Source organism: Strongylocentrotus purpuratus, unplaced genomic scaffold, assembly GCF_000002235.5.
Source record: "Strongylocentrotus purpuratus isolate Spur 01 unplaced genomic scaffold, Spur_5.0 spur5_scaffold_12, whole genome shotgun sequence".
In the NCBI taxonomy this organism is placed as follows: Eukaryota; Metazoa; Echinodermata; class Echinoidea; order Camarodonta; family Strongylocentrotidae; genus Strongylocentrotus; species Strongylocentrotus purpuratus.
In genome coordinates this window covers 29,042,873-29,114,961 of record NW_022145597.1, presented here as the reverse complement: position 1 = coordinate 29,114,961, position 72,089 = coordinate 29,042,873, and the positions used below count along the sequence as shown (strand labels likewise).

General features: G+C 36.5%; 3 protein-coding genes and 3 long non-coding RNA genes across 6 annotated transcripts; all 6 read right to left on the bottom strand.

The window, feature by feature from the left end:
* Nucleotides 1–5,892: 5,892 nt before the first annotated feature.
* Nucleotides 5,893–11,988, bottom strand: LOC115922761. Its single transcript, XM_030982336.1, has 2 exons — nt 11,549–11,988; nt 5,893–7,678 (listed from the first exon to the last, which is right to left on the bottom strand). The coding sequence occupies exon 2, from the start codon at nt 7,667–7,669 to the stop codon at nt 6,059–6,061; it is 1,611 nt and encodes a 536-aa protein (XP_030838196.1). The 5' UTR covers nt 7,670–7,678; nt 11,549–11,988; the 3' UTR covers nt 5,893–6,058.
* An 11,834-nt stretch (nt 11,989–23,822) lies between these two features.
* On the bottom strand, nt 23,823–26,497 carry LOC105444316. The gene is made up of 2 exons (XM_030982334.1): nt 26,184–26,497; nt 23,823–25,492 (listed from the first exon to the last, which is right to left on the bottom strand). Exons 1-2 carry the CDS (start codon nt 26,292–26,294, stop codon nt 25,256–25,258), a joined length of 348 nt encoding a protein of 115 aa, XP_030838194.1. The 5' UTR covers nt 26,295–26,497; the 3' UTR covers nt 23,823–25,255.
* A 1,565-nt stretch (nt 26,498–28,062) lies between these two features.
* LOC105444320 lies at nt 28,063–31,331 on the bottom strand. Its single transcript, XM_011678424.2, has 3 exons — nt 30,728–31,331; nt 29,687–29,968; nt 28,063–29,319 (listed from the first exon to the last, which is right to left on the bottom strand). Exons 1-3 carry the CDS (start codon nt 30,833–30,835, stop codon nt 29,074–29,076), a joined length of 636 nt encoding a protein of 211 aa, XP_011676726.1. The 5' UTR covers nt 30,836–31,331; the 3' UTR covers nt 28,063–29,073.
* Nucleotides 31,332–31,743: 412 nt separating this feature from the next.
* LOC105444319 lies at nt 31,744–33,878 on the bottom strand. The gene is made up of 3 exons (XR_973041.1): nt 33,802–33,878; nt 33,179–33,256; nt 31,744–32,842 (listed from the first exon to the last, which is right to left on the bottom strand). It is a non-coding gene; the product is annotated as an uncharacterized LOC105444319 (long non-coding RNA).
* A 3,768-nt stretch (nt 33,879–37,646) lies between these two features.
* LOC105444317 lies at nt 37,647–41,265 on the bottom strand. The gene is made up of 2 exons (XR_973039.2): nt 39,710–41,265; nt 37,647–39,116 (listed from the first exon to the last, which is right to left on the bottom strand). It is a non-coding gene; the product is annotated as an uncharacterized LOC105444317 (long non-coding RNA).
* Nucleotides 41,266–49,858: 8,593 nt separating this feature from the next.
* On the bottom strand, nt 49,859–52,935 carry LOC105447593. Its single transcript, XR_974139.2, has 2 exons — nt 52,804–52,935; nt 49,859–51,463 (listed from the first exon to the last, which is right to left on the bottom strand). It is a non-coding gene; the product is annotated as an uncharacterized LOC105447593 (long non-coding RNA).
* Between the last annotated feature and the right edge of the window lie 19,154 nt (nt 52,936–72,089).

Here is a 72,089-nt window from a genome sequence, read left to right as displayed (position 1 = left end):
CGCAAATTTAAGTAAAAAACATGATTTTTTTTTGGAGGGGGGGGGGGGGGTAAAATTTTTCAAAACTTTGCATTTTATGAAAACCATTATGTTCCATATATCAAAATCGAAGAGGTTCGTTTTTTCGTAACTTTGCAGGAGTTTAACCTTGTACAAGGAAAATATCCTGTGTATAGGAGAGGTTTTTAGAATCTCTTTTCAATAAATAGTTATATCAACCCAAAGTTATTGATTTGATTTCCAGAAAAACAACATTTTTGCCCACATGTGTATTAACTGTATGCATATACGTGTATTAGTGTATTGAGGACCTGTTTGGTGTGTTTACATCGAGTTTTAAAGATAACTTTTAAGTAAAACCTCTAATCACCATGGATTTGGTGTCAAAAGATTGATTAGAGATCCTGGCTTTCAAAGCTAAAATCAAATAATGACCCCCATCCCCTTTTTCCTTTGCTGGGACCTCTGAAATGATAGTGATGTAATTTGAGCTCTACGTGTATTGTTCATTCCGCTGCCACTCATTCCATCACCCCCTCTCGTTCTTTCTCTCTCTCCCTCTCTCTCTCCCTCCCTCTCTTTATCACCGCCCCTTTCTTTTCCATACATAAATACACCCTACACGGTTAGTCTTTCTCTCTTTCTCTCTCGCTCTCACTCTTTACACTCAGGGCTCAAATTAATTTTTTGTCCACGGGGGCTCTTCCCCTCCCCCCAAAAGGGCTCTTTTAGTACTGACGGGGGCTCTTTTTGTATACAAAAATCCATTGAATTGGTACCTATGATACTCCTCAATTATTTGCTATTTCATCATTATCATTTCAATCAGCATTTTCCCTCTTACAAATTTACAAGCTACATAGCTGTTACTGGCCTGTGTATACAATATATACGCATACAACACTGATCTTTATGATGTCTTTAACGTGACATATCTTCTTCTCCCCTTGCAAACGAGAAAGAAAACAAGGTCATTAAAAGGGATTAAGCGACAAATAATGATTGTGATTCAAATTGATGCAAGGATTTTTTTTTGAATAAGCAATGCTTTTCATCCGAATCTTCTTTGTAAAAACAACTTTTACAAATCTCAGCCATGCTTACTGAGTTGAGACGTTCCATTCAATGTAAAATATTCATTAAAGAATACACTTCTCCTAATCTGAAAGTGATCTTACAACACATTGTCAGATTTGCATGGCTGAGATTTGTAAAAGTCGTTTTTACAAAGAAGATTCTGGTGAAAAGCATTGCTTATTCAAAAAAATACTTGCAATCAATTTGAATCACAATGATTATTTGTCGCATGATTCTTTTTATTAAATAACCTTGTTTTCTTTTTTGTTTGCAGGGGGAAAAGAAGCTATGTCACGTTAAGAAATCATAAAGATCAGTTGTATTATGCGTATATACATATGATACCAGAACAAATGTTGATTATCAGAATGTCATTTTGGAATACCTCTATACAAATACCACATTGTCTTTAGCCCGTATCAGTATTAGTATGATCCAGTATAAAGCTATTATTCTTTATTTAATTCAGTATAATGCTTTTCCTCAAAAATAGTTTTGTTATTTTTTTTTAGGGTTGAGACGCTAAGAAATGGTTTCAAATGTACATTACACGAACCCTGAACCATTGCAAAATGATGGTGGTTCTCTCTCTCTCTCTCTCTCTCTCTCTCTTATTTTAATCATGCATTATCAACAACATATAAAGCAGCAACCAAAAACTTAGGGTTATCTGAGATAGGTGAAAGTAAGAGTTAAAAAGAAAGTCATGCTAAAACGGCGCTTCACTTCCCCCGCCCCCTGAAGAAAAAAAATAGATTAGTAGTCCTCCTCTCCAGCACCCCCTCCCCCGCTTTAATATCACATTTTCACTTGGCAGCCCAAGGGGGCCGGGGTGGGGGTGGGAGGAGGGGGTTAAACCCCCTAACCCCCCCCCCCCGTAGATCTGCCCATGTTACCATATCCTTCCACGACATCTTGTTCTCTTCATCTTCCTCTTCTTCTCAATAGGGACTTTTAGATTTGCGTGGACGTGTTACTTCCTTTTAAGGCACTAGCAGTCACATGTGACGTCCTTTTAAGCACTGGCAGTGCCTTAAAAGGAGGTCACACGTTGCAGTCCACGTTCTCAACGTGCAAATCTAAAAGTCCCTAATATTGATTTACTGGTCGAGGTTCATTATTTGCTGACAACGAAAAACTGACCATGTTTCTGCCCTTGCGCGATCGCCTCCAGCTCCAGCAGACATGGCGCGGCAGCGCGCACACGTACCGCTTCTAACGGCGCAGTAGGCCTATAACCACTGCTGACGGCGGCACTGCACTGCGAGCTGAATCGGTAATAATAGGCCTATAAAACGAGAAATCTTGCACGCTAATCTTAGTTCCATTTCATTGGTTTAAGGTTTGAAAATTGAAACTCAATATTGTGTTAAAGTTATAACAGAAAAGATAATCTTTATTTTATAATTCCACCGGGGCGATTTTTAATTTTGCAATCGCCCCCGTGAGCAACCTGACGGGGGCGATTATGTAGCTCACGGGGGCAAATCGCCCACCGCCCCCGTGTATTTTGAGCGCTGTTTACACTGGTCCATCTCTTCTTCCATACATAAATACCCCCTTCACTGTCAGTCTTTCTCTCTTTCTCTCTGTCTGCATCTCCACCTTTCTAAAGTATTTCATCTCTCTCTCACACACTCTATCTCTCTCTCTCTCATTCTCTCTCTCTCTCTTTCTCTCTCTCGCTCTCTTTCCAATGCCCCTCTCTTCTTCCATATATAAATACCCCTACACGGCCAGTCTGTCTCTCTTTCTCTCTGTCTCCCCTCCCCCTCTTATTTCTCTTAACAATCATGCCTCCTTTCCCTTCTCTTTTTGCAATGTGCTTCCTCCTCCTCCTCTCTTTCTCCATGCAGTGTGCCCCTCCTCATTCCACCCTCCCTTCCAGATGTTGCTGTTCATCTCGAATGTATTCATCTTTTAATTGTATGTATATTACTTTCTTGGATTTCGAAGGTTATGGTATTGAATAATAAAGAACAGCTGTTCTTTTCAGCACTCTCTCATGCATACCGTTATATAACAATTTAAAAAACAAATTGGGAGAGTTGTGTCGAACCTCTTCCCTTCATAAATTGTTTTTAAGTTCTTACGAATTACAGATATGACTGAATGAGGTAAACTTTCCTTTAATTTCTCAGAAACTTATATCATTTCACCCAACATGATGAATAGGAATAAAGAATATAAGAAAGCATTGATTTCTTGTTTTACTTTAACAAATTGAATTGGATAAATATATCATAACTGACTGAAGCAAATCTTTCCTGCCAATCCGAAAAAATACATAATAACTTTTTTATAAGACTGTCAAATATGTGTACATGTACATAACCAATGTATGCTCAGAACATTTTTGATAATAAATGTAAATTAATGGGTGTTTTTTCCAGAAAGGAGAATAGTGCATGTCTTGGAGGTGATCGGACAAAGAGCTTGGTACATCATAGCTTACACTGATATTTTCCGATTGCTTTTTTAAAAGAGTTGTAAATCAATTATACTTCGTAAAAACGCCAAAATTTTCGGTTCACCAGTTTCAATTATATCTAAGTGTCTTCTGTATGTATAAAAAAAACACCCAGAAAACATGTATAAAGTAAGACTCTATTTTCGCTGACATGAATTATGTTAATCTTACATTTACAAGAAATATCTCATTAGGCCAAATATTCGCGCTGCTTATTTAGAAATGAAAACAAAAACAAAAAGGAGAAACGAAAATAAGATGATAATTGACATTTCGAATGCTACTGTGACATGGTTATGGAGAAATAATCAGATTATCTTTACATGTTTGTAGGGCCTACAAACACCAATGGACTACACCTACATTTAGGGTCGTTTGTATAATAAAGTTGTAACTACCAATACCATGATAATCGTTTTTAAAAAAGTTTCCTCGTTTTTAAAGCCAGTATGATATACGTAGGTTATACAGCACTTGCGCCTGCGACAATTATTGCTACGCGACAATTAGTTACACTTTGATTCCAGATTCTTAACTTTAACCGTGAACCCAGCACTACACCAATTAAAAACCCAAACCCTACCCTTAAGCCTTTGATGAAATAAAGTTCGGAGCTATTGTTTCAGGAGCAAATCTAGGATAGCCTATATACCAACTGTTGCAATGGTACGTTTTTATAAATTCTTAGGTTTTATAATACCTGTAATACTAGGTAAAAGCTGTTCTTGGGCACGATTCATAGGAAATATATTTATCTAAACATGTAAAACCTAGAACAATCTGTACTATCGAAAGCAAACGATATGTTTTAGATTAAAAAATACTAACCAAATTAGATTGATCTATGATAACAAAAATAAAACAAAACTTCTAATGTACAGAGTAAATAAACAGTTTGTAACATTAGGAGTGGAAAATATTTTACTCTTTGATGCGTTTATAGTTAGAAGTTAATGAAATATATTTGATGTTATTATCAAGAATGTGTTTATTATCTTTAAAGTAGTATTCCTAAATTGCTTAAGTGGACAAAAATGACATCTATATTCGCCAGCTTTATTCTCAGCTATGTTAACCCACTTGTCAAGTTGATAATATCTCCATTGTATTGCTCCAGTATTATAAATAACCAATTATTTAGACAGATATTGTACTTTCTAAACCTTTGGGAGTTTAAAAAATATCAGATTACGCCATGGGCTAAAAATTTGGCATGAAAAAGTGTCCATACAGGTGAAAATAACTGTCGCAATTTTACACAATCGCAAGTACTTTCGAATAAACCAGCATTTTCGTAACGAGATCACGAAACATGTCCATCATCTCCCGAAATATCCGCTCTTGATAATAACATGTTTCATGATACAAACATTATTCTAGGAGATACATAAGAGTATAGAAAATAACCTTTTAGTTGATTTCTTGAAATACTTTATGATCGAAGTAGAATTGGTACGTGTTCTTCTTTTCTTTTTCAAAATAATCTGCCTCCTTCAATACTGAAGATTCTTGCAAATGCCGTATATATACTCGGCCTGATTGGGGTGTGCAGGTGGACCACTACACCGGGGTTCCCCCTATTCTTATACGAATAATTCTTGAGTATTTTTTTAAGACGTCGCGGTATTTAGTCAAGATGTAAGGATTGTCGACAAAATAGATACACGTGCCTCCCCTGCTTGGGAACTTTTGCTTCAATGACGTAAAATATCCATATATTTTCGGTACATCGACCATTTATTTTATCCATGAGTTGTCATGCGCCCCAGGACACGTTCTTCATGGATTGGAAACCTTTCCAATGAAAATGAAACAATACTGGTAAAAGATTTAAAAAAACAGGAATATACAGAGTACTATACAAAGACATAACTCCTTTCCTAAACGCTACATGTAAATATCACACAATGGTGGATAACATCGTAAAATTATTTAAAAACCACCATTAAAGATGAAGTTGAGTTCTGGTCATGCGATTGCATTGTGAAAGAAACGGTGTGGAATCGACCAGAAAAGGTTGATCATCTAGCATATAAGAATTTGTGTGTATTGCAAGGTTCTGGAATCATCAAAATGATAAGAAATTTGGCCAAGTCTTGGTAAAGTTACAAACATATGGGACTACATGAACACGTGGCGTAAAAATCCTACCCCCGAGTTTTACGATGTTACATGACATATTTAGAATATGAAGGCATTTGAAGAGCCTTGCTTTCAGGGAACATGTCTTATCTGATGTTCTTCCACACTTGCATAATAAGAATGATAATGATAATGACTTCCCAGAACTCAACCTTCTCTTTAAATAAAGGATTTAGAAATTCAAGGGCACATCCCAATCAGTATTAATGGAATAAGAGACACGAAGTTTATTAAAGTTATATTTTCCCTTCTCAATCACAGGTGACGGCAATTGATGATGCTAATAGACTGATGCATATCAATCAATCGGCTTAAACACATACGTTTATCGAGAATTTGTTTTTCTTCTCGACACTCCATTTTAGTTCGTTATCTCCAAGGGCTCCAATTGTGAATATCACCTTGTGCGGTGCGGTTTCTAACGGGACCTCCTCGGCACGATTGAAAGTATTTGGAATCTCCAATTTTCTTGACCGGAGGTGAGCTGTACTTTGACAGCTTCGGGAGCACCCGACAGAAAGATTCCGGGTATAGATCTGGATAGACCTGCTCCACTCGACCCTCTCTCCGCCAGGCGAAGAACTCGTTGTACAGGTTATCGTTCTTATCGATCATCTTGAGGTAGTCAACAAGCTCCTGCTGAGAGGCAAAGTCGCTGACGTGGATAAAAGAATTCGGCGGAAGGACGCGCTCGTAAGCTTCGCGTCTCCCACCGTAGACGATGGGTACCAGACCGGTCATGAGACTGTTTGTCCAGACCTTCTCGCTGACATACTCATCACAAGGAGCATTTTCGAGCGCGAGGTAGAACTTGTACACTCTTTGTTGCCTGGTGCAGATTGGGGACAACGGCGGGAGGCATGTCAGCTTGCCACATTTACCGTAAGTATCGAAATCCACGAGCTTCTCCAGGTTCCGCACCCACTCCAGCCGCGGCCAGAAGGTTTTGTTGCAATTGCTGGCCGTCCAGACCAAAAGACCTGTCTTGTTCTCCGCGAAGTTTTTTACCTCGGTGTCCATTGGCTCTCCGGGAACGTACTGACCGTATGGGAAATAGACATCGCTGTCGGAATGATAGGTCATCGTGTAGTGATACTGGATGTCTTTTAACGTGTCGTCCCAGTGGGACATCATTAGCGGACACTCCATGGCGTAGAAAAAGACCTTGACTCGTCGTGGAAGATTCTTGATGAGTCGCTCTGAGAGTTTGGGCATCTTATAGCGTACCTCTTGAGGCACCATGTTGATCATGACAGCATCGCTACGCGCAAGGAATCGCTCGTCCGCTGTCGGCCTCAGAGCCACGTCACATCGGTATCCGGGACACTCGATAAACATCGACGGGAACTCTCGGTGCTGAACGATCCTGCTGTCGTAGCGCGAACTATTCACTTCCTTCGCCTCTTTAAAGGCCTGTTCTAGATTCACATATTCACGCCAGTAATGAAAAGGCGCCATGCGTGGCGAATAGATAGACACATACCGGATGCAACTCTTTTTAGTCAATTCTTCAGGGGTCTTTTCAACGGCTTTTGCCCTCTCCGTCACAGATTCCTTTACATGCTTTTCGTCATCATGATGCTGACTCTGGTCCGATGCTTTCTCTGAGTCCGACGCTCCCACGCTTTCATCCCCTGTGTTATAATCATCCGTCGAACGATTGCTTGCCAAATGTGCTAAATTCCTGACGATTTCATTTAAACTCACAGGTTTTGATTTAATATCGGCATACAACTCCTTTTCTCCGTCATGCAGAGACTTCACAAGTGAGGAAATATTTGAGTGTTTCTCCGATGACTCGGCAACATCTCTCTTTTTGTCTATGGCATCTCCGGGTCTTCTTGAGGCCAATAGGTAACCGTTCCGTATCAGAACGAGGAATACTGTGTGTATTGCGAGGCATGCTAGTATGAGAAGCAGGACTGACTTGATTCCTATGCGTATGTTGCACAAATGATGTAGGATCCGGCGTAAAGACATGGTGATGCCCTGAGTAAAAGATAATGAATACAAAGCCATGATTATGGATATGGTATCGTTATTGGTAATGACGAGGATAATAATAACTAAACAACAATAATATTAATAACGATAATTATGACGGTGAAGATCATGATAATGATGATAATAAAAATTGATCAGAATATGGTAATGCAAAATTATAATGGAATGATAAAGAAATACAAAGAAAGGAAAGGCGAGAAGACGGTGTTGCTCATTGCATAAGTACGCATGTCAAAAAATGCAGAAAACAACCATTATTTAATTTGAGTATACTAGTCAGGCATTTGTCTATTAAAATAATTACAACCACTACTCTTGTATCTGGTGTTACCGAAGTATTTCGATGTATATTGTCTTTTATTTACAACTACTATGTAAGACGACATAAAAATCTGTTCGATATAAAAGACCAATGAGAAAGTTATGTAGGGGTAAATCTGAGTTAACAATAATACAAAATCCAATGTGGGATTTAAACAAAAAAGATTAATAACCAACATTTGGAGTTTTGTTCATCGGTAACAGATTCCAGTATTATCATCGGTTTTTAAAGTGGTCTTAGACAAAGGAGAATTAAGAAGTTAGAAGATATGAAAGCAATCATGAATTTATACCTTCCCAGCTTACTGTAATATCTAATTTCATACCCTTAAATGCTAAAAATACTTACACGGCTGCCATCCATTCTGCTTTAATCACCAATGACATTGGCTGAACATGCAATGGTGGGTGAAAGAATAATTGGTTTCCCTTTCGATAAAATTATATTCAGTCTCCCATAAGCTGAAGTGCTACCGGTGTACAGAACAAGTCATACAATATTGATCTTTCCAAGTACATATTAAATGTCATAATGCACTTGAACTCGAAAAGGATTGTTTGACTATTTATTCTGTTTACGCCTTCTGGGTAACCTATTTTCCTTATTTGATTTTGGGGGGTAAATCGTCATTTAACTTTGAGAGGTTTTCAATAGATTTTCAAAAGGTCTACCTCACTAATTGTCAGTTCATTTGAACCCAGCTCCTTCTTAAAGACCGTCTGTACTAGTTTGGCTAGGAGGGATTAGACCAACCAGGGTCATCAAGTCAGCTCTCAATTAACACAAGAAAAAGAGGATCATGGGGGACCAATGATCACCGATTAGGCATTGTTTGTTATATACAGAGGGAGCAAGTAGCACAGTGTGGCTTTAAAATACGTTTTTGTTTTTGTTTTGTTAAGTATACACTTTGTTTTGTATAGGCAGCCCACTCGAGTCCTTCACATGGTTGGCTTCGACTATCCTATACAACAGATTAATCCCCTTTGTTACCCTCAGTTTTCATTCAAAAACTTCTTATATTCATCGTGTTAACTTTTGTCGTCGGGTAGAGTCACTTCTTTTCGTAAACTAATGAAAGCTTTTGTCAAGCCTGGTCTGACGGGGAAGAGAACAAACATAAGATTTAAATTCCACGCTATGGGCAAGATCCAGGAAACATTCTCAAGAACACACTATGCAAATACTGTAAAGAATAAAGAAAGGGAGAGTTGGAAGATAAGCCGGTGGGAAGTACATGTATGTAGAGAGAGAGAGAAAGAGAGAGAGAGAGAGATAGAAAGAGAGAGAGATAGAGAAAGAGAGAGAGAGAGAGAAAGAGAGAGAGCAATATATACATGAAAGACCTGCGTGGTGAAGCTCTACATACAATTAGACATTTGGGGAAGACATATTTCATGACCGATAAGTTAAAATAACAGGTTATCGGGGATACAGAAAACCACAACACCAAGAAACAACTTCTTATTCTGACAGATTTATTATATTCTTGCCCATTAGTCTACAAGATTCCGCACCAACTTGTAACAGAAAGGGTATAAAGCATGGAAAATGAACAGTTTCTCAGCACGACATGGGCATCGCCATTTTCTTGATTATGTATATACATTTATGGATGCTTCCTTCCCAGGTGTGTGTGGTGATGAAGCATTTCATTCACCTGCTATTATCCTTTAATATTGCATAAAAATGCATTTGTGAATTGGTGCTCTTCTGGGGTGAAGGTTCCTAATAAATGAAATAGATTTGTCAACTGCTATATTTTAGTATTTTTAGATAAATTAGTTACAAATTATTGTTCCCCTGTTATATATTTTTCAGCTATTCATTTTTCATCTCCTAAGCTATGATTTTCCTCATTGAAAACCAAAGGTTTTGTTATCGATTTAAAAAGTCTTTCCAACTAAAGCTTGGTGCATGAAACATATACAACTTCACCTGGTATGTCACAATATCAAGGAAACTGCTGCGCCCATATCTCTAGTACATTTTCGTATGGAATATTATACATCAAAGTATAAGAATACATCTCATTTTTAAGAATACCTACACGTATTCTTTATGATGAATTGTCCTTTAAAGGCCCACTGTACTGCTTGTAGCTACTTGCTCCCTCTATATAGAAAACAATGCCTAAACGGTGCCCGTTGGTCCCTCATGATCATCTTTTTCTTAATTGAGAGCTGAGTTGATGAGATAGCTACCTGCCAGTGACCTTCCTGGTGGTCTATTCCCTCCTAGCCAAACTAGTACAGACGGCCTTTAAGGGTTTGAAGATGAGGGGAGTAGCAAATGATTAAAATGAACAGGTTTGGTGGTCTAGTGTGTTCGATGTTCGTGAGTTCGATGCCTAACATCTATTGGCAAGACATTGATCCACATTTACCACTCTCCACCTAGGTGTAAATAGATATACCTGGAAACTACCGTGATAATAACATTTCAGGACCCTCAGGAAGAAGAGCATTGATGCTGATGAGGCTTCCCTGGGTAAAAAATATATAATAGAGGGCTTTCACGTTCTATTTTTGCTGAGACAATAGACCAGTTCATGGTTAGCACATTACTGCAATGACCCGGATATCCACAGATCTTCCAAACATGAAGAGGTCCCACTTTGTCCATTTTGAAATAATCACTCCTACAGCGATGGAGGTGCTATATAAATAGCCTTTGTTTCCCCTTTGTCAAAGAATACTTCCACTGGTGTATCATGGAGTGCACTCTTGTGCATGAATGAGTAATGATTACATAACTTTCATGAGCACGTATCCAGTATTTCGTCTCCGTGTATTTCAAAATTTGTTCTGCAATGCTCAGAGTCACTGCAACCGTGAATTGGCTTACATTGTCGTCTTCCCATTGCCATATTTTTTCTGTAGACTACCTTTCTTCTCATAATATTCTATTCAATTCTCATAACCCATTGAGGAAATCACAGATTATTATATTTTTCAATCGGGGCATGCATGTTGTAAGGTAATTGTTTTATTCAGGCGCGTACACTGTAAGATAATAAATTCCGAAGAACTTTTAATAGGAAAACAACTCCTTAAAATTCATTCCCATTTTTTGTAACAAGGTGAATTGGGTTAAATCATAATAATATAATAAACCTTGATACAAAGTAATAGTGTAGTTGTAGTAGAAGTAGTAATATATGTTGCTGTTGTTGTATTTGTAAGGTAGAAGCAGCATCGGCAACGGTAACAGTAGCTGTAGTATCAGACTTATTAGTAATAGTATAAGTAAGAATTGTAGTAATTGTATTGGTTATAGAAATAGTTATGTTAAAAGTAATAGTGATAGTAATAATAATAGCAATAGTCGTAGTAGGGCCTAGTAGTAATGATATTAGTAGTGATAGTACTACTGCTACTACTACTACTACTACTAATAGTAGTAGTAGTAGTATAGTGTAACTACTTCAAGGTGATCTGTATTATGTCCGTTTTTGACTGCTTATTATGAGTTTAAAAAAATACATTACATGTGAGAGGGAAACAAGTTCTCAAATATATTAACATACTTACGTTTTTTATTGCAGCTTGCAACAATTCTTTGAAGTGAATAATCCTCCTTTAAATATTGATGAGATGATGGTACAAAGACCATATCTCGATCATAATGGACTGAAAAAGCTGTTCCCTTCAGCACAACACGAGCCTGTCTTCACATCACAGCTTTGAGTTTGCTACAGTTTTTTGGCCTCAAGAAATGCCACGTCTGTACAAAGCGATTCAAAAATGAAATTATCGCCGGTTTCCGTAACTTGTTAGAAAATAATGTTGCAGACGACCGAGTGTGTTTCAAAGTAACGGTTAAAACCACAACACATGACACACCCAACGTACGCAATATAGGCGTAGGGTACACTCATGTGTGTAGTTTCTTATTGTTATGCAACACTGCTACTGTAAAGGTCTTAACATCGATGCCCTTGTGGTCATCCTAGCGTCTTCTGATCTTTATTCGAAAGCTTACCTTCTTTTGTTCTTTTATTCAAGAGGGTCGTGGCGCTCGGGAAAGAAATAAGATGAGTAAATACACTTTCTTTGTTTCCTTGGTATGTTCAGATAGTGTGCGAGCAACAGAGGATGTGAATGGAACGGAGAAATGGCCGGCCAGCCGGGAGGGGAGACGGACGGAGTGGAGGGCGTTCCCTATTGTTGCCTAGTAATTCCCACAGACTTGTGAAGGTATATCGGAACTCGATTGAATGAATTGTTCGATGCAATTAGAATAACATCATGATTGTAAATTGGACACTCTTTGGAATACCTCATCGGCGATTCGTTTAGAAATGGTTTCATCACATTGTATATGATGTTGCACTATACTATACTGCTGTTATAGACCGGGGTCTTATTCGGTTTCATAAAGAATGTGTTTATAGGGGTGGGGGGGGGGGGGGGGGTAATTGGGGGCTTGTGGGCTCTTGCATTCACTTTATACAATTCAATTCAATTTTTTTTGATTAAAATCAAACAAATGGGATCATTCTTAAATTCATAACATTGGATAACAAATTTCAAAATTATATTGTAACATAAATAATTGAGTGCAAACGTAAGGATAACAATAACCAGGAATTACAAAAAGTAAGGTACTACTACATGTCTTTTCTGAATAAAATACAGGGATGAAAATAAATTAAGTTACTCGTAATTTTTTTTACAACTTTTTTCTTTTCTTTTCAAATAATGACGAAAAACAAAACAAAATGATAGTAAAACAATATATGTTTTATGTTTACCAACCCCTCCCCCACGACATGACCCCCACAATATGACCCTGTTCGACCACCCAACTACGTGGAAGACAGTGTGCATTGGATGACAATAAATAATGCTTTTTACAATAATGCATTTCAGCGAGATTAATATTATGGTAAAAACCCAACAACGAAAAAAACAATGATGTATTAATTTCTTATATGTTCGTATGATCGTATGATCAAATGTGTTTTTTATCGAAGATGATGCCCAGCAAGTTTTTGTGTGTTTGTTTTTTATTTCCCTGGTTCAAACAACCAATCTACTGCAGGGATAAACAATCCAGAATAAATAATAGCAATTTCTCTGAAAATGCGATTCCTAGAGCAGAGCTCAAGGTTAGCTTTAATGTTTTTCTTGTCATTACCGACCATCCTCGATCATGAGATTATTATCGTTTATTCTGATTTTCGTGTATTTAGCTCTATGTGATATGTCAATATCGAGTAATAAATATAATAGTTTTTTTTTCAAAATTGAATGTTGTTTTTAGGATGTTACATGTTTCTTAATTTTGTGAAGTATTTAGTATTATTGTCATTTGATAGACTGCCTTCCAGGCTTTAATATATCTATCTTGTAATTTATTAAAATAATACAGCTTTCTTTGAACCTATTGATAGAAAATAGATTATGGTTTGCTAGATGTGAGAGGAACCTAATGAGTTAAAAAAAGAATTTCAAGTGTTTGAAATATTTGATGTTAATGATTTTGCCCTCATTGTTAACCTGTTTAAAAGGCTTTTTTTCAGAGGAGTTTCTCATGGGATGCCAGCAGCCAATAACATCTTTTAATGCGGTTAGTGCGAAGGGGAATTATCTCCCAGTTGGCGCAAGGATGGCGCTATTCATCGCTGATCTATTAGTACCAATGAGAGCTTTTAAAATAGTAAATTGTTGGGATTTTGATAAGAATGTTTTGTAGCAATTTTCTAATTAATTCGTATCATTAATCAAATATTAAAGCCCCCATCGTTCAGAATTATAAAGAAGGATTGGTCTTTATCTCTTTATTGTTACATATTCTTTAACTTATTGATTTTCTATGTATACTTTGTTTTCAAGACGAATTGTAAAATAGCCTCTGAGAAACTAATACTTCAACAAGCTGTGCTTCTAGTTAGTTCCTCTTCTTTCAATAAAACCTATCCGATTAGCGGTTATGTACTTTTCTTCAATGTATATTTAAAGTCTGTTGTAGAGTATTCTTAAAAATAGTTTGCAAGGGAGCTTGTAAGGGCTATCCCTTTATAGTCGGAAGGATTATTACAGTCTTCTCCTTTGAATATTGGTTTTACGAGTTTATCCCTCAAAATGTCTGGGTATATTCCCGTTTTTAAGATAGCATTACATATATCTGCACATGCTTTAACGTGGACATTCCCTGAGGATATAATCATCTCATTCAATAAATTATCAATATGGCCCGATTTCTTTTTTTTTGAGAGTTATAATCGCATCTAAGACTTCTTTGAATGTGATCATACTATTCTTTCGATGTTATATTTATGGACGCATTATCTGTGTCTTTTCCTTTTATTTTGCGTCAAGTCTCCAGGAAGATGATGAAGAGTCTTTGTTATCTAGCAAGAGTAATTTTTCAAACATATTTTTGTTTGTAAGCTCTGTGATTTTCACGTGCTATTCTCTGAAGGAGTTTTTGTTCACATAAAACTTTTAGCCGTAATACTTTATTCCACTTCTTTTTTAATTTTTAGATCACCACATAGTTTTCTTATTTAATAGTCGTAGTTTGGAGATACATATCGAGTTAAACCTGTAGATCCAATTTTGATACTAGTCTTTTGGCTTACGGAAACGCCTGCAGCGATCTACATGGTTCGAGTAAAGGTGTCGACTGTTTCATTTATTTGTATTTTGTTATCTGTTTTTGTGTGTGATTTAATATAATATTTTACATATTTAATCTGATTTATCCAACATTTTTTTTGTTGAATTTATCTTTAATCGTTCGGGTCCATTTGCATGGTAGTCCAGAATCTGGCCTATTTTAATTTTGATCTCCAACACACCAACGCGACCACCCCTACTTATTTGCTACCAGCTGAAGGTGGCGTAATCATTTAATAAGGACCAGAGCCATCTTTATACAGAGCTTGGCCAACTTGCTTTCACTGGGTCACAACATGGCGTATATCTTTTATTTTTCCAACTCGAACCGGGTCGGCCGAACTCTGTGTATAGATGACTCTGATTAAAGGACGCCCGACGAAACTCAGGCTGTGCTGGTAGCGCATATTTTTTTTTACACAACTGTTTAGCCACTTCAGTCAAATATACTGTGCAAACGACTAGAGACAGAGTCTAGCATTACCCTTCGCAATTTTGTTGGATAATTGCTGGAGCTGTACATGTGTATAGGGTCTACATAGTTTTACTCGTTATTTGTTTCGGGTTAAATCTATCCTCTCTTCTCTTTCATTATTATTTCTGTGTTCTCCTTCAATCTATCATCTTCTCTTTTGTCATGTATTTCTTTTTTCCCTTCAATCTAACCTTTTTCTCCTTCGTTATATTTGTTTTTCCTTCGAAACTTTAAACACCGTTTTCACCAACAATCTCTTTTGTTTTATGTATTTCTTTGTTTTTCCTTCAATCTATCCTCTTCTCCTTCGTCGATCATCTATTTCTGTGTTTTAATCTGATATAGATTAAGTTTCTCCTTCTTTATGTATTTCCCTGTTTTCCATAGTCTAGATCTATGATCCTCTCAGCTCTTCAATTATGTATTTCTATGTTCTTCCTTTGACTTATCCTCTTCTCTTTCCTTATGTATTTCCTTTTTTCCCCTTCTCCATATCCTATCCACTACCTTGTTTTCCCCTCCTATCATCTTCCCTTCCCTGGGTGTACGTGCTTGTAAGTGCGCTGACGACTTAGACTCTTTCACCAGAGCACTTCTTGGAATTTTTTCGCGAAAATGACTAAACAGTTGCGTAAAACAATATGCGCGGGCTGGTAAGCATAATTATGAGTTCGATGATAACGCCATCTTCGGCGGCTTGAATCAAGTGTGTAGGGAATATAAAAAAATAAATAATAAATAAAGACTCGGGCAGATTTTGGACTATTTGCATGGCTGTTTATCATGTAACGTCATGGGCGAAACCTAGTGATTGAAGGGTTAACGTTATTTGGCAAGGGGAGGGGAAGGGGGAATAGGGGGGGGGGAGGGGGGGGGGGGGGGGGGGTTAGAGCACATTTTAATTCATTTTTGTCCCAAAAATTTCGCAACGACTCGAAGAATTACGCAACGACTAAGAGGGGAGGGGGGGGGGGTTAAGGTCACTTTTTAGGGGTCATCCTTTTTCAAAACAGTTAGGGGGGGTTCAACCCCCAAAACCCCCCGCTGCGTACGCGCCTAGTCACAACACAACATTGTAAACCATGGTTGATTGTGAGATGAAAATATATGAATGGAATGATGTCGCTGAATCACATGTATTAAAGAATTCAAAACTGAGAAATATCAGCCCAAAGAGGGGGGGGGGGGGGAAAGATCGATCGTTCGCAATACAACCTTTTATTTAAAGGCCTAATAGGACAGAATCCTCTAACTTCGAAGGCTATAACTTTTTTTTTGTAATGAGTTCACAACCCTTTTGGAATGTTATTTGTCATATTATATTATGTATTTGAAATGTGTTGTAACGTTTCAAGCTCTATATTATGCTTATGTTTCATCACCTTTGTGTGTTCATTCTTTAAACTGTATAATAGTTGCAACTTATGTTTGATAAAACATTGTTATATTCTTTTTCATGTAATGTTAACTCCAATAAATTGTGAAATTGTGAAAATGCATATATCAACTGTATTCATAGATTGAGACACCTCTATTATTTGATAGAAAGTTGCTCTTTTCATTGTATCCCCCTAATATTCTTCTATTTAATATTCGGAGTTGAGCATTGACGAGTTTCAACGTTGAGGGAGTGTGTCTGCAGTAGTGCAATGTATGAGTCACATTCATCAGGGCTGTCAACCCTTATTTGGAGGGAGTCTCACGCCACCATGCTCTTAACTAGGATTCCTTATCTCAGTCTCAAAGGATCGATTGACCGACAATTGGAATAAAAATCGTATTCTTTATACGAGATGTTATCATTGAAAGATAAATGCATCTCACTAAGAAATAAAATATCTGTAATAAGTTTCATCCAAAACAAAGAGTCATCCAGTTTACATTGTTTTGTTCCGTTCATCCAATTGGTTTGGAAATTTTGATACTTTTGACATTGTGGGTCGGAAAGGGAACCAGGATTTCCATCGTGGAAGGATCTATATCAGTTTGAACACAATTTCTTGCGTGTATTTTGATGCTTTGAGTTGTGGTATTGTTTTGACACCCCCTGTACACGTTTCACCCAGCCAGCACCAGAATATCGAGAATATCTACTAGCTTGTGATCCATCTAGAAAGTTGGCATCTTGAACGACACTCTCAATCTGGACTTTTAATTTGACTGTCCATCCTTTGAATAGACATTCTCTCGATCATCTGGTCTCTGTTTCATAAAACTTGTAATCAATAACAATTACCACAGATCTATGACAACTCTGCTCACAGCTAATCAAATGCAAGGATTTCAGTAGCTCATAACACCTATCGTACATACACCAGTTTACAGTTGTGTGCGCCATTTTGAACAAGGCCAATGACCTAGAGGTCATATATTTATGCGTAAATAAAGATTGTGCCCATGCAAATTATGATGATATCACTGCCTACGCGCTTCGTTGTGCGCGCAAATCATCATTTGCATGGGCGCAATCTTAATTTACGCATAAATACCACTGGTCAAAGGTTATTGGCCCTGTTTCAGGGCCAATGACCCGAGGTCAACTGTCTGCACATGCGCACTGATACAACTGTAAACTGGTGTATTGTTACTGATAACCAGTTTCATGAAACAGGGCCCTGGTCTCTCATCAACTCATCGCTCAGTTTATCAAATTTACAGTCAGCGACAAGACTGTTGAGTGCTGAAACATCCTGTGCTACAGGCTCTCCTTGTCCCTGTGAGCGTTGTCTGAACTTACGCTTCATGAGAACACTTGTCTTTGAACCAAAATGGTCCTTGAGTGCTGGTGATGCGAGCTCGTACGTACCGGTTGTTGAAAACTGTGCTAAAATCCTCTGCCCTTCCGTGCCCAGGCAATGGACTAATTTTGCCCGGCGGCGACTGGCGCTGACGCTGTCCCCAGGATGACCAGGATCCACCTCGACCAAGTCACTCGAGGATCTCCTAGCGTTGCAAGACGTGCAGAACGTGCCGGTATGTCTAAGGTCGCCATCTTCGTCGCCAAATTTAATGTTTGACCGGTTGGAGAGAACTCAAATAAACGAAATAACACCAGAAAGAACCATGTCATTTGTATTGTTTCTTTATTCCAAGTGTATGCGTGACGACAGTGTACAAACGTTAGATCATTATAATGCCCTCAACGGTGAAATACCATATAGTTGGACATACACAAAGGCCTATGAAAAAGATCTGAATTTCCGAATTGTAGTGTAGATGTTTTGTCCCGGATAAGAAAAAGACGATCTCGTATTTGTTTATTAAGAGTTCACCCTCATATCATGAAAGCAAATTTCTTTTCACCACAACTGTTTTCGTAAAGAGCGTATTTTGTCAACGCTTAACTTTGTTTGGAGAACTCTAATTTGCTTCTTTTTGATTTATGCCAAGACCAAGGGTGTCGATTTGTATCCGTGGTTGGGGGGATGACAGGTGCCAACATATTTTCGGCAATGGATCAAAGCAACCAAGGGGTAGAAGCATGTGGCAGGTTGTACCCCCCCCCCCCCCCTAGCGCGTAGCCAGGTTTTCATTTTAGGGCCGGGTCGGTAGTGAGCTAGCGAAGCGCCCTCCCTATAGAGTACCGAAGCTGTGACGTCATAAAAATCTATTTTTAGAATTTCTCAATTTTTTCTTCATATTCCGAAAGAACACCAAAAATAATCTCCAAATGTTGAAAACCAATTGAATATGTTAAATATTGGCTGAGATATGACCATCTGAATAAATGAACACTGAGTTCCCATAGGACATATATTCATTCAGATGGTCATAACTCAGCCAATATTTAACATATTCAATTGGTTTTCTACATTTGTACATTCTTTTTGGTGTTCTTTCGGAATATGGAGAAAAAATTGAGAAATTCTAAAATTAGATTTTTGATGACGTCACACTTCACCACTCTATAGGGGTTGGGTGCAGGGAGGGAGGAGTTTCCCCCCTCCCCCGCGAAGCGCGGAAGCTTTGACGTTTCATTTAATTATTACTCTTAATCCTTGTCTGAATTCATTTTCGCCCATTCCTGCGCGAAGCGCGCAAGCTTCCACATTTTATTACATTATTAGAGAAAGAAGATGATGATATAGAACGTGCCCTCCCCCCCCCCCCCCCACGGCTACGTGCCTGATAACGAGACTTGGGGTGCGTTCAATCGACACCTTCTCACCCTAGAGTCACGGATTTCAAAGACGTTTTGTTTAAAACACGGTTGCGTTCAATCGAATTTTCGTCGGTCGTAAAAATAAACGTGTTTAAAATCACAAACATTAAACGCTGAAAGAGATGCGTTTTGTATCATAATTGTGCAGAATCACGGTCGCTAAAATTCGATTGAACGAACGGAGATCTCAATCATGATTATAGGACATCATTATCGTGTCCTGTTCCGTCATGTTATTCCTTGTTTTCCTTCTCTCATTTTCTCTTTCTGTTTTTATTATGTTATTCTTCGTTTTTCCATCTTTCATCTTCTCTTCTATCTTTCCATTACCTATTCTTTATTGTTTTCTCTTTCTGTCTTTCTTTATGTTATTCTTTGTTTCTTCCTTCTGTTGATTGTTTTTCCTTCTATCACATTTTCTTATGTAATTCTTTGTTTTTTCATCTTTCATCTTCTCTTCAATCTATCATTATCTATTCTTTGTCGATTTTTCTTTCTGTCTTTCCTTATGTAATTCTTTGTTTCTTCCTTCTTTTATCTTGCTTTATGTTTTTCTTTGTTTTTATCATGCTATCCCTTTCTGTCTTTCCTTATGTAATTCTTTGTTCCTTACTTCTATTACCTTCTCTTATGTCATTCTTTGCTGTTTCCTTCTTTCACCTTCTTTTATGTTTAAAACAAAATCTAACGCTTTCTCTTTCTGTCTTTCCGTATGTTATTCTTTGTTTTTTCCTTTTTTTCCCCTTTTTCTTTTGTTATTCTTTGCTTTTTTCCTTCTTTTATCCTCTTTTATGTTATTATTAGCTTTTTCCTTCTTTCACACTCTTTTATGTTTTTTTTAAATTTTCATCATTCTATCACTTTCTCTTTCTGTCTTTCTTTATGTTATTCTTTGTTTCTTCCTTCTTTTGCCTTCTTTTATGTCATTCTTTGCTTTTTCCTTGTATCACCTTCTCTTATGTTATTTTTTGTTTTTTTATCATTCTATCACTTTCTCTTTCTGTCTTTCCTTATGTAATTCTTTGTTCCTTCCTTCTGTCACCTTCTCTTATGTTATTCTTTGTTTTAATCATTCTTTCATTTTCTCTTTCTGTCCTCCCTTATGTTATTCTTTGTTTCTTCCTTCTATCCCTTCTCTTTCTGTCTTTCCTTATGTTATTCTTTGTTTCTTCCTTCTATCACTCTCTCTTTCTGTCTTTTCTTATGTTATTCTTTGTTTCTTCCTTCTATCACTCTCTCTTATGTTATTCTTTGTCTTTTCTTCTATCCCCTTCTCTTTCTGTCTTTCCTTATGTTATTCTTTGTTTCTTCCTTCTATCCCCTTCTCTTTCTGTCTTTCCTTATGTTATTCTTTGTTTCTTCCTTCTATCACTCTCTCTTATGTTATTCTTTGTTTCTTCCTTCTATCCCCTTCTCTTTCTGTCTTTCCTTATGTTATTCTTTGTTTCTTCCTTCTATCACTCTCTCTTTCTGTCTTTCCTTATGTTATTCTTTGTTTCTTCCTTCTATCACTCTCTCTCTTTCTGTCTTTCCTTATGTTATTCTTTGTTTCTTCCTTCTATCACTCTCTCTTATGTTATTCTTTGTTTCTTCCTTCTATCCCCTTCTCTTTCTGTCTTTCCTTATGTTATTCTTTGTTTCTTCCTTCTATCCCCTTCTCTTTCTGTCTTTCCTTATGTTATTCTTTGTTTCTTCCTTCTATCACTCTCTCTTATGTTATTCTTTGTTTCTTCCTTCTATCCCCTTCTCTTTCTGTCTTTTCTTATGTTATTCTTTGTTTTTTCCTTCTATCCCCTTCTCTTTCTGTCTTTCCTTATGTTATTCTTTGTTTCTTCCTTCTATCCCCTTCTCTTTCTGTCTTTCCTTATGTTATTCTTTGTTCCTTCCTTCTATCACTCTCTCTTATGTTATTCTTTGTTTCTTCCTTCTATCCCCTTCTCTTTCTGTCTTTCCTTATGTTATTCTTTGTTTCTTCCTTCTATCCCCTTCTCTTTCTGTCTTTCCTTATGTTATTCTTTGTTTCTTCCTTCTATCACTCTCTCTTATGTTATTCTTTGTTTCTTCCTTCTATCCCCTTCTCTTTCTGTCTTTTCTTATGTTATTCTTTGTTTTTTCCTTCTATCCCCTTCTCTTTCTGTCTTTTCTTATGTTATTCTTTGTTTCTTCCTTCTATCCCCTTCTCTTTCTGTCTTTCCTTATGTTATTCTTTGTTTCTTCCTTCTATCCCCTTCTCTTTCTGTCTTTCCTTATGTTATTCTTTGTTCCTTCCTTCTATCACTCTCTCTTATGTTATTCTTTGTTTCTTCCTTCTATCCCCTTCTCTTTCTGTCTTTCCTTATGTTATTCTTTGTTTCTTCCTTCTATCACCTTCTCTTATGTTATTCTTTGTTTTTTTAACATTCTATCACTTTCTCTTTCTGTCTTTCCTTATGTAATTCTTTGTTCCTTCCTTCTGTCACCTTCTCTTATGTTATTCTTTGTTTTAATCATTCTTTCATTTTCTGTTTCTGCCCTCCCTTATGTTATTCTTTGTTCCTTCCTTCTATCCCCTTCTCTTTGTCTTTCCTTATGTTATTCTTTGTTTTTATCATTATATCACTTGGTTTTTGAAATATCGCGATAATTGAAATTGGGAAAAAAGGACAGAGTCGACATACCCCCATAAATGGATGATCGGAAGGACTGACGGACGAGCGTGTGGGTAACAAACGGACACACGGACAGATTAACTAAAAACGTATTGCCTCCAGACGTCACTACGTTTGGAAGGCATAGAAAGACCCGCCATGCGGTTGTGAAAATACAGTACAACGAAATCACACACTGAGATAGACCGCCGTGTGATATGTTATAGCGCCACCTCGTGTTGGATTCCGTATAGTCATATAATCGCGATCTGCTTCCGCAAGGGATTACGTGACATGCAGTCGTCACCCCTATGATAAACCAAAATTGAATCAATAAATTGTTCTAAATTTAGTCATATATTAAAGATTATAGTCTAAAGTAGATAAAAAAGATGAATTTTGCGTATCGTCACGGGAAAAAAATCTTGAAATGTGGACCCTAAATATATGCTTATTTTTGTGATGCCCCATTTAATGTTATTCGTTGCCTTGCTCAAGAATACTCACATATCTCTTCTAAAAGTTATATTTCCGTTAAATTCACTAGTCTATATATATATATTATGACTTGGTATATGAAACTGTGATAGAATGTGAGTAAAGTGGCATACTAATGCAAAGTATGACTTATCGAATATCACTCTGGCGCCCTCTCGTGTTCAAATTTTGCAAAGACTCGTTGTTCTGTTCCCTCGGTTGCACATAGAGTGCGCTATTTTAGCTGTGTCTGTTCCGTAGGAGAATATGTGTATAAAGGGATAATAGTTATGGTTAACGTATGATAGCGTTAGGGGGGGGGGGGGGGGGGGGGGTTGAGATGAGAGATTTAAAAAAGGTTGGAACTTGAATGAGGCTATGGATATATGAATTAAAGGAACTATAAATGCATGCAAATGATAATACACACACGTGCAAACAAAAAATACGTACGTATCCTATTTTTTTTCTTTTCGGTTCATTCTGTTTTGTGCTGAATGTTTCTGGATATTGAATCTCTTCTGTCTTTTCCTCCCTTTTGCGATGTACTTCATTTTTAGTTCCACCACATCCAGTGTTATGAGTATTACTTCCATTTGATAAAGGAATACTGGTCCTAAATTCACCTTTCCTTGTTGTATCCATCTCTATATATGCTTCCCATCTGCAATCAATTTCCTTATAAACTAATCCTCCAACCCGTATCTTCGAGCATCAGTGAATATATATACCTAACGTATTGAATATTCATTTGCTGTTCCATATTCATGAGGCATGCTGAGCGCGCGTATAAATTATGCAAATCAGACTGTGACTCATTCACCTTAAGTATCCAACCAAAAGTCTTGTTTCATCAGGCGTGATATGATGTGTTACCAGCCAATAGGAATCGTCGTGTCATTCCGCCCATACGAGTTGGTTCAGGGGTCACGATTGTTTACAAACTTTAGCACAGGACAGATTTTCCAATTCAAAACATTATTTAGTCCTGTTTATAAAGTGTTCCTATTTAATAGATGTATTTCTGTATAACCACAAGTCTAAAATTTGTCCTGTGATCACATAATTTATCATCATCCGACCCAGTTTGTTCTCGACATCTCTCTCTCTCTCTCTCTCTCTCACTCTCTCCCTCTCTCTAAACCTATATTGTCTACCTGTCAATCCATCTGAAGCTGTTATGCCTTTTCTCTCTGATTCTAACTCTCTTCCTCTCTATCTCAATCACATATATTGTTTTCTCCTTTCCTCTCTCCCTGCCTTTCTTCTTTCCATTTTCTCCCTTTAAAAAAATCCAATCCTAACATTTCCCTTCTTCAATTTTCCTTTCTTCTTCCGTTCCTTCGTTCTCTCTCCGTGCACTCTAAATATCATGCTTCACTTAAACTGTATCGAAATCTAATCGCACATATTATATATAAGAAAGACTATGTAATCATGTTTTTTTTTTATCGCATTGAATCAATTTGCTAATAAAGTATTTTATTCTACCAATCAAGAGATGTAAACAATTATTCGACTGAAAAATGTCACAATTTCATAATTAAATATGCAACGTTATAATATTATACATATACAATGATATCATATTAATTCAATCAATGATTGAAATAGAATACATATGTCAGTACTTCTGCTTAGAAAAGAAAAATTCGCATACTAGCGCCTAAATCTATAGTCGGCTTGATAGTATGCAACAACAATATATCACATACAGACCAAGTGAGTTAAAATAATTAAATTACTTAATTATGCTAGTATTTGCCAGTTTAAGGAAATAAAAACAGTTGAAAGAACCATTATGATCAATTTACTCAGACACCAAAATAAAAGAGTGCAGATTGACATTGTATAAAAAGTAAGAGAGATAAATCTGTATATAATCTTAGAATAAGAATATTCAAAAAGTCAGAATGTTTAGATTTTTTAATACAATGTTTCTTTACCATATTCCTAGTTAGAAGGGGGGGGGGGTCGATGAGTCATAATATTCTTAGCTTATATTAAGCAACGAATTTCTAAGTATTATTTAACTACCTTAAACACTAAGTACTGATGTATATATGAGGTTAAAACCCCCAAATCTACAATGAATATTTATTCAGATCCATATCTTACTTATCTGGAATGTTTTTCATTTTTATTTATCTGTATATCAACTCTCCTTCTCGTTTAGAATGGTAAACTCCAGATCAAACATAACGAAAATGAAATAAGATCGATACTCGTAACAAGTAAACATAATTGTAACAGTAACTACAAATTTAGCACTAAAACAATATGATTATCTAGCTATTCAGAGTACATTACTCCACGTGACTTGGTGGAAATTTGTCAGTTACTGAAAACATTATTATCAAATGGGTCCAAACAAAGTCAAATTTTAAGTGGGCGGTTGGGTTGACGCTGGATCTCGTGAACGGGGCGTGTTTGCAACCTAAATCGTTTGCTGACTGCAAGCTTATCGTCACACTCTAGTTATCTCACAGCCATTAGATAACTTGGCTGGACGTGTTTATATCTAGTCCTTTCTTTTCAATCTAAGCTGACGGCTCTGCCAATTTCATCATGAATTTGAATAGCTGACAGAAGTAATAGACTTGTGTTGTTTCTCGTTACCTCTATTTTGTCACACAACTGTTCATCCAAACTTAACCACTGCCATCGATTGTACTTGACAGTTTTATATATCAGTCAATGTGCCTTCATTTACATCTGTACCCTTTTCATGAGAAATGCTCATCGTTTATTATTACTTATTCTGCATACATGTCTTCTGCCACGTACATGACATAACCTCTGTCGGTCAACATATCTTAACATCTTACAAATTACGTCATGATATAATAATCTTCTTATTAAAGTCACCATGTTTAGCCTCCGCGAAGACGCGCATTGAGGTTGACGGTGTAGCCATTTCGTATACCCGCTTCGCGAACCGTGCTTGAGCCCGAAACCGGCTTGCTGGCACAAGTTGAGTAGCACTGACTGTGACTCATGCCACATCTTTCGGCAGAGCTCCTGTGTAGTTTATCGAGCGTCCAGTTTATGTCTGCCTGCATCGTCAACTGCTTCCCTTTGCCTGGATTCACTAAAAGGTCGATAACGTCCTGAAAATGTGATACAGGAAATGACTTCATTAGTTTATTTGAGCTGTAACTGTGGATATAATATGACAGGAATAATATCATAAAATAAGGTAAGACACATTTTCCTTTCATTCTGTTCAACTCATTTTATTATGAGTCTTTCCAATAGGTATTTCGATGGATATTTGCACAAAGTCTACTGAGGGGTGTTTTAAACATTATATTTGAATGAAAAGGTGTTGATATATATATTATATATATATATATATATATCCTCATAGGGAGTGGTGGTACATACCTAGCACTTGGTATTAAACATAAATTCTATTCATCACTTCATTGTTTCTGTATGGTATAAAAATTGTTTGTACTACATGAACTATATAATAAGATTTGTCTAAACCATAACACGCAACTGTTTGATTAGTGTACAGATTAGTCCAGAAAAAGATTCACACTTGTTGCTTCTATTCTGAAAACTTCATACTTATATCTATGTGGTTACTTCATCGCTTTTAAAAGTACCGTTCTGTAACCGAATGTATAACTTCACCCAGGATCCAAATATACCACTGATACCTACCCCTAAGCCAAACCCTAAACCTAAACCCAATTGCATCACTAATCCGAACCTTTCAACTTTGACGAAATAGAATACTTCCACATCGTTTAAAACCTGTAAAAAGGAAGGTATTATATAATTTGAACTTACTCTATGTCGGGATGGCTCGTTGCCTCTGTTGCTATATGTATTCACATCGCCATTTCCGTCATCATACCCTCTCTGGCCTTCGTTGCCGGTGTTTCCGTATGTACTCGACATGTTTATTCTTGTCTCAATCTACTCTGATACTAGGTTCCTTGTTTTAGGTCAGGATAATCACGGTTTTGATAACTTGTTGAACTCGAATAATATGATCTGTAAGCCCAGGAACCTTCTTAATGAGAGAGGAGATTCGTCTACTGGTGTGATATGGAGAATGGTTTTGCAACGTCGTCGCTCGGTCTTTTATAAGAGCGGGTATGCATTTTTTGGACGCGGGGATTCCCAAGATTACACAAACGTCAGAGATACGTTCGGTCTAGAATAATCTTTGCCGTAATGATCGCTATTTTTGAAAGAAAGGGAATTTTATTCTGATGGGGCCTGGGATATTATTTGAATATTTCTGGCTGTCTTATTGCTAAGTATAGACTTTTACCAGACTTTCTTTATGCTTCGTCATGTTTTATGACATGATCTTTTGGCAGTGTTATCTTATAAATCATACAAATCCCCCAAACCTCTAGAACCATGATTACCATCGCATTGTTAATTGTGATTTCATACATCATTTCTGTTTCTACGTTTAATAAGTATATGTAATTATTTACTAGGTGTGAGCGACAGGGTGTCCGAAGAGCATTATATATGGATAACACCGGTAAAGTAGAGGAAGGCGATGACCATTGCAACAAATCCAAAGAAATAGATGATGCCGCAAACACCAGGGAGAGATGTAATCTGTCAAACAGAATATTATTTTAAAATATGATTGAATGAAGAACCTTGTAACATGAAAATATGTCACATATCTTAAGCACATGGCTTCAACAGTCGATAAGCTTATAGGGTTGAAATTGAAAACTATATTCGGTCATTCTGTCAAATGAAAAATAAACATTATTGCCTTTAGACCTAGCCCCTGGAACAGCATTTTCCTTCCTAGGATTGACCATATTTCAGAAATAAAAATCACTTAAAAATTATTTAGTTGCTACTTACACGATGCCGGCAACTTTCGTTGATAGTTGGCCCGGGAGTCGGTCTAGGATTCATGGTGATTTCTTCTAAATGTTCACGTTTTTCTCAAAATTGCGGCTGAGAACAAGACTGGGTTCGGGGAACTACAGCGCCAATAGTAAACTTTGTGCCAGATAATTAGGTCACTACTCCCGCCTCACGGGGATTTTTGTTTAGTCAATGACCTGTTGTTCAAAAAAATGATCTCGATTAGACATTGCGAAAACCGTGCTCGATCGATTTTTTCCCCAGCCTCTTTCAAAAATTACTTCGGTTCTTGTTTAAACTTCACACTGTTGCAATATCGATCCAAGTAATTTATCATGCTCATGGTAGGCTTACTTCATGCTATCTGAGATCCATATTCAGTAATAATCTAATTTCTACCATTTGACACTTAGGATAATTTTAATTTTCAATGTCTACCACTTCCCCTTTCCTCTCATATTATATTTAATAAATAATCCCTGCCCTCCGTACTTCACGAACGACAAAACCACTCTTTAGATTCCACTTTCCTCATGATACAAATTTGAACAATGTAATAGTATAATTATTAAATGACCAACTCATTCTGTCGCTGTTCATCTTCCTCACCCCTCCTTCTTGTTCTTTCTTTCTTTTCATCTCTCTTTCTTATCTCATTTTTTATATTCATTTGCTCTCTCTTTTCTCTTTCTCGATTTACCTTCTATTCTAATGTCATTCTCCCTCTCTATATATTTTGTCTTCCTTGAACATTTTTGGCATTCTCATCAACAACTAACAAACAAATGAATAAATAGACTATTGGTGTCACCGTTTTACATATTTTAATTTTCCCAATATCTATTCTAGCTCGAATTATTAATATTATTATTTAATAGCATTACAAAGAACTATTTGAAAGGGTAACATTCAAATAATTCTAGCATTTATGTCTATGCAGATTGACAAAATTAAAACAAAATTTTCTACTTATGACATCTAAATCAGTAATGAACATCTAAAAAAACGGTTGGATCCAACATTCGATTTTATTTTGCTGAAGTGGATTCTTCTATACACAATTTGTGGGCAGGTTTGTCTGTGGGGGATTGAAGGTTGGACTGGGACCAACTACTACATATTCAATTGGTCTATGTTCTTATAATCATATATGACACTCCTCCCCCTTTCAAAGTCATCAAGTAAACCCATGATAACCGGCACCCACATAATGATTCATTACACACGACGTAAACAGACAAAAATAGGAATTGTAATGACGATATGTATTTACCCAAATAAGATAAAACACAGAACTATATCAATAATATCGTCTTTCAGCAAATCTTCATTAATGAAGAGTGAAGTAAAGGTTCAAAGCGGAAAACTTCTTGTAATGTAGGTACATATTTGTAGGCGGCTACAGGCACTTGGAAAATTGTTTTTTCAAGGTCGTCACAAAATTTTCTGGTAATATGTGTATACCAACAACAACAAATTTTTGAACAAAATCTTCGTCCATGGAAATACAATAAACACTTTTAACAGTTGATCTTTAACAAGATTTGCTTTCAATTATTAAAACATAATGTGGAAAGAAATATCGATGTAGTATCAGGCATTCGAATTCACTATATTGATTAAGAAAATAACCATGATTAGCTAACATCTAAGAGGGGTTTATGTGACTTGTGCATTGAATGGAAGGTGTGTATTTCCCTCATTATGATAAAATATACCGAATGATATCATAATATTCATATGTAAATATCCTCCTTTAATGAAAAAGATGATTCAACAATGGCTGTCATACATGTGCTTTGAAGCGTATTAACTAAGCACATGATTTTTTTTACTGACTGTCGCCCCCACGGACTCGTAAAACGACATGCATTTTGCTTCCATTCTTTATCTTTTTCTTAGCCTCTCGCAGTGTCGTCGAGCCCGTTAATTTTTCTCCGTCATGCATAAGGTCGATCTGGCTTTCATGCACACCGATTTCAGCAGAAACCTGTTTAACCAAGCAGCTTTGCTTCTGATCTAAGTCTACTTCCATATCACGAGTCTTTCCATTAAGGAGTATGATGGTTATCTTCACCTGTGAATAAAAGGACACATTAAAGACAATTAGAAAATGTAGTCAAGAGAGCTTTAACCTTTATATTTGCATGGCATGGAGTTCATATTTCCATATTCTCATAATGGTGGTAATTGTCTAGCACTTGGAATTAAACAAAAATTCCATTCATCATTTCATTGTTTCTGTATAGTACAAAACCGGAAATGAATTATATTTTATATAAACTATATGATAAGATTTTTTTGAACTATTACACACAACTGTTTGATTAGTGTACAGATTAGTCCAGAACAATATTCAAATTTGTTGTATCTAGTATTAAAATAACATACTTATATCGAGTTGGCCTACATCTATGTGGTATTTCAAAGTCATGTCAACGTACCTTAGTGTGCTTGGAAGGCTCGTTTTTTATCACTCCTGGTGTGGGGGTCCCTTCGCCCTCGTAGAGGATGACGGTGGAGTCATTTTTTATCTCCGTTTCCCAAACCTTGCGTGAACCCGACAGCAGCAATCCATCACAAGATGAGTGGCACTGACCGGGAGTCAGGCTACATTTTTCGGCCAAACTGAAGTGTAGCTCGTCGAGCGTCCATTTTAAGTTTGCCTGCATATAAACAGGGCTCTTATTGTCAGGATGCACGAATATTTTGATGTTGATGAAGTCCTGCAAATGCGATACCGGAAATGAATTTATTAGTTTATTTGAGCTGTTACTATAGATATTATATAATAGAAATAATATCATGAATAAGGTAAAAACACACTTTTCTTTCTGTTAAATTATTCTAATAATAGTTCCTATTAGTTGATACCAAAAGTCTTCATAAACCCATTGAAGGCATACTTTTGTACTCATTTACAATCCTACACGTAATGCACAAATAATTACTATGGTATTCGATAATAAAAGTAGGCGTACAGTTATTTTACTTTTTTTTAAATATATGTTTTTAAATCCTTGCAGCTTTACTGTTCTATCATTTTTTCTTATTTTTGAAAGCATCAACTGTACAAGCTAAAAGCATGCTGATGTTCACTCATTCAAATCCTACAAATTCGTTCACTAAAATTCATGAAATATCAAACCTTGATTTCGAAGATATTTGTAAGGGTGGGGATAATTATATTTTGCTTACTCAATCGGGTTTGGTTAGGAAAATCAGTGCTAACTGAATGCTTGGGGGGAATCGTACGACAATACGCTGGCTACAATTACTTCATCGCTTTTAATAATACCGTTCTGTATCTGAATGCATAATTTCAACCGTGGACCAAATACCACCGAAACCTACCCCTAAACCAAACCTTAAACCCAAAACCCAATTGCATCCCTTATCCTAACCTTATATGTTTGACGAAACAAAATACGTCCACAACATTTAAAACCTACGAAAAGGAAAATATTATAGATAATTGAACTGACTCTATTTCGGGAGGGCTCGTTGCCTCTGTTGCCATATGTATTCACATCGCTATTTCCTTCACCATACCCTCTCTGGCCTTCGTTGCCGGTGTTTCCGTATGTACTCATGTTTTCCCTTGTCGTAATCTAATCAGTGCTGTGTATTCGGTCAGGATTATCACGGTTTCGATCACTTTTTTTAATTTGGTTAATATGAAAGTATTTGTAGCTCAGGGACCTTCTTAATGATAGAAGATTTGTCTACAGGTGCGATATGGGGATGGTTTTGGCGACGTTGTCACACGGTTTTTAATACAGTAGGCATACGGTTGCTTTTGGACGAGAGAAATCGCAACATTGCGGCTGAGAACGAAACTGGGTCAGGAACTACTGCGCTGAAAATGAATGGTAAACGTATTGCCAGATGATTGGGTGTCTACTCCCGCCTCATATATCCGCCGGGATTCTTTTCACTCACCCGTCGTTCAACAAAATGTTCTAAATTAGACATCGGGGAAAACCGTGCTCGATTAATTTTTTCCCAAAACTCTTATTAAATATTACTTCGTTTGTCTCTGATGTTTATACTCCTCACTGTTGTAATATCGCGCCAAGCCTTTTCATCGAACCTTTTTAAAAGTTATTTTGATATCTATATGGAATAACAATTTTTTACATTTGACACTGAAGATTATTTTAATCTTCAATGTCTACCACTTCCCATTTCTTCTCATATTATATTTAATAAATAAATTCCACTTTCCTCATGATACAAATTTGAACAATGTAATACTATAATTATTAAATGACTAACTCATTCTGTCGCTGTTCATCGTCCTCACCCCTCTTTCTTATTCTTTCTTTCTTTCCATCTCTCTTTCTTTCTTATCTCGTTTTTTATATTCATTTGCTTTCTCTTTCTCATTTTACCTTCTATTCTAATGTCATTCTCCCTCTCTATATATTTTGTCTTCCTTGAGCATTCTTGACATTCTCATTAACAAATAACATACAAATGAATACATAGACTATTGATGTCACAGTTATACATTATTTAATTGTCTCAATGTTTATTACAGCTCGAATTATTAATATAACTATTCAATAGCATCACAAATAAATATTTGAATGGAAAACAATTAAATAATTCTGGCATTTATATCTATGCAGATTGACAAAATTAAAACAAAATGTTCTATTTATGACATCTAAATCAGTAATGAACATTTAAAGAAAAGGTTGGATCCAACATCCAAGTTTTTCTTGCTGAAGTGGTTTTTTCTATACACAATTTGTGGGCAGGTTTGCCTGTGGGGGGATTGATGGTTGGGGTGGGACCAACGACTTCATATTCGATTGGTCCATGTTCATGTATTCATATATGACACTCCCTTCCCTCTTTCGAAGTCCTCAAGTAAGCCCATGATAACCGGCACCCACATGATTATTAAATACACACGACGTACAAAAGACAACAAATACTAATTGTAATGACGATATTGTTTTTCAAGGTCGTCACAACATTTTCTGGTAATATGTGTATACCAACAACAAAAAAGTTTTTGAACAAAATCTTTGTCCATTAAATACAATTAACACGTTTAACAGTTGATCTATAACAAGATTTGCTTTGAATGATTAAAACATAATGTGGAAAGAAATATCTATGTAATATCAGGCATTCGAATTCACAATATTGATTAAGAAGATAACTATGATTGGCCAACATCTAAAAGGTGTTAATGTGACTTGTGCATTGAATGGATGGTGTGTATTTACCTCATTATGATCAAATATACCGAATGATATTCATGATATTCATATGTACATATGCCTTTAAAAAGTGATCCGTTCCTCCTTTAATGAAACGGATAATCGTATAAACTTATCATATGTCTTTTACTGACTGCCTCCACGGAGTCGTAGATTGACAATTACTCTACTGTCCTTCCTTATCCCAGCATCTAAAAGTATTCCCGTGCCCCCTAACTGTTTAAGGCCAAACTGGAGATACAACTGTCTTTTATCCATATTGAATTTAGCAGCAACCTCGTCAGCCAAAAGATCTTGCGACCAACCTAAGACTACGTCCATGTACTCAGTCCTTCCATCAGGTTTTTGGACGATTATCTTTACCTGTGAATTAAAGGATACAATAAAGGCAATAAGAAAGTGTACCGAGGAGAGGTTTAACCTTTATTTTTTGCATAAAATGGTGATAATATTTCTTGTGGTGGTATGTGTCTAGTACATAAGTTTCAATTCTTCATTTTTATTGTTTCTGTTGAGTATAACTTATTTTCTACTTTATTAACTATATAATCAGATTTGTATGATCCATTTTTAGTTTGATTAGTGTACAGATTAGTCCAGAAATATATTCATATTTAAAAAATAATCTAGTATGAAAACTACATATTTATATCGTGGAGGCCCATATCTATGTGGTATTTCAACGCCATATCAACGTACCTCAGTATGCTCTGATGGTTCATTTTTTATCACACCGGGTGGGGGTTTCGCATTGCCCTTACCTCTTGATTCATTCATCTAAGAACGAAAAGAAAGAATAAAGCACGTTACCATAACTGTCATGCAACGAAAATCCTTCTTAAAGTATAGATTTTGAAAGGCTATTCTATCGACCCTTAGTACATTGCCTTGCCAAAATGCTATCCTATAGCCCGATGTCCTTGTGTTTTATATCCCCTATACAGAACTGAATCCAATTATATTATACATAGTCGAATGATATCTTACATTCTACACATAGACGTACGGGTACAACTCCGCCAATGGGGGACTACATCTCTTGCGCAAATATCAACATTTTGTTTGTAGTTTTGTGGCAAGCTGAGGCAGCGAAACTAAATTGTTTGACACTTTATCAGAGTGATAATATAATTCTCCATCAAAAATATCCTAGATAAGACAGCAAATTACAATAAACAACCATACTTCCAGAAAAGTGGTAGTAAGGTGATCAATGCCTGATCGCCATGCTTATTGATAGTTTAGATTGAGCCTTTCTGCAATGTGGCAATATATCAAGCTACAATATGGGCAAAATATATTAGCGAAATGTATCTACTTACGATTAAAAACTTGGAATATTAGTCAGTTCTGAAACGCTATCTGATATCGTTCTCAAGGTAGTAAGGTCGACCTTTGAATGAAATGATAATTTTTCGTCGACTCACCAATTTGTACATGGTTGTACGCCTTACGATGAGGGCGTTGAAGAAAAAAAGAAAACAATCAATGGGGGAATTCCAATATCTCGCATCCAGATCTCGTCGCCATTTTTTGTTCACACAACAATCATGGCCCAAAATCGTCACCACATCAACTATCTAAAAGAGATATGGGTAGAATGCGACCATCACCTTATTTTAATTTTGTAATGATAATCATCACCACAAGCTGTATCTGAGATACCTCTTTCAATTACATTTGTCACCATCCTTTTTTTACCAATATTCGCACTTACTATGCTTATAGTAAAATTGTATTGGCTTTAATTTATGAACCCAGTTACACTCAGCAATAAACCTTACCCGCAGTGCTTTTCAATATTTTTTCATCATATTTCATTACCTCCAAAGCTATTTCAGCTATTAATGATATCATAGACATCGTCCCCATGGACATTGTAATCCTCGAAATATATTTATTCAAAGATGCAGATGACGAGATTACTATCGTCATCATCATCACCACCACCATCATCATCATCATCATCATCATCATCATCATCATCACAGCTTCCGACACCACACGAAAACATAAATTCGTCATCACCTAATCGTACGGAAACCCATGTTGTTTCTATTACTAGCATCACCGCCATCATACACAATGGCATGATCACTCTCAACATCACCATCTTCGAGATCGTTTCCATTGTGATGAGGGTGACGAGAGTGCCAGTCATTATCATTACCACCATCATCGATTCAGTCATGACTGGCATCAGTGCCGTTATCGACATCAGTTACAAATGTCATGCTAGATAATATTTATGCTTCGTCAGCATCGTATTACCAAGATTGCAATGACAATTATTTTCAATTTATATAATTTCCGTGTATCATATATCATTTAGCAATGTATTTTGAAAAGCTGCCTGAGCAAATATAATGACGTCGGGATAAACTTGTTGATTTTATTCGTCAAATTTGACATCGTCACCCTCAACATCATCATGATGACGATCGCAAAGATGACTGTGACCGATTGTGACAATGATGATGCCGAAGAGGATGACGATTATGTTCATCAACATTACCATTAAAGTTTCGGTATCATTAATATCATGAATAACAACATCCATACAAGAACATACAAACACATGTTTATTCATTCGTCGACCCCAATTACCAGGATAAAATATAGTTATTGCTTGTGATCACACCTATATCAATACATAACCACCAATATCATCAAATTATGACAATCAAGCCATACAATTCTTCATAGTCGTCAGCTAAAATTGTATCAGCTCCTCGAAATGTACTTCTTTCCCATTAACATGATTACGAAGGCAAAGATGATGATGACTAGATGGCCGATGATTTCAATCCTCATAATCATCATCGCAAACATTACCATCAAAATAACCAGTTTTGGCATTGTCATTTTCATTGGCACTGAAAGACGTATATAATTGTCACAAATAAAGAAAAATTATTAGAGCTCTTAACGTTTGAATAATTTCTCCGTCATGTGAAATTCAATCAAAAATCTAAAAAGCTTCCTTTGAAATCTTTGGGATATATCATGAAAACCTGCTCTTTCAGAGATTCTGGAATCTAAATTTATTAGCAATAAAGACAAACATAATCATATGTTAAGTGATCCATTTTATGGCCTGTCTGTTAACACAATCGTGTTACGTTTACCGAACGTTTACGTCTATCAAAAATAAGGATGACATCATTGACTGGAGAAACCCCATTTGTACAGTGATTACGCACATATGCCTGTATGCATGGCGACTTTCTTTTGTTGAGCCGTGCATGTATTATGGGAATATTTGTACACTTGAACACTATCGTTCTTTCTGGAAGTTTCGAACGAAATAGGTCACCACAATGAAAATAATATGTTTTGTTTGCATACGTTGAGTGGTTCTTGCTATTTTAAGCCTCATACATAACTAGCTTTTTCTATTTGTTCTCTACAAATGTATAATAATTGTCTACTGAAATTGAACATATAAAGGAAAGTTTGGTAATAAATGAAATACATTAATTTGAAAACACTTTACACAAAGCCCTTAATTGCAATGACTATTTCATATCAAATTCCTTTGCCTTATTCTCACTATAATATTGTCATATTTGCAATATTTATTTGCTGCCCCTTTTGCTTGTTTTGATATATCTTCTCTAACACATATTTTATCCCTTTGTATTTTGCTTGTTTCCTTCTGCAATCTTGAGATAACAATATGAAAACGACCCCTGTTTTAAAATGGGAAGTTGATTATGTACTAAAGATAAAGTTAGTATATTTGAAATATGTATCAACCGGGTCATAACGTTCATTTACCTCATAAGATTATTGTATGTCTTTGTCTATATAAATGTTGCCCTCTTTACTGAAACTGACATTTCTGTTTGGAATAAAACATAAAAACTAATGTACAGTAGCCGTGTCACATCGCCAAACTGATTTCAAAGTGAATCCCAACCGATTAATTATTGGCTTATTCTTGGAGTAGTGTAATATTTTCTTTGCTCTGTTTTCGGTTCGGTGTTGGACTCGTTAGTGTGAATAATCTATAGTACCCGAGTCACATAGTAAAACCGAATTCAAACCTAACTCACACCTCCCCCATGTTGTTCATTGGGAGTAGTGTAATATTTTGTTCAGTCTCTTGTCGGTTTTTTTTAAATATAATTTATATGCATTGGCTGAGGGATTAGCTTATTTCTATTTTCTATTATGACAATGAATGTGTACCTCGGTTGAAACAGTGTGTAATTTTAGTTTAGATTAGTCACGTGGTAAACCCTATGATGTTTCTAGCAATATGACGAAGTAGTGACGAAGCGATGTTAAGTAATGTCCATTCTTTTTTTTAGGTCGAAAATACAAGAGTTGGGACAGAAATTAGCGAGTGAAATGTTATTAGAGATTATAGGGCAACCATAATGTAATACATGATAATACAAGAATAGTCGTACCATCGTCATCGTCGTCATAATTATCTTCGTCACCATCATGTTATTTTCAGTTTATCGCTCATTTTGCTTTGTTGAACATTTCCTTTATTCACATGGCTACTTACTCTCAAGTACTTGAATAGTTAAGGCACCAATATTTTGCTCTAATTTTCTGACTTGCTTCCTCCTGTCCTTCTCTCCTCTTTCTTCCACACGCACACGCACGCATACACACACAAATACCCACACACGCATATTGTCAATCTTCGTCTCCTGCTCCCCCTTCGCCTCTTTCACCCCCTTTCCCCACTATATCCCTCCTTTTTTTCACCTAATTGTACAAACACACACACACCCACACATCCACACACACACCCATACACACACATACACGCCCACCCACCCAAACACCTACCCACACACCCACCCACACACTCATGTTCTCCTACTTCCCCTCTCACGTGCATTCTCCTCTTAGCCTTTTTCTTACTTTCCTTACATAAACTTTACTCAATCACATGCTTCCCCCTTCTCTCCTCTCTTCTGTGCCCCTCTTTCTCCCCAAATCTATCTATCTCCCTGTAACTCATCAGAACTCCCTTCTCATCTTCTATATGTCTATTTACCGCGGTCAATCGCTCTTTTTTCGTGTAATGTCGACAATCTTTGTATTATTAAACTCCAGGTCCTCATATGCTGTCATCTCATTATTCCTACGCCTGTACGTAAATCAGAGAGAGTGAAAATAACACACATCTTCAACAAATTTATAGGGAAGCAGATCATTTATTCAAAACTTTACATTTGAATTATCATGAAATTATCATGGGGTCAAACCCTTAATAAATTGAAACAAATAGTACTAACATCAAAACAGGCAAGGTTACTTCTCAAGGTCATTAGGGGCGTCGCTACATCAAAAAACAAATTAATAAATATAATGCCGCAACGTAGACGTCAATTCATGACGTTAAAAACATCTAGTCTACGATACCCAAGGATTGTAAATACATGTATAATTCAGTAAATGAAGACAAATCAAATGATCATTTTTTATATTTACATTGGGCCTATACAACAATTCGATGGACATTCGATGTGTATGAAATATAATACATTTTTACACTACATCAAAACAAATATGAAATGAACTTATCAAATGGTTTATATCATGGCTGTTGTTAATTAAAAAAACACTAAATAAACTAATTCAAAACATAAAGCTTTCTGTTAAAAAGCTGTCATTAACGTCCATTACGAAATAAGGCCTACACTTTTAGGTTAACTACTTATTTTAATTATTTCTTTTTACATAATGAACATTCACTTTTCCTGTATTTACCCACATCATAAAAATAAAATGCAGCGTTTCATGAAATGATTGCTGCAATATGAATTATTCTTGATAGATGACGTTTATATCTTCTCAGAACTATACTGATCAATGAAGATTGATCAATAATCAATAATCTTCGCTGATCAGTACAGTTCTGAAAAGATTCGAACCTCAACTGTAAAAAATATCAATCGTATTGTCACTATTATTTCATTAAAAAGAGGTAAAAACAACTATCCAAACTTAACGGGAAATAGTGTGTTTATATAATCCAGGGTGCTGGTCCTGTGGCATAGCATGGATCCAGCCAACGAAGGGGGCATTGATGCCATGGGACGGGGTACTGGATCTACTAGATAGATGAAATGTGACAGAACTAAGCCATCGAATAATTCATTATTGGATAATTGTCTTAAAGACATGATTGAAACGATTCTTAAAAAAAGTGCAGCTTAGATGGATTTCCATCCTGAATTTCAGCCGGTTTATACTTTTGTGTATCAACAACTATATTACGTCAACTTCCATTGTAGAGGAGTACATCTTAAATAGAAAGTGTTGCACAGAAGTTATACAAGGTTGTTCCTTTCTTTTAAAGGGTATGGACCAAGAGACGTCAGCATCGTGGTGAAAATGCCCCATAAAAATGCCTAGTGTAACCACGGTAGTTTCGTGAAGATGTATATTCATTTTTGTGCGATCATCTGGGTCGAAGTTTCGGAAGTACTTGCACACTTCATCTTGGCAAAGGTCCATGGTAGGTTGCAGAGCTCCTATTCAGATTTTTCGAGATTATTCGTGTCTTCTATCAGGTAAGACGTACGATCACAAAAATTACTATGCCTGCTATACCTACTATGGCGATGGCACCGAGTAAAGCATAGCATACACGACCACTCGAACACTACAAATAAAAATGACAAGATATAAAATGTACCATTAAAAGGAGAAGTATAAGCACTGTTGAAATATGTAGGCAGTATCAAAACGTATTTAGTCGAAATTCGGCATTTCAGCTATTAATTCCAAAAAATAATTACGTTTTTCCCTGCTTGAAGGAACCATAAGACCTGTGTATTTGTCATTATACGAAAATATACTAAACTATGTTTTATAAGGATATCGGGATGTGGTTGTATGTATCCCTAACATTATTTTGTATACTACAAGACAAACAGATGAAATAAAGGTCATCTTACCCACCAAGAGCAGGAGATGGGAATTTAATTTTAATTTGCCAATACTGATCCTCCCAAAAATGTCAGAGGCAATAAATAAATGTGAGAAGCATTTTCCTTTTTCTGTCATTTGCTTTGTTGATAAGAGATCTTTGTAGACCAGTATTCCACTTAAGGTTACAGTGGCATTGCCCATGTAGACTATGATATTGAAAACAATTTCTGTGTCTAATTTTTCTCACAAGAATGAGACGAAACGTTCGCCACATTAATCAAATACTAATAGTGATAAAGATGAGATTACATTTTGTTTACTTACGTTGCCCTTATGACGCCCGGGCTCGTTGCGTATACCACCAGGCGGAATAGCCATCGTGAAAACTTTTGCTCTTATTATTGTCGAAGAAACAAAACAAAAATTCGTGTGCACTGCTGTCTGCCCTGTAAGCCTCTGTTACCTCGCAGATGTTGTTGTTGTTTTTGTTTGTAGTTTTTGCGTTCAGTCAAAATCAATTATTTAAGCCTGTCTAGTTTGTTTAGCAGTAATGTCCGTGTCCATGAAATCATTTATCGTTGAGAAAACTGTGCGTGTGTGCTTTCGCTTGTCCACTGCGGGGAAGTATTATCCCGGTGCTGAGCGACGTAGAGTTTTATGAAGAATGTTGATTTACTAGACCGAGTAGGTGGCTGTCGTGGAGTTTCGTGATTGGCGAATCAAGTATAGATGATCATGTCATCAAACAGGGCTTCCCCAACAGCAGTAGACTGGTGACGAAATACGATTCCACTGAGCTGGGAGCAGCTTATTGATTCATACCCCTCGTGAACTTGATGTTTTTTGTGTTTTTAGTAAAGGCATGAATGTAAACTGTACTTGTTGAATTAGGGTTCTGGTTGAAGACTTCTAGCTGTAAACTAGTATACGTCGCAAGAAACATACATCGGAACTAAATACATTTTGTACATACTCAATTTCTGTTGTACAGAAGATGAAACCCGATTAACTGTCGTAAGCAATGTTTGATTGCTTCAAAGAGAGCAGTTGATTAAAGAATAGTAAATTACAAGCAGTGGGTGACGAAATAATTTTCTTCTCTGAATTTAGTTCTATTATGAGTTAGTCCTGCAGTAGAAGTTGCAGTAACCTCTGCAAATTAGATGTCAGCCCATAAATTAATGATAAAAGCAACTCATTTAATTCCTTCCGCCTTGGCTATATTCTTCGTAGGTGAAACCAATAGGAATGTCTTTTCATAGAATGTCCATCCATCACTTACATTTTGTTCGTAAGAAAATGGAATTATTATGAACTTGATAATTGGGGAAAACAACAATAGGTACACCACGGTATCATGATTCAAAATGGTTGATGCCAAAATCTTGATGAACATATGAGAGAGGAATTATAAAACAACGTTGCTTTTCCTCTATCGTCCTATGCTTGCAACTAGTGCTCTCTGTCAGTTGTTCATTTTCCTCACTCAATTTCGCCATTTCTTTGTATGTTATTTTAATTTTAAAGAGCAGAGTGGGAATACAAAATGAATAAAAGGTCGGAATACGTGTCAAGCTATCTTGTTTAATTGCCCATGTCTCTGGTACAGGCCTCGGCATCTTTATTGTACAGTGAAACCCATGTATGAAGACCACTCAAGGAAGACGAGAAAACTGTTTTTTGTAAGCAGATATTCTTTTTTTCAGGCTAGTTTAGTCCCCGTTGCAATGAAAAATATTAGCCAAAGGAAGTGAAAAATGTGGACTTTTCAGACAGGTAGTCTTGCCATACAGGTCTTCGCTAAAAGAAGGTTTTACTATATGGATTTATATGACGACAACCAATTTAACCTCTATTTTGGGTATCTTTGATCCCTAAAGTAAGAGATATCTTCTCTCTCTCTCTCTCTCTCCCTCGCTAATAGCAGGGACAGTCACATGTAGACAAATTGCACAGTTTTGGTACATCCGGAGAGAAATGTATTGATTATGTAGAACATCCAAGATTTGCATACAGTCAGGATGACCGTGGAGCGTAAGGATTGGAGGAATACTGAATGACGTCACGGTTCGTGTTGGAGAATCCCCTTTCGGAGACCTTGCCTACAAACATTTTTTGTTTGCCATGTTAAATTCTCTACGTATGTTGGTGGGAGTGCTGGTACGTTTTGCAAGTTAATGCTTTTTGCGGAAGCCCATCGGTATCAGATGGCCTGAGTTTTTTGGTATTTTACCAGAGGGGTGACGATCTAGGCCATGCTTATTACATCCACACAAAAGCATCCAAACATATGTTTATATAATCGTCAACCCTATATTACCAGGATATAAAATATCTTTCGTTTTTGATCACACCTATATCAATGTATAACCTACAATATCATCAAATAATGACAATCAAGCCATATAGGTATTCTTCTTTGTCAACTTCTAAAAATTGTATTACCCCTCGAAATGAACGTCTTTCCAATTATCATGATTGCGAAGGCAAAGATGATAATGACTTGATTGACGATTACTTCAATCACCATTACCATAATCAGGAACATGACCATCAAGATAACCGTTATTGGCAATATTAAAATATCAAGAATGTCAGCAGAACAAAAAGTTATTCTACATCGCCATTCGCTCCTGGTCATATTACACCAACAGAGGCGGCATCGATTAGAGTCACATTGCAGTTATCAGTTGAACATTTATTACACCAAAATATTCATGCAATTACGTCATCATGGGCACTGAACAATTTACATAAGTATGACTAACAAAAATATATTATTAAAGTTCTTTACGTTTTAATAATTCGCCTTCATGTAAAATTCAATCGAGAATCTAAAAAACTCCTTCTGAAATGTGTGGGTTATGTCATGAAAACCTGCTCTTTTTGAAATTCTGTAATTATCTAAATTAATAAGCGATAAAGACAATCATAATCATATGTTAAGTGATCCATTTTATGGCCTGTCTTTCAACACAGTCGTATGTGTTTACGTTTACCGAACGTTTACAAGAATGACATCATTGACCAGATAAACCCCATTGTCTACAGTGATTACGCACATGTGCCTGTATGCATGGCGACTTTCTTTTGTCGTGCCGTGAATGTATTTTGGGAATATTTGTACGCCTGAATACTATCGTTCTTTCTGGAAGTTTCGAATGAAATAGGCCACTACAATGATGATAAAATGCTTTTTACATACGTTGAGTGGTTCTTGCGATTTAAGGTCTCATACATAACTAACTTTTCTCTATATAAAATGTTTAATTATTGTCATGCTGAAATAGAATATATAAAGGAATACTTGGTAATAAATTTAAAAGAAAAATGTGCAAATACTTGACACGAAATCCTATTATATATATTATGACAATGAATGTGTACCTCGATTGAAACAGTGTGAATATTCTTGTTTAGAGTAGTCACGTGATAACCCCCAGGGCGTGTCTAACAATATGACGAAGTGGTGACGAACCAATGATGAGTACCGTCCATTGTTTTTGTTTTTGTATGTCGAAAATACAATAGTTTGGACAGAAATTAACAGGTGTACTGTTGTTAGAGATTACGGGGCAGTCTTACTTTTATACCAATGATAGCAAAAAAGTCGTATCATCGTCATCATCGTATCGTCACCATCATCATATTTCCAGTGCTCATATCGCCTAGTTGTGCATTGCCTTTCTTTATATATCCACTTCCTATCACGTACTTGTCTGACTTGTTATCTCCTCTCCTCTCTTTCTTTCACGCTAAAACGCATACATACACGAATACCCACACATGCAAACTGTCAATCCTCGTCTTCTGCTCCCCATCTTTCCCCTTTTCATTTTTTTCTGCCATACTTTATGGTGATACTCGTCCTTCTTCTCTTCTCTTTTTGTCCTCTGTCCCCAGCTATACCCCTCCTTCTGCCATCTGATTGTGCATCCACACACCCACACCCCACCTTACACCCAGCCGCACACCAGCCACACGCTCACCCACACAATCACCCACTCACACACCCATCTTCTCCTATTTCCTCTCTCACGTCATTCTCCTCTTAGCCTTTCCCTTTTTACTTACATAAACCTTTCCCATTCACATGCTCACCCTCCTATCCATCTCTTCTACGCCCCTTCCTCCCCCACAACCCCCTCTATTAATTTCTCTCTCACTCATGAGAATTCCTTTCGACAATCTTTGAAAGATTAAACACCGAGTTCTAATATGTTGTAAACTCAGTATTCTGTTGCCTGTATATAAATCAGAGACAGTAGACAAAAACACACATCTTCAACAATTTTATAAGAAAGCAGATAATTTATTCAAAACTTGAAATTCGAGTTTGACTGGAACTATCACAGGAGTCAAACTATTAACAAAGTTGGAACACATAGTACTAACATGGCTAAAAGTCAAGGTTTGTTTATCACGTTATCAGGGGCATTGCTACTTCTTTTCTTAGGAGGAAAGATTATACAAATCCGCGAAAATGTAAGATCACACTTCTCCCTATCCACAATTTAGATAGATAGAGAGACAGAGAGAGAAGAGAGATGTAGAGAGATGTCCTTACATAATTTAGGATCTAAACTGTCCCGACAGAGAGTTTTAGAGGAAGGGAGGGGGGATTCAATCCCAATTAACTTTTCTAGCGACGCCCCTGGTTCCGTTAACTTACATTTCAGTGTTTTCCCCTGTGGAACACTACTAATCATTTATCGGGTTACTCAAAATAAAAAGTTTCACTTGAAAATCAAGAAACAAATGAATAATATGACCCGCAAAGGAGACCTCAATTTATAACTTTAAAATCATCGAGTCTACGATACCCAAGGATTGTCTCTAAATGCATGTATAATATATTACATTTTATCAAAATCACTTTCCTATTTTTCAAAGAAATACAATGTACAACAAGCGATGTATATGACGAATTCTACTCCATTAAACCGTTTTAAATTCATCCTAAATGCCTATTAAGACCAATAAAATGATGATCCTTTACATTTACATGAGGCATTTAAACGAAAATAGTGGACATTCAATGTATATGAAATGTAATACATTTACACTACATCATAACAAATTTTAAAATGAACTAATCAAATATTACATATCATGGGTATGGTTAATCAAAAATAATGAAACTATTTCAAAATATTAAGCTTTCTGTTGAAAAACTGGCATTGGCGTATATTACTTAATGAGGCTTACACTTCAATGTTAACGTTTTCAAATTTAGATGATTATACATAGAACACATTCATTTTTTCTTTATTATTTTACACATACCATATAAATAACAAACATTGTTGCCCATACCTTTTTGCCTGAAATGATTGCGGCAATATGATTTATTCTTGATAGATAAAGTTTATATCTCAAAACTCAGAACTGTAATGAACAATGAAGATTGATCAATAAAGTTTTTAAGAAGATATCAACTATGAACTGCAAAAATCTTAGTCATTTTGTCACAATCATTTCATGAATTTAGGTACAAACAATTATCCAAACTTTATAGGAACCAGATCCATTCAAGAGTACTGGCTCTGTTGAATAGCATGGATTCAGCCGATGAAGGGGCATTGATGTCATGGGATGGGGTACTGAATTTATTAGATATATAAAATGTGACAGAACTACGCCATCGAGTGAGGGGTGTGAAGGGCTGTCACATCTTCTTTACATAATTAATTATTGGATAATTGTCCATAATTGTGAGGATTCTTATGGAAATTGCAGCTTAAATGGATTTCCATCCTGAAATTTCAGCCAGTTTATACTTCGGTGTTAACAGATGCAATATATCTATAATAACTTCCTATACACAGGGAAGCCTTGTCAGCTTTAATAATGTTCTTCCTTGGGGTCCTGCAATTATTATTATCCCGGTGAATACCAGGTACCCATTTACACCTGGGTGGAGAGTGGCAATTGTGGATTAATATCTTGCTAGATGATGTTTGTGCTGGGCTTTGATTGGAACTCTAAACCATTGGATTGACATTCAGGTGAATGAACAACTATATGTCGACAACTTCCATTCTAAAAGAGTGAATCTTAAATAGAAAGTGCTGCACATAAGTTATCCGAAGGTTGATAATTTGTTGTCTGATATGGTCCGAGAGACGTCAGCATTGTGGTTAAATATGAACCGGAGAAATAACGGGTGTAACCGCTGTAATTGTGTGAAGATATATTCATTTTTGTGCGATCAATTGGGTCAAATGTTCAGAATTGCTTGCAAATTTCACATTCAGAATAGTCCATGGTAGGTTGTGGAGCTCCTATTCCGATATGTCAGAATGATTCGTGTCTTCTATGGGAATACGCCGGTCAAATATAAAACTAGAAGAATGAGTCCTCCTAGCCCTACGATGGTGACAACGAAAAGCGCACAGCATTTTTCATCACTCGACCACTATATTCAATTGATAAGATATAAGATTTACAATTAACAGCAGAAGTAAAAGCACGGTTGAATCATTTTAGGCAGTATTAGAAAGTATTTGGTCGTACTTTGATTTGGGGGTATTAATAACAATAGTTACTATTTACTCCCCTTGAAGGAATGAATATTAAGACCTGTGTATTTACCATCATACGAAATTATAGGAAACATATATTTTTGTGGATGCCGAGGAGTGGTTGCAAAATTTATCCCTGAAATCATTTTGTATATTACGAGACAAAATAGCTCACTTAAAATAGAAAGTCATCCAACCCACCAGCATCAGGAGCTGGTCATTTAATTTGCCCAAAGTGATCCTCCAAAACAATATGTCAAGTCCTATAGCTTGTAGGATATTTGGAAACATTAAACGCACCCAAAAATGTAAGAAGAATCAAATTAATTTGCTGATGAGAGATCTTTGTAGACCAGTGTTCCAATTGAGGATACAGTGGCGTCGCCCAGGTAGACCATGAGACTAAAACAATTTATGTGCATAATTTTCCTCATAAAAATGAGACAAAGCTTTCGCCACGTTAATCAAATAATCGAGGGATAAAGATATATTGTATTTTGTATACTCACTTTGTCCTTATGCCGACGTGGCTCGTTGTATTGACCACCGGGAGCCATAGTGAAAACCTTTGCCTCTTAATGCTGTCTAAGAAACAAAAAATCGTTTGCACTGCCGCTTGCCCTGAACGCCTCTGTTTTCTCGGTAGTGAGCGACGCAGAGTTTTATGAAGTATGTTCATTTGATAGTCTGAGTACGTTGCAGTCGTGCAGTTTCGTGATTGGTGAATCAAGTATGGATGGTGATGTCATCAAACTGGGCTTCCCCGCCAGCAGTAGACGGGTGACGGAATACGATTCCACTTGGCTAGGAGTTGATAAACAGTTGGCAGCCTATTGATTCATACCCCTCGTAAACTAGATTTTGTTGGTGTATTTTTAGTAATTCAAGAATGTAAATTGGACTTGTTGAATAAGTGCCCTTGTTGAAGACTTTTAGATATGTAAACTTTGATATGTTGCACGAAACTTCGCATGAATATTTTCATCACTTTCGTCGACAAAACTGCATTTGTTGGCGCTTCACTTGAGGAAGGAAAGTTGTTATTTTTAAGTAAGTTATATGTTTGGTTGTGTTGAACTGATAACCCCTGGACTAAATTGAATGTTGACACTGCTGAAGTTCCATTATGATTTCGGCCAACCAGTGTTCTTCTAAAAATGTTTTAACGGAGGTATCGCCATATGTTCCGAACCCATTTTACAAGCTGTGCTGTAATCTGCTGCAGCAACCCATAGCTATGGTCTGAAAATGAGATGAATGAAAAAAGCAACTAAGTTAATTTGTTCCCTTATGGCAATATTCTTCTTAGAGAAAAGTAATATGAATCTCTGCTAATATAATGCCCACCCACTACTTACGCACGGAAATGGAATTAAATATGAGCTTAATAATTGCGGAAAGTAAAAGCAGATACACAAGGGTATCAGGATTCAAATAGGTTGATGCCCAAATGTTGATGAATAGATGAGAAAGAAGTAATAAAACAACATTGCCTTTCCTCTATCGTCCTATGCTTCCAACTGTAGTGCTGTTTGTCATGTTATTATTTCCCCCGACTCAATTTCGGCATTTGTGTGTATATATCTATATTTTAAAGAGCATAATGGGAAGACAAACTGAATGAAAAGAAATACCTCGTTTGCGTCGACGTACGTGTCGAGTTGTCTCGTTTGCCCGTATTCCTGGTACAGGCCTCGGCATCTTGATTGTACAGTGAAACCTTTGTATGAACACTACTCAAGGGATACGAGAAAAAAAATGTTTTTGTAGGCAGGTATTCTTTCTCTTTAGGCTCTTTAAGTCCCCGTTGCAATGAAAGATATCATCCAAAGGAGATGAAGAATGTGGACTTTACAGACAAGAAGTCGTGCCATACAGGTCGTCGCTAAGCAGGTTTCACTAATATAGATGTATATGACGACAACCGATTCAACCGCTATGTTGGGTATCCTTGATCTCTAAAGGAAGATATATCTTTCCAGGTAACTTCATTTAGGAGGAACAGACATATGTAGACAAATGAACAGTTTTTGATACCTCCGGAGAGATATGTATAGCTTATGTAGGACATCCCAGACTTGCATAATTATGGTCACGATGAACGTGGAGCGTAAGGATTGGAGGAAAACCGTATGGATGACATCACGGTTCGGGTTGGAGAATCCCCTCTTGGCTATTTCACAGACCTTTGCCAACAAATATTTTTGTTTTTGCCGTGTTACATTCTGTACGTTTGTCGGTAGGAGTGTTGATACGTTTTGCAATTAAAAAATTGTTATGAAAGCCCATCGGTAATTACATGGCCCGAATTTGTTTTGTATTTCACAAGAGGGTGACGATGTAGGATCTAGACCATACATCCATACAGAAAAATCAAAACATATGTTTATACACTTGTCAACCCCATATAACAACGATAAAAATAAAAATAAATCTTTTGATGACACCGATATCATCGCCAATATAATCGCCAATATCATTAAATAATGACAATCCAGTCATAAAGGATTTTTTCTTTGTCATCGTCTACAAATGGTATAACCCCTCCAAATGAAAATCTTTCAGATTATTATTATTTCGATTTTTGTGAAAACCCATCGGTATAAGATGGAACGAGTTTGTTTGGTATTTTAGAAGAAGGGTGACGATGTAGGATCTAGACCATGCTTAAGTTTCATGATATTCTCCTTTGTGCCGAGATCCCATTTTATGATCAAAATTCAACTTTTCTTTAGCATTTGTAAAAAGCCTTTGCGCTAGTGCAAAATGTAATGCAAATTCATCAGTGTACATTTAATACATGCTTTGGTTAGTAGTTAATCAAAGCCTAATGATTTCAGATGTCGACTTCTTGATATTGATTACTTGCGTAATGAATCCAAATTTGAAAGTACAAGTAAATTTAAGGACCTTTATCTCTACACATTTCGACCACATTTACCGTAATTCACTGCAAAGAATGCTGATACTATATGGTTGGTAATTACGTCACTTGAGAGGCACACCTTCGTTAACATTGCACACTCACCCACAACTTCATACACCCTCACCGATACCCCCACTCACACCCCACTATATCTTTAAACAGAACCAACCGGACCCCCTTCCATCCTCACACCCATCTTCAAACATATCCAACCACAACTAGAAACACACTCGTGACCCCACATACACGCGCACCTACTCTCTATTTCTCTCACAAAAACCCGCATTACACCTTTACTTAAAACCCCCCTAAACACACACGCACACATACACACACGCACACGCTCACCTCCTTCCAAACCCACTTGGTCTTCCAACAGGGGTGAATCTGTGGCAAAGACTTTCGCTCTCCCGATCCCACGCCTTTATCTCATTCTTTCTCTTTTACTTATTTTCCTCTCATCATGCCAGGCTTTACATGTACATTGTGAAATTAATTTCCGATCACTAAGTCTTATCTATCCAACTCAATTTTGCGTTATGATTCATCACATTCATACCGTTCTTTATATCATTTTTAACCCTTAATTTACAAGACTTTCTCTTTTTATTCCTTTAAATCTGTCTCTTTGTCTGTCTGTACGTATCCCTCTCTCACTCACTCACTCTCTCCAAATATTTTAAACCCCGAAGCAATGACATTGACGATTCAGTTTTCTATCTTTTTTGAATGAATTTGCAATTTATTTTAAATCATTACAAAACGGGGGAAGAATATTAGAAAAAAATTAAATCCATCAATCCAAATTGACCTTGGAACACAGATTCAATTTAATCATACTGAAAGCCCTATTTGATAAGTTTCAAAGAAATATTACCCTCATGAATCCCCATCTGTTTTTCATTATTTCAAAAAACAGTCAACAAGACTTTCTGTTTAATAATACGCGTAATACCACCTAACTGTATTTCCATTTTCTCAGTTATTTTAGTTTATCCGACTTAACAGACTTAATGGCTTCTGTATAGAAAGGAAAGTCCTAGTTACATTGAATCATTTGACTAGGATTTACTTGACAGATGTTTTGAATGGTGATAATGTGAATAATGCTCCTAAAAAATTCAATTGTTAATTACAATGTCATTATGATAAAGGTATTCCTCTTATCACTGGACAATTATGTTCTATATTTTAAGAAACACCTGGATCACGAAAGGTATTATGAAACAAATCGAAACAAGAAACTGCTTTTACAAATTATATATGTAAAACCCAACAAACTTAAACATCACAAATTACAACAAATATCGTAATGGATTGACAAGTATGATTTGATGTTCTCGAAAGTTGTATTAATCTGAACAATTATGTAAAGTTAGTTCCAATGTGAGAACAACATGGTGTTTTTTGTCAATGAGGCAATGGGAAAGAAAACTCAATCTCAACCCAGAGTTAATTTGACGCTAAATGGTAGAGAGCAACCCAATTCAAATGATTTGTATGCATCGTTCAATACAAATATAGCAGAAAAAATGATACTACAAATATTGATTAAACAAATTTTCTTCCAGGATCTTTATATGATAAATCTGTGTTCGTTGACCCAACAAACTAAACAAAAATAATTAACATTACAAAATCACTCAACTCTAGTAAACCACACGGCCGTGTTAGAATAAGGACTACATTTCTTAAACAAATCATAATACTTCATTGTATACCCATTAGTTCCTTTAATAAATTGAACAATTTCAACGGATAAATGTCCAGATCTCATTAAAGTAGCAAAATTAATTGATTAAACGATCAGAAAAAAGAATAGAAATGTGTCATTTGTAAAATAGTATTCTTTGATCCCATTTGGTTCCGTACAATAAGGCATATATGGACCATACGACTACTGAATATCCCTGACTGCGAGCAGTCCTCTCATCAGAGCGGCGTCTAACCTCCCAGGCCAGTAGAGCAGGCGAGGAAACACGTTGCAGAAGGCATCCCGGCCATGCCTTTATTGATGCAATCCGACCAAGCCTTAGCCATGCCTTGCGCCGAAACTCCCGTGAGACGGGGAGGGTAGCTCAGGATACCATTCTACGCACATCGGAGGCCGTCGTGCGATGTTCATGGTCTAACATGTATTCATTGCAGGAATAGTTAAATTTCATTGCTGATGACGTTTAAATCTTTAGCATTTATGATTCAAGATCAATGTAGTGATGTGTATCCCGACACATCCCGTATAGCAATGGAATTGCGATAGAAAGGGAAGCCTAAAAGTATAATTGCAAGAACTTGGGGAAATGCATTCCACGTTCTGATGGTGTATGTGAAGAACGTCTTGTGAACGCCAACAGTTCTTGCATAGGGAATAAGGAACATGTGGAAGTGTCCGTCGTTAGGTGTGGCTGCGATGGGGCGTGTATAATCTTGAGTGGTTATAATAGGATCCAGGCTTCAAATTGAGTTTGATAAGTCATCTTTGTGGCACTTTCAAATAACGTTGGATGTAAATCGTTGTATCTCGCCGTCCTCTTCTTTTTAACATGAAAAAAGGTTCCAAAAATAGCATATCCAACTACATGTGGTCGCATCCCAAGGAATTGGTTCGCCACAGTTGCGACAATAGTTCTGAAAAAGGTGAAAAATAATATTTAATGAGTAGATTTCGTTCTTGTAATGTTAGGGTGGAAGAACTTCATTCACAATATCACCTCAAAAGGATAGCTCCTCAAATACAATCATAATCGAAATTTGACAAGAAATGGCTTTTTGAAAGTTGATTAAAAAAACTGCGTAATTTTTGTTTGAAATGTTACTTATTATATTCCTTTTAATGTACTAACCCTCTCAAATGCAAACAAAATCCTGAAAAAATCTTAAACTCTTATTTCAGTGTACAGTGCATGTGACATTCAGCAAAAAGGAATTTTTATCATCTTGATGGTTCAACAAAAAACTCTTTTGACATAACATTACTTAATGCTTAAGCAGCCTTCTTAATCGCTTCAAGACAGTTCATTTCGTAATGAAATCTCATAGCCAGAACGCGACTTTCTTTAAGAGACCAAGAAAAAGAGAAGATAGGCTATATAGAATAACAGTGGCATCTTCAAATATATAGCAAAACAGAAGATATTTTGTTACTTGATTCCTATTTTGGAATCACAAATTGCGTGTTTCCCGCAAACAAGTATATATATATATATATATATACGGTCACATTCGTCCTAAATAGGTTTTATGGTGTTTGTTTAAAAAAAATATATAATCAACATTAGATAAGATATAAAATATAATTTATGCAGGCACCTCGCCGCCAAATAAACATAAATATGAGAACATTCGGGCATTTTGTTGCCTAGAATTATCCCGTTTCTAAATGTTGCGAGCGAGTAAATCGAACATGGCAAAATTGCAATTTCAAAATAAAAGCTGCCTGAAATCATCCTGTTTCAGAATAATGCTACCGAGCGAGGAAAAATACACTTTTGTAAATCATATTATGCTTTGCCCTCGCAAAATTTCATACACTAGCGCTTTCTAATATTTTGTATTTTTACGAAATCGACGTTATTCCACGATAATCTTTGATGAAACTAAACTTCTTTCGCGGCATCCCTATCAATATTTTAAGGCACCCCGGTTAAAAAAAAACGCTGATCTAGATAACATTGCCTCTAATGATGCACATCATTTATATCTTTTGCATTACACGAATTATTTTGGTTAATACAAACATTTAATATCGTTTATAAAATTATAATACTCTCGACAAATTTGCTCAACACTACACGTAAATTATTAATTCCACGTCACTGCCCCACCGCCAACAACGAAAAGAAGAGAAAGAGGAATGAAGCCATTAAAGAATTATATTCAACAAATTATATCATTTCTATCAGTTAACGATAGATATCTAACCAATCTCACAATAAACACACAGGAAATGTATTTGTTCATATATTTACATGCCGTTTTGGTTCATTTGGTGTGGGTCCAGGCGTTGGTCTATCAGACATGTTGCATATAATGTCACTCTTCAATCCAACTCGCACAAATATCAAACTCGTTTTGACTCTCCTACGGCAACGAAATGAATGATTTACTTTCCCGTAAACACCACCACAATGTATAAACTAATGCATGTCTTAAAATCACAAACACGGGTGAATCCATTTTTCATGGGGATTTTTTGATAGGAGGGGGAGGGATGAAACCGTGCGAAAAGTATCACGTAAAAGATAAAGACCGGTAGTGGTAAAATTGCAGTTCAAGCGTTTTGGGTGCAAAATATCCATTCAATATTGTTTAAATATTGCCTTCAGAGGTTTAGATAGCAATACTTTAACCTAAATATGCAAAAAAACAAAAATATATATGCCCAAATGTTTAATGTTGAAGTGCATTCGCGATATCTATCCAGGTCGGTTCGATATGTTAATTTACCAATCATATCAATTAGTAGGCGGCTTCCCGGCAAAATTTGTATCATCACGTATTAGTCAAAACATATTTTTCCACATAATTGGTAATAAGAGCTTCCATTTCATTTTTTGAAAGGGGGCGTTTCCAAAACTGGGCCTTCACTCCCTCAGAGCACGAGTGGCTATACCGCCGCTGCCAGAGTTTCCGTGCCAGATAGGCTTTGGCAGAAGCACGGGCAATGGAGGAGTGAGAATCTATTCCCTGAAATCTATAATTAGACTTGAGAATCAGTTGTGTTAAGACAACGTAACGAGATTAAACAAAACAAGACCCCCCCCCCCCCCAGTCCAAATTGGGCTCATTTATCAGTTGTATACGAACGTTCAAAATTCATTATAGGAAACATTGTTGAAATATGTATAACAAAGAGTCAAGTGGACATGATTCGAACGGTTTATCCATATGAAAAAATTTGCTATCGATAGCTACGTTAAAATCGTGTTATATATCTAGTCTATTGGACATTCAATAAGAATTCAAATTGTTCATTTCTCCCCTATTCATTTTAGCTCCCGATCTTTGAATTATAGTAGTAGTCAAACTTTCCCACAATAATTGAAATGTGTTATTGTGTTATTTGTGTGTATTGCAAGTCACTAAGTATGACAAATGGAATAAGATGTGAAGTTATAGAACAGTTAATTGGTTGTCTGCGGGACGATTGTATATGCAAATGTTGTTTGTAGCGTTATTGAATGCATACTGATGTTGGGTCCGGGCCGTTGTCTCGATGGAAAGTAATTTGCATAGGTAGCTCGTACAGGTGTGCGAGCTAGGGTCGCCAAGGAGATTAGGGCGTGGTATCAATTAGTGTGCAATTGAATCATTCTAGTTGCAGTTTCCCCACCCGCTCTCTATCTATCTCTCTCTCTCTCTCTCTCTCTCTCTCTCTCTCTCTCTCTTTCTCTCTCTTTCTCTCTTCCCTTTTCTTTCTTTCTCTCTTTCTCTCTCCCTTTTTCTGTTTCATCCATCCTGATTGTACTTTTTATCAATGAATAATAGTTTGATTGTTAAAGTTACCATGTTTTACCTTATGCATTTTAGCAATTGTCACTGTGTTATTGTAATTTTTCCCAATTCGGCTTTGCCGCAATGAAAGTATTTTAATAAACCATTTTGAATTGAATTGAATGAATGTAGCTTGCGCTTTCAACAAGACAACTGTTGTTTACAATACAGGAGTGATATGTTATGTTATGTTAAGACATGGGTCATAAGGTTTTCCAGAGTTTTTATTTTCGTTAAGTTTTCCCTCTGGTTTTTAACCCTGGGTCATGTGTGGCCAGTTTCCTGAAGGAAACGACGACATTTAAACATTCATACGGAATAAACGGCCCGCTCCCAGTAGTCGTTGTCTATGTATCAAACGTTGTCAAGCTGTCATGCGTTGCATAAACAAATGAGTTTATAGGAATTAAAATAACGACGGCAGCACAAAAAACAAAACACTACAAAATATCAATAATATCAACAACAGCGATAATCATAATAATACACAATACCAGTAGCAGTAAATAATTATTAAAAACAATCATTATACAAAGAAGAAAAAAGGTAAAAGAAAGAAGAAGTATAGAAAAACGGAAACAACAAAAGGGAAGAAGAACAAGAAGAAAAGAATTAGAAGAAGAACAGGAATGAGAAGGAGGAGAAGGGGTAGAAGAAGAACAAAAACAATGACAGGACATTGTACCACGAAGGATCTATCACCTACATGATGTAGCATACATTTTCGGATGGAATTTACCCTTCATGTACATCCATGTAAAGAGTAAAAATGTTAGAAAGAATATACGTATATTTCGATGATATCATCTGCGTTTCCTATTTCTCCAGGATAGTTTGAAATTATGATAATTATCATTAGTCTGTAACCGTAGACAAAAGGGGAGGTGGTCTATGAATTACGTGCGGTTAACGCTATTGCTTTTCTTATCTTTTACTTTATCTTTATTTAAGGTTAAATATATAATTCGTCAAAAGGTTTGATATGTATCTCATTCCCATTTTCACCTTTTTTCTTTTACCAAAATGATGATCCTAATATTTACCCGAAACGAAAACTAATTGAAGTATGCAGTCAGATAAAATAAAATATTGTTAAAATATTATTCTTTAATCACGTGTGGTTCCGTACAATAAGGTATATGCATCATACGAGTACTGCATATCCCGGTCTGGAAGCAGTCCTCTCATTGAAGCGGCGTCTGTTCTCCCGGGCAGCTAGAGCAGGCGAGGAAACGCGTTGGAGAAGGTATCCCGATCATGCCTCTCTTGATGCAATCCCACCAAGCCTTAGCCATGCCTCGCGCCGAAACTCCGGCGAGCTAGTCGGGGAGGGTAGCCCACGATATCATCGGAGGCCTTGGTACAATGTTCAATATGAAGGATGTTATGCAAGGTCGCGTAGCGACCAAGCGAGAAGATGTTTTGCTTTTGTTTTAGTCTAAACGATGCACTCTTGGTCCCTCAAGAGCTTGAATTCTTCAGTCAGTATTTTCTATACATTTTTGTTTGCACTTTTTCAAATTTGCCGGGGGGGGGGGGACGACCCCCTAGCAAAATGGAAGGGGATGTGTCCCCCCCCCCCCCCGGGATCGCTGCCCTTGATTACAGGAATAATCTTTCTTGTCTCTCTCTCTCTCTCTCTCTCTCTCTCTCTTTACCCTTTTCCTCCCCTCTCTCTCCCACTCCCTTCACCCCTCTCATCCCCTCTCTCTTTCCGCATGCATCACTTTTATACTCTGTCTCTGGCACCCTATATTCTTACCTACCATTTCTTTTCTTTCATTTATGTATTCATTATTATTAACAGGTGAATATACCTTTCTCGTTTAAACTAAATGGAATGATAGCATTAATGATAATACATGTGCATCAAAATAATATCCTTATAAAGTAACGATATGCGTAAATGACACAAATAAAGTTAATAAAGGGTTCGTGTGAAGTTGCATTTAATAGAAAGAAAAACGAAGTGGAACGTCAAGTATCCATAAACAGTTTTTTAAATTCTTAGTTTTATTAATACAGCAAACGAATAATATCGTGTTGAATGAGAACGTGGTTCTAGTTCTCATAATGGTTCAGGATAGAAGATATGTTGTAAAGATCATAGGCCACGTTATGACCGATACTTTCTTAAAATTTCCTATTTATATTGAACTATAAAAGTGCAAAGTAACAATTTTACCACTTAATTTTTTTCAATCAGCTGTATTGCGCGAATTCAAATGAACCGATTTACCAAGCCGTGTATACGTCTTATTCAAGGATGGTTGAAAGAAAACTCACAGTAAGAGAAAGGATTCTATACAAATTAAGAAATAACGGTTTTACAATAAACGTCAATTAACATGAATACCATCATTGTGAATCGTGTAAACGCAAAAGGTATGGTAGCATAAGAATTTACGATTAATCGTGTCTCTCCAATGTTAATTGCATCTCATTCAATCAATCGCAACTAAGACAATGGCCTTGTACGTCCCTTTTTAAATGTGCAAACATTACAGTGAAATATCACGCAAGTATGAGACAAGGGACATACAATAGAGTATTGAGATTGCCCTTGCGTTGAGTTCATTTTTCGACAGATGTGGCGATCGTGTTTATCGTACTGTCGGCAGATATGGGGTGGAGAAGTATATTGCAGGTTAAGATGACTAGGTTGTCTTTGGGCAAAAACTTGCACACCACGAGGGTACTTGTGTATCCAATTAATTTTCGGTATTATCTTAAGCAACTTAATTAGCGTCCGAGGATAATATACATGTAGTAACTCCAAAATGGGCAAACTATTATTATTAAGTAGGCTTTTTTTACAGGGTCAACAATTTTGTTGGATACATAATACCTCCATGACAATGTTGTACACAGTATATTTAAGAGTTCAGCTAACAACAAGTCTTAACATCTAGCGGAGCTGGGTTCCCTTCACCACCAGCCTGCTAAAGGAATCTTGGGGTAGAGCATTCCACATCATGATGGTGTCTGCGAAGTAGGTCACTTGAAATCAGTTCTTGCATCGGAAATAAGGAACTTGTGGAAGTGTCCGTCGTTAGGTATAGCTGCGACGGGGCGTATATATTCTTGAGGGATTTTATCTCACAGGACACTGGCTTCAAATTGTGTTAGATAATTCATCTTTGTGACACTTTCAATATTAACGTTGGATAAAAGCCGTTGTATCAAGTCATCCTCATACTTTTACCATCCTCGGCGAATGTAATTAAGATAACATATCCTATTACAATAGGTCGCACCCTGAGTAGTAAATTTGCCACAGTTGAAACATCTCTGGAAAAGATAGGAAATAATAAATGATTTGATTTCTTTTCTTGTTAGAGTGGAAGAACGTCATACAAAATATCACCTCAAAACGATAGCTCCTCAAATACAGTAATAATCGAAATTTATCGAAATATCGAAATATGACAACAAATGGCTTAAAGTGAACCGGTGACAACGTTGAAGGTTGATTTTTTAAAAATGCGAAATTCGTGTATGAAATGTTTGTTATTATATTCCTTCTATACTGTACCACCCTCTTACATGCAAAAAATTCCGAAAAAATTCTCAAACCACAAAGATAGTTATGGTTTTCTTTGAAAGCGTCAATGTGTAACCCCTCTATAACAATAAATTCTCCCAACCAATTTTAGAATTTTTTCAACCGGTGCCTGGACTTATCCCGTTTCTAAATGTTGTGAGCGAGTATTAAAGCGAATATGGCAAAAATTAAACAAACTATTATTCGTGCACTTCGCTGTCAAGTAAAATTATTTTCGGGCACCTCGTTGCTGAAATATGGATGTGTTTATAATTTGAATTATGCAACCGAGCGAGGAAAAATTACACTAGTTATCTTGTAATGCTATTCCCTCACGAAATTATATACTCTAGCGTTGACTAATATTTGGTATTTCACGAAATCGACGTTATTCCGCGATAATTTTGTATGTAAAATTTCCTCCTATATAATGATGCACATCATTTATATCTTTTGCACAAAACGAATTCAATTTTTCAAAACATACATTTTAAATCGTTTATCAAATTATAATACTCTCGACAATTTTGCTCGACACTACACGTAAACTCGTCATTCCACTTCACTCCAACAAGAAGAGAAAGAGGAGTGAAACCAATAATGCATTATATTCAACAAATTATATCACTTCTGTCTGTTCAATTATAAATATAAATCCAATCCCATGATAAACACACAGGAAATGTTTTTTGGCTTCATATATTTACATGCCGTGGTGGTTCATTATATCTGGGTCCAGGCGTTGGTCTGTCAGACATGTTGTATTATAGATGTTACCCTTCGATCCAACTCGCACAAATATCAAACTCGTTTTGACTCTCCTACGGCAACGAAATGAATGATGTACTTTCCCGCCAACACCACCACCGGAAAAAATATCTATTGCTTGTTATAAAATGGGTCCAAGAATGTAGCCAATGAGAAGCGTCGAAATAGATCGCGTGTGCGTGCATTAATTATTGTTACCATTATGCACGCGGAATGCATTTTGTTGATAACAATCGTCAATTTTTCGACTTTTTACTCATTTTGTAGACCCACCTTACATTTTTTTTAGCTCGTGCATCAGTGATGTGCACTTAGTTAAGTAACGAAGTAACTCGACAAGTCTCGTTCATTATCCTACTGTGGCTTATCCTGCGTGCAGTGCATATTCACTATGCACTCGCAAACATATTTTATTTGTGTTACCGTAATGATAATATTAACAATTATTATAAGAAGAGAAAAAAAGGGAAGAGAAAGAAGAGGTAAAAGAAGAAGAACAACAACAACAAAAAATGGAAGAGGAAAACAAATAAGGAGAAGAGGGAGAGGTGGTAAAATGTATTACAACGATATTAAAGACAATGGCAGGACAGCGTAACATGAATGATGTAGCATACAATTTCAGGTGGAATTTACTCTTCATGTACATCCATGTAAAGAGTAATAATGTTAGAAAGAATATACGTACATTTCGATGATATCATCTGCGTTTCTTGTTTTCTCCAGGATAGTTTTGAATTATCATTAATTATCATTAGTCTGTAACCGTAAACGGGGGGGGGGGGGTGGGGTTATGAATTATGCCTGTGCGGTTAACGCTATTGCTTTTCTTATCTTTCAATTTATCTTCATTTAAGGTTAAATTAATAATTCGCCATAAGGTTTGATATGTATTTCCAAGGGTGTCGATTTGTATACGTGGTTTTTTTTTTTTTTTTGGGGGGGGGGGGGATGATAGGTGCCAAAATATTTTCGGCAATGGATCAAAGCAACCAAGAGGTAGAAGCGTGTGGCAGGTTGCACCCCATCCCCAAGCGCGTAGCCAGGATTTCATTTTAAGGGGGGGCAGTTAGCACGCGAAGCGCGCTCCCTAGGGGGTTGGGTGCAGGGAGGGAGGGGTTTCCCCATTCCCCCGCGAAGCGCGGAAGCTTTGACGCTTCATTAAATTATTAGAGAAAGAAGACGATTCGTTGGAACGTTCTCGACTCTTAATCCTTGTTTGAGTCAAGTTCCCCTTCCTCCGCGCGGAGCGCGGAAGCTCTGACGTTTCATTAGACATTTAAAGGAAGAAGACGATTCGATGTACCTTCCTCGACTCTTAATCCTTAATGTTTAAACCAAGTTCCCCTTCCTCCGCGCGGAAACTCTGACGTTTCATTAGATTACTAAAGAAGGAAGACGATCCGTTGTACCGTTCTCGACTCTTAATCCTTGTCTGAATTCAGTATCCCCACCCCTCCTACGCGAAGCGCGTAAGCTTTTACGTTTCATTAAATTATTAGAGAAAGAACACGATTCGTTGTATCGTGTCCTTGTCTAAGTGTAATTCCCCCGCCCTCCCGCGCGAAGCGCGGATGCTTTTACGGTTCAATTATTTATTACTCTTAATCCTTGTCTATATTCATTTTCGCCCATCTCGCGCGAAGCGCGGAAGCTTTCAAGTTTTATTAAATTATTAGAGAAAGAAGACGATTCGATGTATCGTGTCCTTGTCTGAATTTAGTTTCCCCGCGCGGAATCTTTGCATTTCAATAAATTATTACTCTTAATCCTTGTCTGAATTTATTTTCGCCAATCTCGCGCGAAGCGCGGAAGCTTTCACGTTTTATTAAATTATAAGAGAAAGAAGAAGATTCGTTGTATCGTGTCCTTGTCTGAGTGCAATCCCCCCCCCCCGCCCCCTCCCGCGCGAAGCGCGGAAGCTTTGACGGTTCAATAAATTATTACTCTTAATCCTTGTCTATATTCATTTTCGCTCATCTCGCGCAAAGCGCGGAAGCTTTATCGTTTTATTAAATTATTAGAGAAGGAAGACGATTCGTTGTATCGTGTCCTTGTCCGAATTCAGTTTCCCCCCATGTACGGTTGTCTCATTTATTTCGTAAATATGTATGCATTATGAAAATGAGATAGCAAAATGTGTATATTGATGGTCATCTTGCGAGTTATAACCATGAACTACTTTCATCGGGCTCTCATCATTATTTTTTTTAAAATTTTTTATGGTGAATTATTGGGGGGGGGGGATGATTGTACAGGCCATCCCCCCACCTGAAATATTGGGGTGGGGGGAATATATCCACCCACCCCCCCCCCGGGATCGACACCCATGCTGTATTTCATTCCCATTTTCACCTGAAAGTGAAAACTAATTGAATTATACGGTCAGATAAAAGAGTAGAATTTCGTCAAATTTGAAAATATTATTTTTTAATCACGTGTGGTTCCGTACAATAAGGCATAGGAACCATACGACTACTGCATATTCCGGTCTGAGAACAGTCCTCTCATCGGAGCGGCGTCTATGCTCCCAGGCCGCTAAAGCAGGCGAGGAAACACGTTGGGGATGGTATCCCGACCATGCCTATATTGATGCAATCCATGCCTCGCGCCGAAACTCCCGCGAGCTAGGCGGGGAGGCTATAGTACAGTCAAGATATGAAAAAAAAGGGGTCAACCTAGAACTAATTGCAACAGAAACGATTCCACTTGCATATAATCTGGAATAGCCATAAAAACAACATACTCAAAGTTGACAAAAATTGAAGTGGTGGATCAGTGCCTAATTTGCATAAATTCAAAATGGCCGCCATGTCAGACCCTGGTAGACACACAAAACCTATTTTAGCCTATATCTCTAGATCTGATACACATAGAAAGCTAAATGTAGTGTCTTTACCAATGTTTTTGGGGTCAAGGAACATGATTATAGCATTATAAGCAGCTTACAATTACTCCTTGACTCTTAATTTGCATAAATTTGCATATAATTAACCCTTTTTAAAGTCAAAATGGCTGCCATGTTGCATGTTTGAAACTATTTCTCATCTGATACATATATAAAGTTGATTTTAGTGCCCTTATCCATGTTTAGGGGGTCAAGGAACATAATTATAGCATTATCAGCAGCTTAGAACTACTCCTTGACTCCTAATTTGCATAAATTTGCATATAATTAACCCCTTTTAAATTCTAAATGGCTGCCATTTGTTCATGTTTAGAACTATATCTCTAGATCTGATACACATAGAACGCTAAACGAAGTGTCTTTACCAATGTTTTTTGGGTCAAGGAACATGATAATAGCATTATAAGCAGCTTACAACTACTCCTTGACTCCTAATTTGCATAAATTTGCATATAATTAACCCCTTTTAAATTCTAAATGGCTACCATTTTTTCATGTTTAAAACTATTTCTCATCTGATAGTTATAGAAAGTTGATTTTAGTGCCCTTATCCATGTTTAAGGGGTCAAGGAACATGATTATAGCATTATCAGCAGCTTAATAACTATTCCTTGACTCTTAATTTGCATAAATTTGCATATAATTAACCCCTTTTAAATTCTAAATGGCTACCATTTTTTCATGTTTAAAACTATTTCTCATCTGATACTTATAGAAAGTTGATTTTAGTGCCCTTATCCATGTTTTGGGGGTCAAGGAACATGATGATAGCATTATAAGCAGCTTACAACTACTCCTTGACTCCTAATTTGCATAAATTTGCATATAATTAACCCTTTTTAAAGTCAAAATGGCTGCCATGTTGCATGTTTAAAACTATTTCTCATCTGATACTTACATGTATAAGAAGTTTATTTTAGTGCCCTTATTCATGTTTAGGGGTCAAGGAACATATGAACAATGATTATATAATTAAGGTGCATGCATGATTTAATATTTTCTTTAGAGTAGCTCACAATATACGTCACGATGTTGCCAATTTATGTTTGCTTGATTACAACTTCAAACATTCATAATTTTCTTAAATATTTCTTCTTGTATTTTGCTCAAACCTTCACTGATCTGTTTCTTTAATTTGTTTGCTTCTGTTAAAACCAACTTCTAATCAGGGTGGAATTCTCCTTAAAGTTTGGTGTTTTAACCATTTTCTTTGGTTAACAAACTTGACTGTACCATTTACTTCAATTCAATTTGTTTATTCGTCCATGTAAAAATATAAAAATAAGCTTCAGTCATAAAGCGTGATGGATTTTAAGCAAAAACATACACAATGATATGAGAATCACTGTGTCATTTCAAGTTGCAAATTCGATATTCCACAGCTTACTAATAGGGTATATTGCACAAATGATTTTTTTGAATATCATTACTAATTAAAAAATTGCAGTTATACTGATTTCATAGTTACAATATTACAATAGGCTTACTTAGAATTATTGGATAAATAAAAATTCTATAGTGTAATTGCGAATATTAAAAAACCTAGTAAGCTATATATCATATTTCGCCTAAATGATGAGATTTCAGAATAAACTTTGGAATACTGTTGTTAAGTAAAAACTGCAGCTACACTGAATAGACTATTACAATTTGAATAATATTCAAATAATAAGATCAATAATACTAACAATAACTGTATTTATAGATTAATTAACAATTATTACATTATTGCATTGAACACAGAAAAAAATTGCATTTATTAAGATATTTAAATAACATAAAACATTGAAAATTTAACATTTAGTTAAAAGGCAAGAAAATGGCAAAGAAGCACCAGAACTCTGAATAATCTGACTCATAGCTAATGTCTATTATTGAGAACATTTACTTGGTGTCTTACCCAAGTCCTTATGGTAATATAACTTGATGATAGAATTATTAGCAAATTAAACTATCACCGAATCTACATTATATTTACAAATGGTTTGCATATAATGTATAAATAGTTACATATTTACATATATTTGCATAATTGCATACAATTTATATTATTAGGTTCATTAAACTTAAATAGGCTTCCACAAAGCGTAATTAATTCTTTATTTTTTTGTTCTGAGAATTTTTTTTTTTTTAATGGAACTGAGCAGATTCCCTGTTTCTATGGTTAAGGAACCGTTAGTATTGGGACCTCCATACCCAGTTGCCATAAACTAGGATAAGATCACATAAATTACTATAAGATAAACATCATTTCTGAGAAAAATAGTTATCGTTCTACTTTTCCTGCTGTTTTACCGGGGTTCTTTTTCAAATATCATCAACATTCCAAAACTTTGTTTTAAACTTAAGCAAAATGACAAGGCTCACCTGGTGTTCAGAAAATTAGAATGGTTCTTAACAGTTTGCTAGGAATGCTTTCTGATTAAAATAAGGACCTATGCATTTATACCAAATACAACTTGATGACACTAATTTGCAAAGTATAGAAAGAAAATCATGAGAACAAATGAGCATCCATATAAGAATATGATGCATTTATCAATCATTGGATGTAAGGTGCAAATGTTTATGGTTGATTATCTGGCAACCTGTGGATAAAGATAAGAATAAGAAGTTGTGCTTCTTAATGTCTCAACCATTTTGCAAAAGTATCTACCATTTACATTTATATTTCTTCCAAGAAAAGTGCTGCTTCAAGGCCTTGAAGATTGCGCACTGTGTGTGTATGTGAGGAGCCTATGTGAGCCTGCTGGCCAGGATCCTTGTGCATATATGTACAGGGTGCGAGTAAAATCTTTTAATCCCGTGGGGGCAGTTAGGGGTGCTTCTTTCCCAGTGAGGACTTAAATGCCTCAAGGGAGAGTGAGCAGGCTGGATCTATTGGAAGGTTGTTCCAGTCCTTGGTAGTTCTGGGGAAGAAGGAGCTGATGTAGGCTTGGCTAGTACACAGTGTCGCTCTGAAGCGGGATCCGTGACCTCTTGTTACAGATGTTGCTGCCTTTGGGTATTGTTGCCATTCAACGTCAACAAGACCAAAGCGGATGCGATACAGCATTGCAAGACGGCTTTGCAGACGTCTACTAACTAGCGAGGGCCATTTTAGTTTGTTCGTCATAGATGTAACACTGCTGGTACGATCGTAGTCGCCAAAGACGTACCGCGCACTCCTGCGTTGAACAATTTCGACCTTTGTTGATGTTTCTTTGGGTGTGTGGATCCCACGCTGTTGCAGCATACTCCACTATGGGCCTAGTGCATGTGACATACGTAGCCTAGCTCCTTGATCTTTTGGTTGCAGTGTCGAAAGTTACGGCGCATGAAGGCACATACAGAGTTTGCCTTCTTGACTTCGGCATCTACATGGGCATTGAATTTCAGCTTCTGATCAATGTGGACCCCGAGGTACTTGGCTGAGTTGACCTGCTCCAGCTGATGACCATGGATGGTGTATAAGCCAAGGAGTGGCTTCTTCTTGTTGGTCACTCGCAAGACCTGGCACTTGGAGGGATGGAATTCCATCTTCCACGTCTTCTCCCAGTCCTGGAGCCTGTCTAGATGTTCTTGCAGTTTGTCACAGTCCTGGGTCGATCTGATTGGTTTGTAGAGCAGACAGTCGTCAGCATAAAGGCGTGTGGTTGAATGCCTAATGCAATCTTGTAGGTCATTGATGTAGATCAAAAATAACAATGGACCCAGGACGCTACCCTGGGGTACGCCATATGTGACTTTGGCTTCAGAGCTGATTCCTCCAGTATGACTTGTTGGGTACGGCCAGTCAGGAAGTTCTCGATCCACTGAAGAGTAATAGGCCGTGTATACCACAATGTTTGGCTTTGAGAAGGAGTCGTTTAAAAGAGACCTTGTCAAAGGCCTTAGCAAAGTCTAGTAGGATTACATCATACTGACCCTTGTCTTCCAGTCCTCTAGCAAGGTCGTGGATGGTGAGGATCAGTTGTGTCTCACAAGAACGGCGCTTCCGAAAGCCATGCTGATTGTCAGATAGAATGTCATGATGTATGAGGTGGTGGATAACGTACTGCACAGTGAACAACATGCTCACACAGCTTGCATAAGATCGCAGTCAGTGAAATCGGCCTGTAGTTAACCGGGGATGATCGACTTGCAGCCCTTCTGGTAGATGGGAACTACAAGTGCCTTCTTCCACATTGATGGAACGCATCCTTGATGAAGGGAGGCTTGGAAAAGCAGGGTACTGATCGCAGGGTAGATCTAATCGGCGGTTTCCTTCAACATTCTGGCAGAGATTCCGTCTGGCCCTGTTGCTGTTTCTCGACAAAATGAAAATTGTTTTTGCAACCACTGGATTATTTATTTGGAATGGACCAGTTATCTGCCAGAGCACAACAATTTTGTTGGATTCAAAGAATAAAAGAAGCCGATAAACAAGGATGGTTTCAAATTCTTCAATTTTATCTTTAAAAGAACGGTGGTTTGTTCCTGTTTAACTGTAACTATGGTTATAAAATGTTAGACAAAAACATTCCTAAGTTCTAACGAGCTTTTTTCCTTGACCCCTAAACATGAATAAGGGCACCAAAATTAACGTTCTATAAGTATCGGATGAGAAATAGTTTTAAACATGCAACATATCGCAGCCAATTTGACCTTTTAAAAAAAGGGTTAATTATATTTATACAAATTAAGAGTCAAGGAGTAGTTCTAACCTGCTGATAATGCTATAATCATGTTTCTTGACCCCCTAAACATCAGTAAAGACACTTCGTTTAGCTTTCTATGTGTATCAGATCTAGAGATATAGTTTTAAACATGAAAAAATGGTAGCCATTTAGAATTTAAAAGGGGTTAATTATATGCAAATTTATGCAAATTAAGAGTCAAGGAATAGTTATAAGCTGCTGATAATGTTATAATCATGTTCCTTGACCCCTTAAACATGGATAAGGGCACTAAAATCAACTTTCTATAAGTATCAGATGAGAAATAGTTTTAAACATGAAAAAATGGTAGCCATTTAGAATTTAAAAGGGGTTAATTATATGCAAATTTATGCAAATTAAGAGTCAAGGAATAGTTATAAGCTGCTGATAATGTTATAATCATGTTCCTTGACCCCTTAAACATGGATAAGGGCACTAAAATCAACTTTCTATAAGTATCAGATGAGAAATAGTTTTAAACATGAAAAAATGGTAGCCATTTAGAATTTAAAAGGGGTTAATTATATGCAAATTTATGCAAATTAAGAGTCAAGGAATAGTTATAAGCTGCTGATAATGTTATAATCATGTTCCTTGACCCCTTAAACATGGATAAGGGCACTAAAATCAACTTTCTATAAGTATCAGATGAGAAATAGTTTTAAACATGAAAAAATGGTAGCCATTTAGAATTTAAAAGGGGTTAATTATATGCAAATTTATGCAAATTAAGAGTCAAGGAGTAGTTATAAGCTGCTGATAATGCTATAATCATGTTCCTTGACCCCTTAAACATGGATAAGGGCACTATAATCAACTTTCTATAAGTATTTGATGAGAAATAGTTATAAACATGCAACATGGCAGCCATTTTGACTGTAAAAAGGGTTAATTATATGCAAATTTATGCAAATTAAGAGTCAAGGAGTAGTTGTAAGCTGCTGATAATGCTATAATCATGTTCCTTGACCTCCTCAACATGGATAAGGGCACTATAATCAACTTTCTATAAGTATTTGATGAGAAATAGTTATAAACATGCAACATGGCAGCCATTTTGACTTTAAAAAGGGTTAATTATATGCAAATTTATGCAAATTAAGAGTCAAGGAGTAGTTGTAAGCTGCTGATAATGCTATAATCATGTTCCTTGACCCCAAAAACTTCGGTAAAGACACTTCGTTTAGCTTTCTATGTGTCTCAGATCTAGAGATATAGTTTTAAAAATGAAAAAATGGCAGCCATTTAAAATTTAAAAGGGGTTAACTATATGCAAATTTATGCAAATTAGGAGTCAAGGAGTAGTTCTAAGCTGCTGATAATGCTATAATTATGTTCCTTGACCCCCTAAACATGGATAAGGGCACTAAAATCAACTTTCTATAAGTATCAGATGAGAAATAGTTTTAAACATGCAACATGGCAGCCATTTTGACTTTAAAAAGGGTTAATTATATGCAAATTTATGCAAATTAGGAGTCAAGGAGTAGTTGTAAGCTGCTTATAATGCTATAATCATGTTCCTTGACCCCCAAAACATTGGTAAAGACTCTTCGTTTAGCGTTCTATGTGTCTTAGATCTAGAGATATAGGCTAAAATAGGTTTTGTGTGTCTACCAGGGTCTGACATGGCGGCCATTTTGAATTTATGCAAATTAGGCACTGATCCACCACTTCAATTTTTGTCAACTTTGAGTATGTTGTTTTTATGGCTATTCCAGATTATATGCAAGTGGAATCATTTCTGTTGCAATTAGTTCTTGGTTTTTTCCTATTTTGACTGTACTACTAGCTCAGGATACCATTATACGCACATTGGAGGCCTTGGTACGATATTCATGGTCTAACATTTATTCACTGCAGGCAGGGGCAGCAATTTCTTTTTTCATGACCGGGGGGGGGGGGGGGGGGGTGACAAATACCAGATTTTCTACAATATTTATTTTTACTTTATGAAGGATGGTATGCAAGGTCGCGTAGCGACCGAGTGAGAAGATTTTTGCTTTAAAAAAAAATGTTTAGTATAAACCTGCACTCTTGGGCCCTCCAGAGCTTAAAGGTGTGTTCCGGTCTTTAGTCAGTATTTTCTATACATTTTTGTTTGCACTTATTCAAATTTGCCGGGGGGACGACCCCTCAACAAAATAGATGGGGATGTGTCTCTCCCCCCCCCCCCCCGAATCGCCGCCCCTGATTGCAGGAATAGTCCTTCTTCTTTTGTTTCTCTCTCTCTCTCTCTCTCTCTTTATCCTTCCCTCCCCTCTCTCTCCTACTCCCTTCACCCCTCTCATCCTGTAATCTGTTTCCACATACATCACTTTTATACTGTGTCTCTCGCATCCTCTATTCTTACCTACCATCTATTTTTTTGTCAATGTTTGTTCAATTTTATTAACAGGTGAACATAACTTTTCTTGTTTAAAGTAAATGAAATGTTATCATTGGTAATAATTTCATATGCATCAAAATAATATCCTTATATAGTACCGATATTTTGAATGGCACACATAAAGTCGATATAGGGTTCGTGTTAATTTGTATTTTAATAGAAAGAAAAACAAAGAAGAACGTCAAGTATCTAAAAACTATTTTTAAATTTCTTAGTTTTATTAATACAGCAAACGAGTCGCATCGTGTTGCATGAGATGATGGTTCTAGTTCTCGTAATGGTTCAGGAAACAGGATAGAAGATATGTTTTGAAGATCATATGCCACGTTATGTCAAATAATTTCTTAAAACTCCTATTTATATTAAACGACAAAAGTGTGAAATTTTAACTAACTAAACATCTAATATCGAGTATCACTGCTACGTCTTGTTCATGGTTACACGTACACAGTGGCGTATGACTCAGCCAGCCGCTGAATAAGCGGGGGGGGGGGGGGGGGGGGGGGGGGGGGGGGGTAAGAGTACTTTTTTTGTTTGGTCCCGGAAATTTCTAAATTTTGCTAACCGATATTTTCAGTGGGGGGGGGGGGTCATTTTTTTTGGGGGGGACCCTTTTGCACAAAATATATTTTTTAATTTTTTATTCAAAACAAAATTAAATTCATAGCTACTATGGAGTACCTCGTACTTAGTATAAAAGTGCAAAGTAACATTTTACCACAAAATATTTTTACAATCGGCTGTATCGCAAAAATTTAAATGAAACAATTTACAAAGTCGTGTAATAAGTCTTATTCAAGAATGTATGTAAACTAATTCACAGTATAAAGAGAAAGAATAATATACAAATTCAAAAATAACGGGTTTTACGATAAACATCACTTATTAAACAATACCATAATTGTGAATCGTGTAAAAGCAAAGGTTATGGTAGCAGTGTTAATTGTATCTCATTCAATCAATCGCAACTAAGACATTGGCCTTGTATGTCACCTTTTTAAATGTGCGAACATTGCAAAGACATATTACGTAATCTTACATGTATGGGACATGTATGGGACATAAGATAGAGTATTGAGATTACCCTTTAGTTCATTTTTTCGACATTAGTGGTGATCGTGTTAGTCATACTGTCATGCTGATATAGGGGTGAATGAGTATAGTGCAGGTTAAGATGACTAGGTTGTCATTAGGTGAAAATGTGTGTCGTCAATCAACTTTAGGCATTATCTTAAGCAACTTAAGTAATATATTGTCCAATTAGTATCCGAAGATTATACCATTATTTCAAAATGGGCAAACTATCATCCAAGTAGGCTTTTTAAAAAGGGTCAGCAATTTTGTTGGATACATAATTACCCCCCGTGACAATTCTGTACCCGGTATATTTAAGATTTCAGCTATTAAACAACAAGTCCATTAACATCTAGCAGAGCTGGGTTCCTTTAACCACCAGCCTACAATGGGAAGAGCATTCCACATCATGATGGTGTCTGCGAAGAAAGTCACTTGAAATAATTTCCTGCATAGCGAATAAGGAACTTGTGGAAGTGTCCGTCGTTAGGTGTGGCTGAGATGGGGCTTATATGATCTTGAGGGGTTTTATCTAGCAGGACACAGGCTTCAAATTTTGTTAGATAAGACATCTTTGTGGCACTTTCATTCTTAACGCTGGATGTAAACCGTTGCTTCTAGCCATCCTTTTCCGTTTACTTCTGCTTCTTCCGCTGCTTCTTCGCACGCTTCCTTCTTTTCTTAGGACGACATTCCGCCGAACAAAACTTTTTCCGAGTAGTAAATTTCCCACAGGTGGAACAATTCTGGAAAAGATAAAAATATTATTAGTGAGTTGATTTCTATCCTTGTTAGAGTGGAAGAACGTCATTCAAAATATCACTTCAAAGGATAGCTCCTCAAATACAGTCATAATCGAAATACGACAAGAAATGGTTTAAGAGTAAATGTTTCAACCAAACTTTAGTGCCACATCTTTATGTAGTCACATAATATGCGTATTTCAATGTTCAGTTCATGAGACATTCAGCAAAAAAAAAACACCCTTTTTAATGATTAAAAAAAGAATTATAAATGATACCTATTAAAGCAGTATTTTAAATCGCGTCAAGACAGTTCCTTTCGTAATGAAATCTCATAGCCAAAAAGTGACTTTCTTTAAAGCCACTCTTAAAGGTACCATGTCCGATTTGCAGCCAACATCAAATTCTATAGAACTTTGCAGGAATTATGAATATGTCACGTATTTCGTATCTGTGAATTTCAAACGTTAGAAGTGTCCTATTCAAATTATGCCAGTTTTCTTTCTAGACTTCACTGTCAGACACTATTGAGTGACTGACTGATTTTTTTCCTCTTCTCTTTGATCCTATATTCCTAGCCTAAAAAATTGGGATGATTGAGAATTTCTCGCCGATTCTCAAACACTTGTATTTCTTGTTTGTGTTATATAACACGAATTCATAATGAAATGGTAGATAGGGAATAAGAAATAAGAAATGTCATACAGGAAACAAAGTCAAACTTTCATAATGGTATTAGCAATATTTTGAATAAGATCTTGGTTTTAGTGGAGAGAGATTTACCCACTAGGGGCCTGCCCGCGATCTCTCCTCCCCTCTTCATTTCGTTGCTACTAGGCTATATATTTATATATATATAGTCTAGACTATATTACTAGGCCTCATAAGTCATAATGAATAAAGATCTATAACATGGTAATATTATTTAATAAGCCTTCTGTAAACTTCGTCGATAGTACCAGTATAATATGCTTTTCACACTAGTAAAATTTTGCTTAGCCCCGGAATATAGCCTAGGTAGGGCTAAGGGTATTAGCACCTAGTCAGGCCTTAAATTTCGTCATTTTTAGGGCAAGGCCAGTTTGGCCTTGAGTACCTCATATTTTTAAGGGCACCAAGGCCAAAATATTTTTACAAAAAGGGCATCGAGGCCAAAATATTTTACAAAAAGGGCATCGAGTATGAGGCCAAAAAAAATTGATTCTATTTTTGTTAGATGTCATGTGTATTTTATGAAACTTGTGAGGGATCAATTTCCCATGACTTTTAGCACCAGCTTCTTCACAGAATGTATAGAGGTCTACGGTACATACAAACAAGGCGGCGGCCCGCAAGCCTTAGATTTAGCAGCCAGGAGCAAGGGGCAATTTTTTTTAAAAGTTGCCCCTTGCCCACGGGAATTTAGCAGAGCAAGGGGCAATTTTCCAAAAACAGATAGGCCCCTTAATGCTTATCTAATCATAAGTTCAAAGAGAGTCTAGAAATACAATGTTAATTTAATAAATAATGTGAATAGAACGATCAATTTAATAACTTCTTAATCTTAACAATATGAACAGGAAAGATTGATTAAGAACATCAAACTTGCACATTAAACAGTATTTTAAAGTGCAACTAAAAATATTGATGAGCAAATGAATAAATAAATTGTCAATT

What these genes read in the sequence shown, in the direction of transcription:
- LOC115922761 (XM_030982336.1), bottom strand. Translation starts at nt 7,669, where the DNA reads ATGTCTTTACGCCGGATCCTACATCATTTGTGCAACATACGCATAGGA.
- LOC105444316 (XM_030982334.1), bottom strand. Translation starts at nt 26,294, where the DNA reads ATGTCGAGTACATACGGAAACACCGGCAACGAAGGCCAGAGAGGGTAT. An exon ending in ACGAGCCATCCCGACATAGA is followed by an intron (nt 25,493 to 26,183) that starts GTAAGTTCAAAT and finishes TCACATTTTCAG; the next exon opens with GACGTTATCGACCTTTTAGT.
- LOC105444320 (XM_011678424.2), bottom strand. Translation starts at nt 30,835, where the DNA reads ATGAGTACATACGGAAACACCGGCAACGAAGGCCAGAGAGGGTATGGT. An exon ending in ACGAGCCCTCCCGAAATAGA is followed by an intron (nt 29,969 to 30,727) that starts GTCAGTTCAATT and finishes TCGCATTTGCAG; the next exon opens with GACTTCATCAACATCAAAAT. An exon ending in AGCCTTCCAAGCACACTAAG is followed by an intron (nt 29,320 to 29,686) that starts GTACGTTGACAT and finishes TTTTATTCACAG; the next exon opens with GTGAAGATAACCATCATACT.